Source organism: Diadema antillarum, unplaced genomic scaffold (assembly GCF_040938485.1).
Source record: "Diadema antillarum isolate AM-2024a unplaced genomic scaffold, OU_Dant_1.0 seq00002548_RagTag, whole genome shotgun sequence".
In the NCBI taxonomy this organism is placed as follows: Eukaryota; Metazoa; Echinodermata; class Echinoidea; order Diadematoida; family Diadematidae; genus Diadema; species Diadema antillarum.
In genome coordinates, this window is record NW_027273150.1 from 9,109 (window position 1) to 81,197 (window position 72,089).

The 72,089-nt window shown below is 40.6% G+C and overlaps 1 protein-coding gene across 1 annotated transcript; it reads right to left on the reverse strand.

Moving 5' to 3' along the window:
- Positions 1-5,145: 5,145 nt before the first annotated feature.
- On the reverse strand, positions 5,146-47,233 carry LOC139714940 (thyroid hormone receptor alpha-like). The gene is made up of 5 exons (XM_071626588.1): positions 47,081-47,233; positions 45,434-45,566; positions 36,144-36,254; positions 11,549-11,671; positions 5,146-9,384 (listed from the first exon to the last, which is right to left on the reverse strand). The coding sequence occupies exons 1-5, from the start codon at positions 47,231-47,233 to the stop codon at positions 9,146-9,148; spliced, it is 759 nt and encodes a 252-aa protein (XP_071482689.1). The 3' UTR covers positions 5,146-9,145.
- Positions 47,234-72,089: the final 24,856 nt, after the last annotated feature.

Sequence of the window (72,089 nt, forward strand, 5' to 3'; positions counted from 1 at the left end):
TTGGATCTCCATCCATCCCTCCGGAACAATGAATTTGAGATTACTGGGAGCATTCTCGACGCTCCATCCGATACAAAGTCCAGAAAGAGGGCTGAAGTTTGGAGAGGGGGTCGAGGGTGCGACCTAAACAACTGGACGAAGGGAAGGAAACATTAACTTTCTCTTCAAAACACTTTTCACCATTTACCAATGCGAACTGCAACCCCAAGGTTCTGTGTGACATTTCAAAAAAAGTAGTTGCTGTTTCGAGGTCTTACATGGTAATGGGAGTCAGAATACACTGTCTATCTTGAGTGAAAGACGTTATGCTGAAACATTCGCCGTAATATTCAAGGCTGTGTGACCCTATGTAGTAGCACGTTATGATAACTTCTGTGAGATTTCAGCTCATTTTCTTTCTTTTTTTAATCATCACTCATAATTCTTAATCATTCATCGTAATTCATCATTATTTCATCACACTTACTCATTGCTCTATTTTGCAACCTCCTAGCCTGCATAACATTTGGAGCAAAAAATTTCCCTCCCTTCGGGCACTAATCATTTTACACATTTTTTTTTTTTTTTTTTTTGTGCATCCATGCATCTTTCCACTTGTTGGCTCATACTACCACACATTTAGTATGCTCTACAATTAAAACTTTCATGCCGTCGTTTAAGCATGGGATGATGCTGTTGCCATTGGCTATGTGAGCTGATGAGCAATAATTTTGGGCTGAAATGGGAGCATGTATCCTCTTCAGATCCCTCTAGCATCCCATCTACCGACTCCCGACTTAGAGGAGTTCAAATTGTCATACGATAACATAACGCGCAATGTAACACATTCATTTTGTCAAACTATTTTCCCTTCATTTAAGAATCCAATATGCACCATCAAACGGACATACCTCGCCGCGAGACAATTTATTGTAAATGATTTCGTTAATCTTACTTCTTTGACCTTTCCTCATTTTCTCTCTAACATGTTTGAACAACTCACAAATTCTAAATAAGACAGTCATGTATTACACTTTATTTTTATCTCTTTTCTTTTTTACATAAATAAATAAGAGTGATAACCTTTATAAGAGTAACATTTCAGCCATCATGTATCTGTTAAGATATCAAAATCTACTATGCAGCAGAAAATAAAAGGCTGAGATACACTTTACATCATTTCTTGCATCTCTCAATTAATCCACCAGCTGTTGTCCCTTCTACATCTGTATTCGTTCCCCCTCACACTGTTATCTTTTTTTTTGCAATATAATATCATTTTTATATAAAAAAAATGAAATTGAAGTTCAGCCACTGAATATACAATTGCAGCATTCATGTATGCAGCTATGAAAAAATAGGAGAAACACTTTTTTTCTTTTTCTTTTTAAAACGAGAAGACATATCTTGTACAATGTTTCACACAGAGGAGAACATAAAGTACGCAAAATGACAGTGACAGGCTGGTCAGGTGCCGACCTTTCTAAACCATCTCACTAAATACTAATATCTAAATTAGGCTGAGACACAGGCTCGAGAATACAACTGCATAAACTGAGATTGTTCTGGTCTTCTGCTTGTTTTTTTCTTTTTTAAGTAGTATAGGAAGGGAATAGGAAAGGAATTTTATTATAGATTTGAAATGAAAGTGTTACAGTCGTTCAGTTTGCACATGGGGGTAGAATTACATCATATGAGAAGCTTCTATGTTGATGCACATACCGCAAACCCTTTCAATCCGGTGGGCAGTACTTTTATGCACATTGTCAACAGCATTCAATGATGAAGGCGGCTTTGAAAATTTAAATTGATTTAATTTTGGCTTTGAAATTAAAAAGAAAGATTAACTGCACTTTTAAGGATTGACAGAAGCAACGAAAAGAAAAGAAAACAAGTCAACGGATGGTTTGCTTGTTTGCTTGCTTGCTTGCTTTCAGCTGTTGCCACGGAAACCGTAATCATCATTTGTTACAATTGCTGCATAACGTCTTATCGTGAAGTGGGGCTTGTCCTGTCTCCATTTTCCCGTAAATCTCCAAATTCAAGGAGTGATATAAAAACTTCGGTAAAGTACAGGAACACTTCAGAATGGATAAGTAATGAAGTGCAGAGTTATTGCTCTGTGTGTCTGGTATGTTTGGTCTCTTTGTTTTTTTTTTGGGGGGGGGGGAGGGAGGGGGAGGGAAAGGGGTTGGGGTGAGTTGGGCTTCTTTCTGTGTCTGCGACAAACAACAATGACAACACCTGCACATCAACCCGATTTGAGAGTGAAGGCATTTTATAACATGCACTCGTAGGCCACTGTGGCTGAGACGTCCGGGACTAATTCCTGTAGAAACGGGTATATGGTTGAAGAATCTATGCTTATCATCTGACAACTTGCACAGATATTTAGATTTCTAAGTTTTCCAAGTTTTTTGCCCCCCCCCCCCCTAAAAATTTACATTGTAGTTCTAAGTTGACAGTCCTCTGCTGAAAATACGGACCCACTGATGTGATGGTACTGTATACAGCGTGTGTGTGTGTGTGTGTGTGTGTGTGTGTGTGTATGCGAATGTTTGCATTTATGGGGGGGGGGGTGGGGGAGCTGGGAGAGAGAGCATTTGAGAGTGATCTTGCTAGTAAAAGAAGAAAGTCTATTGCTATTCTCTTTGTGCAGTACATCCCACTTAGTTCATACCATGTCTAGGCCAGTTATTAGCATATGATGAGAGCTCAGACCCGACTAGTGCACAGTATGTTGATATCTACCCCTGCCTTTGCCACTTTGTGTTTACTGGAGGTCATGTTATATTCACACAAACAGTCCTCATTCACACAAGACCATTTCTCGATTTCTTCTCCCCGATCTCAGTTGTATGAGACCAGCTTCTATATGAATATGATAAAATGTGGTAATCATGTTAACTCTACAGGCATATATATTCATTTTATCCCCCCCCCCAACATGGTCAAGGATTTTGCACTTCAGGTGATGAAAAATCTTGAGACAGTCTTATACATGTGCCACTACCAGGAAAAGTCAGAGAACATTTCAGAACAGTTTTATGAGTTTGACAGAAACTAACAGACAGACAGACATATTTGACCATTAGTACAATATCCTGGCCACCATAGGAAGATGACAGTTGCTTGCATGGTCCCAAACGATAAAACGCAGCCTCAATTATTATTTGCATTGGAATTTGCGATACCCTGCTAATACTGTCCCAGGATCTTGTACATGTATATATAGGCCTAGGCCTTGGGTCAGACTCATTATTCTGTAGTGGCTCAGCCTCGTTTTTACGTGGTCCATGTTTGTGGGCAAGTTTTGTCACTATGCCACATCAGTGCAGTGACTGCACTTTAACAATGGTGGTGGCATTTGAATGCTCAGTCGCAGCCACCACAATAACTCCTGCACCTTGCGGTAATTGGAAAACATCGCTATGACTTGGGATAACTAATAAATATACCCCCTGGTTCAGATCCAGGCAGTGCTGTTGGTGCTTGCAGATAGCACCCAAAGCTCTGTATGGGTTCAACTTTGTGTGTGCTGCTGCTCTTGGCTGGGAGCTTCGCACAGTCTCCTGTATTCTTAGATGCCTATAGATGCTGTCCTTTCTGCCCCAAATCACTAGATGTTGCTGTTACAGTTTCAACAGTATGGCACTATTATTTCTATTTCATTTTTCTTGGGGGTGGGTGGGTGGGGTGGAGGACATTATTATTGCACGGTCATGGAAAAAAAAACATACAAAAGCTTCTTTAATTTTGTCTCTGAAATCAACTTCCACAGGGATGTTTTTCCCCCCACAAAAGCCTTTACAATATTAAAATCCCCCATGGAAATTGTAGCAATGGAGCAAATATGAAATATCAATCAATTAATCAAGGTATACCCAAATGAATTCAGTCTTATGGTCACTGAGGGGCGAACTGGTTGGGATGGACGTCTACCCTTGTCAGATTATATTAATCCTTACTTTGCTCTTCTTGCCAACTGACATATCCACAGGAGTGCTTTCCTATCTGATTGGCTGAGATGTCCGGGCTCTTATAAAAGTGGCAAAGGATAGAGATTATCTAATCCTACTAATCAATTCTTTGTCACCGTGGGCTTTATTGCTGGACTGAGGTTTTGTTTATGCCCAAGTGGGCTCTCCAACTTAACAAAGAGGTCAAGTTCTGAGGATCAACTGAAAACTGATTCTAAAGCCAAATCATACTTGCAGTTCTCAGAAGGGCTAAAAATTCATCTTCCACCATTTGGAATTCTGCCAGCATACATCGAAAGGGTCTACCGAAAGACTTACAGAATACCTGGCTGATGCAATCTGCCAGGACAATGAGTGGTCTTGGAGCATTTTTGAGATCAAAGGTATAAAACAAATTTGATCACGTATTTGACTTTTATTCCAGAAGAGCTCTTCCCTTTCAGTATTGTGGGTATGTGACGATCAATCGTGCCCTAACAATCTTGTTTTTCAACAAGCTCCATGCAATTCCCTCTACCACAGAAGATTGGTAAGTACTGCTGTTGTCTGATTTGTCAATTATTAATCGATTACAACAAAGTTATGTATCAACCAGGATAGGGTATGCTCTGAGACAGTCTTATTTTTTTTGGCTAATACTATTTCACACTTTTGTCATTACCAAACTGAAATTGTGTTATTACAGTGTTATTACACATATGTTCTTAGTATGTACATGTGTACATTTTAGAGCAGAAATTGACAGTTCTTGCAGGCATATGAGATCTATGTTTTCATTACGAAAAGAAAAGAAAAACAATTGGCAAGTCCTAAAAACACATTACCTTTTGGAATATAAAGGCTTGAACCTGGGAGTGGTTATACCAATGAACTGAAAAATGTCTTTGAGATTGGTGACAGGGAACTTGCTCCCTATGATACTCACACAAGAACATTCAAAAGACCAATAGATACTACTCCAATTATATTTCCGGGTCAAGCAAACCTACGGTATGTAGTGAGCTGCTGTTGGTTATCTGCTATTCATTTCAGTTCAAGTTCTTTGTGCCACATTGAATTACACGGTGGCACACACAAATCCAATGCTTTAAGACAGTCACCACTTTCCATTAGTGACAAGGGGGGGGGGGTGGGGTTGAAGGCAATTAGACAGTTAGGACATTGTTGCCATGGAAACTCATGAGAGTGGGTGTGCAAGTTAAAAAGGGCAATCTTGACTTGGAAGCCTTGACTTGTACATTCTTGATGGGGGTTGGGGGAGTTGACCTCCTTTCTTTAAGCTATCTTCATGTGTGTGTGTGATTACCTCATCGTGATGTTGTATTGATCCTATGGACAAATGAGAGGATGTTTTGTCAGTTCCACGTAGAGAACAAAAATTAAATCATTTCAAAAGTGCTTGTCCATATTGAGAGCATCATTTTCTCTATATCCTTACGACTTGTCTTTTTTTTTTGTCTTCAGGCTAAGACATTTTCGAGGTTAAATAAAAACCAGTTGATGCACAGACTAATCCTTTCTTGTCCATATCTTAAAGATCACATCAGTACAAATGGCCTTCAACGCTTTGATTTTTGGGCAAAGACTTGTACCCCACAGCAGATGACACTCATATAAAATGATACACAAGTAAAAATAAGTATATCTGACAACAAACGGTTATCTCTCCTTTCTTTTTCTCTATTTCTTATGTCCATTTTTTTTTTTCTGTTTGTTTTCTTCAACTCTCCTACTCCTTTCACACTAACCTCTTGTTATACCAGGAAGCCCGTATAGACACAGAGATTTTTTTTGTTACAATTCCATTACAGAGGTAAAACGAGTTATTCGACAAGCAAGGCAAGAGGCATCGAGATAAACGCCAAATGTCAGGCCTGCTCCGGTTGAAACCATTGCCGTTGATGCCTCACTGTCATCAAAAGAATTGACTCCACTAGAGATGTTTAAAAAAAAGAAAAAGAAAAAGACAACCACACACTCGACAACCTTTGCACTTGTCTTCAAAAGTAAAGCAAAGGCAATAAAAAATTTGATATTGACGAGACCAATTCTGACATATGGTGGAAACGGGAATTCCTCTACTCTCCTCGAAGGCTGTCCACCCAACAGCAAAGCAATCTCTTTCTCAATTCTTTTTTGTCATTTTTTTTTTCGTTTAAATTCTTAAATCATCTTAAATGTTAAATTTTCATAAGTGCTATTCACTATGTACATAGCTGGTGTTGAATATAATACAACTTGTCCATTGATAAATTTTTTACAATACATGAATAATATAAAACAATATTTCACAATTTCTCGACCAAATTTTGTTAAGATTTCAATGTGTATTTCTTTTTTTTTTTTGCCCCATGATTCTGCCCCATCTACCAAAATGTTGAAAAGAGAAGAAAAAAAAAAGGAGAGAGAGAGAGAGAGAGAGAGAGAGAGAGAGAGAGAGAAAAGAAAAAAGAAATGGTAGGAGAGATCCAATGGATGCCATTCAGTGTTGCCTGTCACCAAAGGGAAAAACAGTGACGGGGAGGTTGACTGTGTGCCACGTTTGAGCGACGATGACAGTTTCCTCTGCACTTCCCTTTCTTCCCCCGCGATACCCACGGATAAATACCAAAGCTCTCTCCCTCAAAAAGAAAAAGAAAAAAAGAAAAAAAGAAAGAAACAGAACGAAAGAAAGGAAAAAGACCAATCTGTAGTGTACAAATTGCCTCCAAAAGAGAGTTTGCTGATAATTCTCTGCACCGTCACGTTCTGCTCCTATTAAACCGAACCCCCATCGTGAACGACGATTATATGTGTAGCTTGCATGTAAAAATCGACAAAGTTATCACACACTTCCACGCATGCCTCCAGCACGCGTATTTCTCAGATAAATTTTGCGCACTCCATACGAGTCCTGTCAGCTCAATATGGCCATGATTCTGTCGTCTTTCCCCCCTCCATCTCCCCCTTTCTCAGTATTTACAATGAGTTAACACAGGAGGAGGCAGCTCACTACCTTTTATCATTCTCCTGGTATCTGCCGTTCCCAAATGTGATGACATACACTGTATCATTCACGAGATACCTTATCACCTGTTTTTTTGTCCTTTTTTTCTGTTGTTGTTGGCATATTTGCCGTAAAAACCAGATGGGGTCATGCCCTTGGACTCTGGTGTGATGGCCTGTATTGAGATAAGGAACTTCTGTACACGTCCATGTGCACCCAAAAAAAAAAAAAAAAAAAACTTTTATAGAAGACAATGGTTCCATGTGAGTGGTGTTGGTGCAGGTTCCTGAGAAAAAATGTGCTTAGATTCCTCCTTTTCAAATAGAAGGATGGATGAGGTTCCAGAGAAGGCAATCATCTGACTGGGGCAACGAGGTTTCGAGCTTTTATTATTCTGCAAAACACTGCTACTGGCTACAAACTTAAATCTTCATTGGCACTGGATTTCTGCTAAAGGATATTGTCATTTCATTATCTTTCTTCTTTTTTTTTCATTAGAAGAGCACAAGTAATATAATGTTTGTTAATTAGCAGGACAAATAGATAAGAAGGCAAATGAATACATTTTCTGTTTTCACATAAATGGAAAGCTCAGATCTTTTGACGTTATGCAAAGAAATCTTAAAAAACCAGGCAGGGTTGTTTTTTTTTTTTTTTTTATTGGCGCTATCTTATAGTTGGGGTGCCAAGCATATTTGGCATGAAATTTTGGCACGAATAAAGGCTTGTTTCCTACATCTCTTGTTGATTTCCTCTGATAAAAACGAGGAGAAAAAAATTCCTACCGGTCCTATCTCAGGGGATAGTGATAACATCACATGCTGTATAATGGACCCCTCCCAAGCCCTGTTTAGAGTTTAGAAGGTATCACAGAGTCCCTCCTGACCGATAAGCGGCGGGGTGTGGAGTATTGTGTCCTTACCCACTAATCAACGTGGCTAACGATTCCCGTCTTTCCTTCGACACATATCCTATACCGTCAGAAAAGCTGCATTGGTGATTCATTATTAGCAAAAACACAACCTCAAATTCACTTCCTCGCGGAGAGAGAATTCTATTTGTCGATCCCTCCTCTCGCTCGCTGCCTACCCTATCTACCTAGGTTGCTACGTGGCTGACTACGCTTTGCTGAGCAGGTTGCTCCCGTACACATAAGAACACTTGCACGTTTTCTTGAAGAGCAGTACGGAGAAGCCGAGAGCGTTTGCGCCCCCACCAACCCCTCCCCCGTCTCTGGCAGGCTGCCAGGAGGAGGTGGAAGCTAAGAGATCGCTGGTCAGATGACCCCCTTCCTCGCGACCTGTCGCGCATGGAGAGACGACCAGTAGTCCCCGCATTCCTGTCTCGTATTGCAGGAGGCCCCTCCGAAAAGGCTACAGATTACCCTGTTAATGTTCCTGTACGTCGGCCATCCAGCCTTGAACATGGCAAAGCATTTTGTTCAAGGTCCTTTTCTTTTTTTCTTCTTCTTTTTGTGTTCAAAGTCCTAGCTCCTGAGAGGATGAACCCACTGCTGAGCTGGCTGACCAAAAAAACACCTCCCTCCTGTGGATGGTCTGGAGAATGAACGCGCTGTCGTCGAGCGAAATTCCATGAACCATTTTCAGTCAGTTGATTCATGCTCTTAAGTACCTCCAACAAGGATCGGCAGTTGCCAGACGACACCCAGAGTTAAGAGCCAGCGGCCAGACTCGGATGATGTGCACTCTTTGCGACTGTCTTCCCAGTCCACACCGACAGAACCTCCGCTACGTGACCCGCCTCACACCAAGGAGCTTGCTCACACACACACATTGCCTTTTAGGGCTGGGAGGAGGAACGTTCGTACCATCCCGTGACAAGTAGGACCCTCCCTGGCCACTGGTGGGGGGCACCAAGTCCCTGTCCCTCTACCCTGTTGACACCACCCATGGCGGAGGTCGGTTACTCTGCCTATCAGCATCAGCACCGAGGCGTAGCCTGCCACAGCTGTGCTGCAGATTGATGCAGAAGTCATCCGTTGACCCACTGAGAGTCCTCCCTACCTCTCCTCCACCCCTAACCACTGAGAAATAGAGAACTATCTACCTATCTATAACCACCGCGTGGCAAAGTTCTTTTTTTTTCAATTTTTTCAATTGTTTCATTTTTTTTTTTTGTCATGTCAAATACGAGTAGACTAGGAGTAGAGGAGACGGTGAATGGAGGGGGAGGCTGCTATTCACAAATGCCGCACACACATGGCTGTAGAGTCCGGAGGGGGCGCCACGTGCCGGGGGATGGCTGCCGTCAGCTCCAGGTAGCTGGTGCTGATGGTCCGCAGCGTGGGCATGCACATGAGGACCTGGGGCAGGAGGTTGGGCTTGGAGCGATGGTTCTGCGACAGCATGTAGGCAAAACCGCTCAGCACTTTGTCCTGAAGTGCCTCCACTTGCATCTTCTGCTTTAAACCTTGCAAGTCTGCAAAGAGAGAAAGAGAATAAAGGAGAGAGACGGAGAGATACAACATATGAGAATAAATTCAGATACTGATATTGATGGGAGAAACTAAATCACTTAATCACAAAAAGGACCTGGTAAACTTTTCTTGCAACATACAGTGAGTATACAAACACAAAGTCAGGCACACACACTTGAATTATGGGATACATTTCTACTACAATCTCTTCCACTACAAATGTCACCCGGGTAACTAGGTACAGCTGACTTTGATGGGCAATGAAAATTTGGCAACCAGTCCTGAAAAGAGCGCCATCTGTGTTACCATGCCATATAGTGTAAACACTGACACTTTATAGTTCCCCCCACTGCTCCCAACTCTACCTACGGATTTAACATACCCGCTGGAAAGATATGCCATATAAACCTCCCTCCCCCTTCCCCACAAAATTTGGTTCCTAGTGACCATCAACACACTAGATGGGAACCTGGTCAGTTGTGTACAAGCTCTATGGACATTTTATAATCTTGTAGTATATGGGTTTAAGTACGCCATTTGCAGTCTAAACATACATATACCATTATAGCACGATACATGTATATGTAACTCGGCCCCTCCCTCCCCCCCCATCATCCTGTAGACTGGACAAAAACTGTCTTGGTCCGTCGGATGGCACCTAATGTGAAGGAATATAAGCCATACTAACACCAAGGAGTTATTGGGTTTTTGCATCGTGATGCTCCCCATAAAGAAGTTTACTTGGAACTGTTCACACACACTGCGCGAGACAAATCATCACGCTGTTTAAAAAAACCAAACCCCCCCCAAAAAAACCCAAAATAACAACAACAACAACAACAACAACAAAATTAACAGTGACTGGAACATGGCCCCAGGCATTAGAATGTGCAGACCTACTTGGCAAGTTGCATTATGGGACCCCCCCCCCCCAAAAAAAAAAGATAATATCTCTGCGCGCCGTTTTCACACACCACACAGGGCAAATTATCATGAATGTTCAACAAAATAAAGTGAGACAAATTTTCACGCTGTTTAAAAAAACCAAACCCCCCCCAAAAAACCCCAAAATAACAACAACAACAACAACAACAACAAAATTAACAGTGACTGGAACATGGCCCCAGGCATTAGAATGTGCAGACCTACTTGGCAAGTTGCATTATGGGACCCCCCCCCCCAAAAAAAAAAGATAATATCTCTGCGCGCCGTTTTCACACACCACACAGGGCAAATTATCATGAATGTTCAACAAAATAAAGTGAGACAAATTTTCGTATTGAGATGCAGATCGCGATAATTAATGATTTGTTTGTGTCCACACACACACACAAATTACCAATTCTTTTTTTTTGCATTGCGCTGCAAAACGCGGATTTCAAAAGACATTAATTTTGGATGTGTGCGAATGCAGCAGTACCGTTGGAACCCACTTTTTTTCGATGTGTTTCTATTTCAGTCTTTTTCACAGACAGGGAGTATAATGAGGGGTCTGCAGGGAGGGAGCAATTTTCACGTGAAATCTGATCCGCCAAAGCGGCCCCTTTTCCCAGAGGAGGTTATAATTTCTCGTCCGTTGTCTGCGCCATGGTTGACTTAACTTGTAAAATGCCATCTAATTTTAGCAGTATTTATACTGAAGGATGAACGTTTCCTGGTTTCGCAGAAACTTGACCGGCGAGGGGGTTTGGTTGGTCTTTAATACAAAACGGGGAAACAAAATCTATCAGCTTATCAGGCAAAATACATCCTGTTCAACACTTATCTTTACCTTACCTAATTTGATACCCATGCTCTGCTATGACTCATTACACTTATTCACCTTGGTTATGTTGTGACTGTAAACGTACAAATACGCACATCTATACATACACACACTCATGAGCCAATCAAAATTGGGGGGGGGGGGTTGATGGTTCAACTCCTAATTAGATGGGACCTTCTTAGCAATATTGGGCAGTACGTGATGACCTAGAAGGCTTGGCACTGTCTGCTCATTGAATTGTCTGCTCCTGATTCCCCTAACCCCTCGACAAAAGAAAAAAGAAAAAAGAATGAAAAATAACCACATATAACAAAAGATCAGAAGAAAAACAACCTGAGGCGTCGATGATGATGGATGCTGCTCTGTTAATTTGTTTCAATTTGGCTCTGAGGCACTCTCACCTGATGCAAGGAGGAGGAGCGCTGAAAAGACGGCGATGTCTTCTTCTCTCAGGTGCATGCTGTTGAGGCTCTCTGCCAGGCTGAAGAGGAGCTCGAAGAACACCGCCAGGTTGAAGTCACTCGCTGCAGGAGACCAATGAAAGAGATGAAGAGGGGGGTGGGCGTGGGTGGGGAGAGAAGGGGGGGGGGGGTGGATGATATAGGGAGGTGAGGCCAGAGAAAGAGAAACAATAGGAGATGCATGACATTAGGATTGTCATAGATAATGATGTTCATTATGTGAATCTATCACCATGGGCAAGGTGAGGCGGGGAAGAGGGATTCAAGACTAGCAGCATAAAATGATTTATAGCAGGAGAAAGGAACTCCTAGTCTTACAATAATGTGGCTGGAAACACATGAATACACTTAAGGAGGTTGAAGAGATGGAGTAACAACAGAGTTATTCCCTTTGATCTATGTTCGAAGCCGCCGCTCAAAAATATTTGAAGCATGTGCCAAAAAGGATTTGCCGCACCGATACGATGACAATTGACTCGTGTCTCATTGCATAATCACCAGCCACTTTCAAAGGAAGATATGTCTTTGTGATGGTAATTACTTTTCACTATCCCTTCTTATAAAAGCTAGGTGGTACAGACACAAGGATGCGTGAACAGAAATTGAGGAAAAAATGCTGAAATGGAAATGAAAATTACTCGACTGGGCATACGCTGGCACTAATCTGATATATCTATCAATAAAGAATTATACTTGAAGATTATTACATGTTAGTTTCATTTGAGGAAATTAAGTCGAAAAGTGATAAAACCAGCTATCCAGGATTTACAGTTTTAAACATTTTCACATAATCCAGCTCTGATTTACACTTTTGTGCAAATTTCTGAACGAAATTGACTTTTGTTTCACATGCTTTATCATTAAGTGAAATTCCATTTCATTTAATAAATAGATAAGCAAAATATGGCCAACATTATGATAACGTTCAAAATGAATCTTCAGATTGCTCAGCAAGACAGCGACTTGGAACATCGATCATCAAAGGCACAAGTGCACCTGTGGAATTCTTTTGTACATCAATAGAAATCTGACAACTGTTTGAATAAATTACAGCCAGTTGGAACTCCATGTCTAAAACCTCCTTGATACACTGCTCTCTCCTTTTTTCAATCTTGAATGAAGTGACATAGAGAAAATGTGACATTCACATTGATTGGGGGGGGGGGGCTTGGATAGAGTCTATCATAACTTGATTTGCTGTTGTTGTTGTTGTTGTTGTTGTTTTGTTACCCTGCCCAAGTGAACGGAAAGTGTGAATGTTCCATGCTAATGACTTGAGTGTTACCGAAGGACGGCCACCAGTATTCAATCGCTAGTGACCATTCAGGGACGCTTTGTCTCCTTGATGGAGCATTTTGGAGGGCTGAGGGTCGAGGAATGACAGCCAAATTCACTTTAATCAGGTTAATGATGATTCAGGGTTTGCAGCTTTGTCAACATGATTGCACATTTCATTTCCCCTTCTCACTGATCCATTGATCAGTTCGTCTTCTCAAACTGTGTGAATTTACCACACCACACCATTGCGTCCTCAATAACGGTGATATGTCTGGGCCTACGATCCCAATCTCTCAATGAAAAAAAAAAAAAAAAAGAAAAAAAGAGAGAAAAGGGCCAAATGAGGAGGGGACGGGGGAGATCACAACAAGTTTAATTAATCTGCCCTACTGATGGAAGAAGGAAGGTTAATAGCATCAGAATTCCTGCTAAAAATAACCCTTCCACTAATTCCAAGTCATGGCTGGTACCTCGCGCACATAGGCCTAAAATAGCTCCCAACGTCAGGGCCGTGACATGACAATGACGTCAAGTGCTTGTTAAGTTAATATCATCATAATTCCCATTGCAGCTCTACATGCTTAACATGCCTATGGTCAAAGTTATCACAAGCTTCATTCTGCAGTACCCCTAACCCTCCTCCAATTAGAGACACACATACTGGCTCCTATGACCTTAATGAAATGTTACCATGCAGAGTGCTTTGGACCATTTAACAAGCAGGAAAACATCAGCACAATAAGTTTTATCACCAGTGGCATGGAATCCAACAGAACAAATAAAAACATCCAACAATACCAACTATCCAAAACAATTTACAGGGGATAAAACTTAATGACTAAATTTCATCTGGGTCATTACCATTAAGCCGGACAATATAGTATTACATATCTGCCCCCACTGTGCGTGTGTCCTCTGTGTGTGTTTAACGGCACTATATAAAATTAGGAGTAATAAAAAAGAAAATGTTCGAATTATCTCATTTGATGCATATGTATAGCTCAAGTGTATAACACTCTACCAGAGTAACATACAAAAATTTTGTAATAAAGCTCAGAGGAGATATCACTTATTTTTTTCTTCAATAAACCGTCACAGTGACGGCTTATTGTAGAAATGGTTTGTAATAAAACTATTGTTCACATTTTGTATTGTAATACTTAACATGGATTATACTGATTAGCATCTTCATGGTGGTTATTTTTATCCCTAGCCCACACTTTATAATGATTTTGAAGCATTCAAGCTGTTTTTTTTTTCCATCTGCCAATGCCTGCAAGGGGCTATAATATTAAAGGACAAGTTCACCTTCATAAACATAAGGATTGAGAGAATGTAGCAATATTAGTAGAACACATCATTGAAAGTTTGAGGAAAATCAGACAATCCGTTCAAAAGTTATGAATTTTTGAAGTTTTTGTGCAGTACCCGCTGGATGAGAAGACTACTGCAGTGTATGAATAACTTAGATGTCACATGCGTACAACAATATAAGGAAAATATAAAGAGAATTTAACAAAATTCCATCTTTTGAAAAAAGTACACATTCCCCTGACTCGTTACCGACAAATGTTATGGATAATATTATTCCCCCTGCCTTTAGAAAGAGGCAAGTCAAGTGCTCTATTATTATGCGAAAAAAAGTGAAAATATGTTGAATTTTCTTTTACATTTTCTTTATACTGTTGTACGCATATGACTCACAAGATGTAGTAGTCTCCTCATCCAGCGGTTCCAACACAAAAATTTAAACAATTCATAACTTTTGCATCGATTGTCCAATTTTCCTCAAACTTTCACTGATGTGTTCTACTAATATTGTTGCATTTTTTCAATCCTTATGTTTATGAAGGTGAACTTGTCCTTTAAGTATGCATGTCTCTCCCCCACCCCCCACCCCTGTGTGAATGCTCTCCTTTTAGTGTTTTGTGTGTGTACTCTTCATGTGCATGTTCCGGTGCATGTGTGTGTAATTTCACATGCAGTATAACTTTGCATCCTGTTTGATGATATAGAAAGAGACTATAATATACATTGAGTACATAGAGCATTGTAAACACTATCTGCTCTTCCTTCCCTTGCTACATAACACTTGAACATACACATATAAATTTAGCAGGAAGTGATATCAAGTACATGTATTTGATAGCATACAGGTGGGTGACTTGAAAAAACAACATACAAACCTGAAGGCATAGACCTGAGCAATGCTTAACTAAAATAGACCCCCCCCACACCCCCCCCCCCAAAAAAAAAAGAAGAAAAAGAGAACAGACATAAGAAGATTACATTGTACATACAAATGTATAGACTGGCATACAGTGCATATTGTGCCCACATCCTCAGAGATATCAGCACAAAGTGAGCGCAAGTGGAAAGCTGTCTATAAACCCGCTCTGATGACCACCTTTTTTCGAACAACCTCGTCCATCACAGCAAATACATTGTATGATGCCCTCATGTGTGGACCCCACAAGTTGTCACAAACACTCTCTTCACATGAGAGGTTTGCTAGCAACTATTGCACAAGGTATTTACAATGGCTACAATATCAGTGCCATGGTCGTTGCCTGTTTATGGTTGCTCCCATGAAACAATATATCGTTGACTGCAAATGTTGCAGGAGTTTCACAAAGTGGGGGCTATGACATTACAATTGGCCAGCTGTTGTAAGAACGACGCTCTGCACACTACATGGCGCAAACAAGCAAACAATGCGGGAATTATCATCAACACTGCCTATAGGCTTAATATCATGAACACATGATAGCACAGTTCATTCTTCTCAAATTATAATTTAGCATGGAGAAGGCTGGGGGTGGGGCAGCCTTGAAATGATAAATCATTGATGCAATTCTCTATAGGTATAAATGGTATGATAAAACAATTTATGTGATATTACTCATAACTGGAATAGAAATTCTACACCAAACCCATGCTATCATTAAACAGACTTCGCGATGAAGAGAGTACCTGAAATCTAAACTGATGAGTTTGGCCAAACTACAATAGTTACGTTCAGATGGTGATCCTTAACCTTGAGGATAAGCTCTATGGGGCGCCAAGTGTTACACGGTCGATAAATTTCGTGATGAAATGACTGATTTAGTGATGAAATTGATCGTGCGACACTTGGCGCCCCATAGAGCTTATCCTCACGGTTAAAGACCACCGTCTGAATGTAACTATTGCAATCTTGTAAATAGCTCTTTTTGCCTGATTTCATTAGCTCTAATGCGACAGTACTGCTATACATGCAATTCTTAAGAGGATGCAATTTGCTGGTACTCATAATGTTTTGTGAATGCATTGTGAAACAACTGCGATAACAACCCCCATGGTCATGCCTTAACATACCAATAGTGAAAAGGGGCTCTCAGATAATAGGCATGGATCATCAATCACAATTCTACAAATTGCTTTGTAAGATTTCAGAACATTTGGGATATGGTACGCATGATGGATTTATTCATTTTCTTGGACAGTGCATGAGACAAGCACCTGCCCTGTATATGAATGCAGATACGACTAAAAAAAAAAACCCCAACAAAACAAAACAAAAACCCACAACAACAACAACTAAAACAGAGGATCTGAAAAGACTTCGCTGCTTGCGACGGCGGAGAATGACAAGCCGAGACGGAGAACTGTCAGGTGGTGAGAGTGACAGACAACCATGATACGGAACCAAAAGAGTTGTTCCTTTTGAGAAGCAATTTCGGGCACACGCCCCTTCTCCATCCCACCCATCCATCCACCATCATCCCCCATCCTCCCCCCTCCTCCTCCTCCTCCTCCTCCCATTTCCAATCATCATCAGAATACTATACAGCATTTGGGGAGAGATTATTCAATGATGGATGAGACCCACTGAGAATCCTTACAGCATTAATCCCACCTCCTAATCCACCTCGGAACTCAGAAATGCATCCCACAGGAGAAAAGATATGTGCGCTACGTGTCTCCATGAGTGTGTCTGTGTGTGTAAGCGTGTGTGTGTATGCGTGTGGGAGTGTTTGTGGGTGTAGTATGTGCTTGTATGTGTGGGTGAATATGTGTGTGTGGTGTGGGTGGGTGTGGATGCCATTACACACAAGAAAAAAAAATTATTCTAGAAATGAGGCTGAAAAGAGGACCTACAGCCAAGATGCAGACTGCTTAAAGGTATGAATTGTGGATGTGATCCTAACACAAAATGTAAAAGTGCACACAAATCTTGGACTGGGCGTTGCAGGTACATCATACTATAAAAGCTATTCCTTTCATGAGGGTTTGATTTTCCTTAATTTTGCGAATCACTGCTGGGCTGCAAACTTATAACAACATATAGTGAAAATATTGCCACCTGATCTTGATCGCATATAGTGGTGGAGTGAACGGACGACAGGCATGCAGTGAACTTACAGTAGCCTTGTGGTCAAATCACGATAACATCATCTCGCAAAAATGTCTGTGACCTCCTCATTCGCAAAAGATAACAGCTCTTACAGTACAAGGAAATTGTGTCAAAAGTGAGCTACATGAATACACCATGGTGACCATTCCATATCATATCATTCTATGACAAAAGAGGCAAATATGTGATCCCCCAACTGTGGAAAGAAATGCCTCCCAAGAATGCCATACAGGTCTATCACAGGAAAAAAAAAAAAAGTAGATGGGATAATTATGTGGGTAGTGTCCTGGCAACATCTGGGCCATCTTCAAACTCGGTTCGTTCGTAGCTTGGGCACAGCATAAGTCAGGACAAGGCAACATGTATGAAATGAAATCTCAAAGTTTGGCCTAAGCTGGAAATTGCATGGCACAGATGTAATGCCTACAACAAAACAAACAAACAAACAAACAAACAAACAAACAAACAAACAAACAAGCCCAAAATGACAAAGTCTATTCACCTAAGTAAATACTGGCCTATCTCAGAATTCTGTTGCCATATTCAAAAAGAAACTGGAAGACAAATAACAAGAGACTAGGATCACGTCCCCCAGCTGACAGACTTTATCACAGAAATGATGATGTACCAAACAAAGAATGAGAGGGGAGGGGGGGGGGGGGCGTAGATAATGCAACACAGTGCATGCAGATCAAGGTATTCCAGAAGGAGGACATTAATGTGAGATCATATGAGAGAAAAAGAAAGGAGTCTACGGAAAATAAAATTGTAAGATGGCAATGGACAAAGAGGTGAGATGGAGATGGGGACAGATAGAGAGAAAGAGAGAACTGGGGGGGGGGGGAGATGAAGGGAGAGAGGAGGACGGAACAGATGGAGGAAGAGTGCAGGTCGCCTTGGCTGAGCATACAAGGCTGCCTGCTGGGAGCTAACATGGTTCCAGGCTTTCATGTGGCTCTGCTGCTTCAGTCTTGACCTTGGCTCCGCATTGTTAGCAGGTAAAGGTATGAGTCATACGAACATAGCCTAATGTATCACCATTACTCAGGCACTAACACTGCCCCCCCCCCTCGCTCCATCTTCCTCTCTTTTCTTCATGCCCCAAGGGGTCAAATCTTTACGATTGATGCATTTAACATTTAACCACTCATGCACAAGGGTTGTATATGCCCCACTTGCTCCAGATTTTCTTCATTCAACCCGCTTGCGCTGCACCGAAAATGTGCCCCAGATAACCCTAAATGTGGTCTATTTACAGCCGCTCTCCCCCCGCAGGTACATATCTGCTATCCGAGGGCTGGCAGATGATATGTAGGTTATCTCGAACGTGCAATTTGTCTTGGGCCACCATGCGTAAATTGGTCATTAATTCAACATCATTTGGACGCGGGATGATCTGTCATATCGTCCGTGCCGGGGTACCTGCCAGCCAGCCAGCTAGCAATTTGTGGACAATGTCGACTGCCGACAGCCTTGAGTCATCCGACAACGCTAGACCTACTTTGAACGCATCTCATTAGGAAGATGACAATCGGGGGGGGGGGGGGGGGTGAGAAACAATTACTTAGATGCCTTGGATGAACAGGAAGTTAACATCCTGGAGGACAACATTATATATGAGGATAGGGAATAGAAAATAGATAGGCAAGGACGTGGGCATATATCAGCAGTACGTGTAAGCTAAGTTAGAGTGAATTATTTGCTTGGTGCCGCTACCTGTATTCCAAAATCCAGGAAGTCACGAGTGCAATGTAATGCAACGCCACGCCTAATCTGTAAGACAAACGATTTGGGTCAAATACTTGGGAGAATTTTCATGTCCCCCCCCCCCCCCCCCCCCCCCCCCCCTGTGTTATGTTAAATGCTGTTTTTCATTACAGGTATATGGTATGATACATCATTTGTTTCACAAATATGAGTCCAATGTTGATAGATGCAGTTGATACAGCTGTCCAGACAAGGTCAGAAACGAAATCGCTGATTTTTTATTTTTTTAATATTTTTTATATTTTTTTGGGGGGGGGGGGGGTGGGGGGTTGAGGAAGAAGGGGACGATGAGGGGAGAGTGAGAGTAGCGGTAGTGAAGGGGAAAGTGGCAAAAACGTGTGGAAGAGTTGTATGTTACCAAGCGATTGCTATAAAACATTATGTTCTTCTTGCATTCTTCCTCCCACCTCATACATAGCTTGGCACGACTACATACCTACCTTCCCCGCCGTGAATCAGCAACTACAGAAGGGAAGCATGGCTTGGCTGCCGCGAGGGAAGAAAGTGTGACTGGAACTGGATCGAAACCCTACGTTGTAACGGGATATTCTCCCCATTAACTCCCTTTCCTACTTGGATTTGACCCGTTGAAGACCCTGCAGTAGTGACTACCCCTAATGTATCCTCCGGATTCACTTCCCTACTTGTTCCCACTGGGGACTTTGTGACATGCACCAATAAAAGTCTACTTGTCATATTTTCATTGCCACGTCTACAAATATATTTATGTAAACTCCTGCATCGTGAATGAATGTAAGACCCAGTGGTCCAATCTATCAAAGTTATTTTTTTAAAAATATTCATGAAATCTATGGTTCAAATTTAGTCCATCGTCTACAAGTGTGAAGCAGGCATATCTTGCCTGTTTACATCTGTAAGGAATGTCATGTGCGTGCCCGACTTTAAAATTTACAGAATCCATGGATTTGATCTGAGTTACCTTGCAAAATGGGCATTCAGTGAATATATGATACAATAGCTATAGATACAAATATGAGACTAAAACCCAGGCATACCCAACTATGACAACTGCATAGGAATTGTTCTGTCATACTAGGAAATAAGTTTTGCGCAGTTATATCATTACACCAAGGAAAAAAAGACCAAAAGAAAAAAATATGCACGAGCCACAGGCTTTCCAATTGATTAAGTCCTTCAAATGTTATGATAAATATGGTCATGCACACAAACCAGACAAATTATAGATATGAATATGGCAGGAGCAGCAAAGCGTTTCCAATAAATATATCATGATGGTGATATTTTCGCGCCTCACCCACTTTTCTCCAGTCTGTGGCTACGTACATTGCCATTAGTCCCCACTCTTGTATTACTTGCATGCATCCGAGCACTGCTTGCACCTGAGGTTGGATGTTGGACCCCACATGCCAGTGCTGTAGGTTTGCTGGAGAATCTCCGTGAAACTCTATCATAGTCATTGAACTGGCTCACGAAATCTGATGAGCACTGCAATATTCAGGCACCCTCTACGGCCAAAGTTCTGGGCAACTACAATGGCCAATGTCTGATGACATAGTATGAAGCAGTCACTAACCAGTGTAACTTAATATTTCTCTTGGTTTTACATGTCATATAATTTGAGGCCCTCTACCCCCTCCCCTGACCATGAAAAACAAACAAAGATGAAACAAAACAGAAAGGAAAACCAAACAAACTGAAGAAAACAAAAATCAGCAAGTTTTCCCTAAACTAAAGAACAAGATCAATGACAAAATACACAATTTACCAATGGCTGGCGTTAATTGGTTTAGTGCAATCTATGGTGATGCTGACTGAGGATTACAACATGGTTTGGCCTGCGACCTTGCACAAGTAGCGTGCATTATGAATGGACATGCCAGGGTCGTCTCTCGTGACAACCAATGATCTAATCAATGTAATATGCATTGCACTTTACACGGTCCCGTGACCTGGGTGAATTGCTGTAACAATAACCAGTTGCTGTATGCTGCAATAACAAATACCGCGGCAATTTTCGCTAGGTCTGTTTTAGAATCTGTGCTCATTACCATGGCAGCAGAGGCAGGCTGGTACAGGTACAAGCGTAGATCGGTTTATGCTGTTATATTATGGCATATGCATGTATATCATATCATGCATTCAGGCCTAGATACAATATCGGCCTCTTTGACATTTCCATATCCGACAAGCTTTTAGCATCATGGTCAATTATGGTCACGCCCGATGAAGCTCCTTGACAACTTGTCCTTATCATACTTCCAAATATGCAGTCTATGATATTAAAGTCTTACCAAGATGATATTGTTTGACACACATTGAAGAGATACTTGTTTTCTTTCTCCATATTTGGTGACAGTTGCAAAGTAAATGACAGTGCTAGGTTAAAAAGAAAATAACAACATTGAACAAATTCATGTGAACAACAACAGCAACAACTGAGAGTGCCCTGATAACGTCAGACCTGTCTTGCTTATCTAATTCTACACGTATTTGTTCAACGGGGCAGGAGCTGCACAACAAAGCCCGAGCAATTATTGAGTAACAAATCTCTTCGGTATTTTGCTGCGAACTCGGGTAATGTCCCTTATTTGTCACTATTTTAAAATGCCCCTGTGTGTAACTTTCTGTTGTCTGAGCATCCATCCATCGGGCATAAGGGACAAACAAGAGCGCGGCTTGTTTTGCATGCTGGGAGCGGGCTTCATCGCCCCGGCACTGACGTCAGCACTACCAACACAGCCCAGAGCTATGTCGGGGGATGCAGATGTGGAATCCAGTGCGTGTTTCAGTTTGTAGCTCTGCTCTAAAGAGGTAATGCAGTCAGAGGGGATGGGGTGTAAGGGGGTGGGGGTATGGGGGGTGGGTAGAGATCCACTATTTTATAGGCATAGCTGTCCTAATTAGCACAGCGTTGGGGGCAGGCAGACTTGGAAAGAAACAGTTCTGTTTGTGTACCTAGAAAAAAATGACTCATTTTAATAGATACTGTATATCAGATGCATCAAGTCACGAGTCTTGGATCACTGCGGCCAACCTGGAGAAATTAATCTCCCACACTTTTATATTACATCTCTCCAAACCTGGAGAAGGTCTTCCACATGTTGTAGGCCATACCACAATGATGATGGTAGGGGTGGTGGTGGTGATGTTGGTGATGTTGATGATGGTGGCGATGTTGATGATGGTGATAGTGGCGATGCCGGTGATGGCGCACTAGTAGTGGCTGTGATGGGGGTTGTGGTAGTGATGATGGTGTTGGGTGGTGATGGTGGTATTGGTGATGCTGGTGGTAGTGATGGTGATGCTGGTGGTAGTGATGGTGATGGCGATGGTAGTGATGTTGGTTGTGATGGTGATGGTGGTATTGATGATGGTACAATAGAGTTGTGGTGGTGATGATGGTAATGGCGGTGGTGGTGGTGGTGGTGATGGCGATGGTGGTGGTGGTAATGGTGGTGGTGGTGGTGAGATGGCGGTGGTGGTGAGAGTGGTGCCAGTGATGGCGATGGTGGTGGTGGTGGTGGTAAGGGTGTTGCCGGTGGTGGTAGCGGTGGCGGTGAGAGTGGTGATAGTGGCAATGGTTATAGTGGTGACGGTGTGTATGTTGGGGGGATAGGGAAGATGTAAGCTGAAGGTGGTTTGGGGGCAGAAATCAGCAATATGCAGCTTTGCTCTATGATTCATGTGGTTGCATGGATACGATACTCTAATCATTCTGATACAGTCAGGTCAAGTACAAGTAGTGAAAAGATAGAACAAAAGAATGATAAAAGAATGTGCTGATCGAAGCGATTGGATTCTTACAAAGAACATTTCCTGATTGCTTTTGTTCATAGTGCTTAACAAAATCCCATCCCACGTTCGGCTTGACTTTGAAGTCTGCAACTCAACAAACAAAACAAAGATTGTTTCATTCAAACCTGACAGAACAAAGTTATGAGTCTTTAAAGCTTTTGCATGTCTTCACAAATGATTAATATCAGCGACGATTATGTTGTGGTGACGCCGACACGCCCTCACAAGTCTCTCTTCGCTTGGATACATATCTTCACCAAATTTTTCTGCTTGGAAACGCAGCTGCAAAAAATGTTGTCTGGTGCACTAGATCAATCTAAAGCTGTTGTGATTTAGCAGTGACAATTTCTTTGAAAAGAGAGTCATAGCTGCCAAGTCATGAACACAAAAAGCTGTAGGCTGTTTTCATGTATATGTACTAATAGGTAAAGTTGTGATGTAATAACATCATCACACCATTTAGTTCTCCCATATGTGACTCTGAATGCTTATCACTATGTTGTGCTTCTAAAGAACATTCCAGAGCTTGCTTATTTCTTGTCTGCTAGTCTTGGAACGCACATTCATTGATGTATTTGTTGACTTTGCTGCATTCATCAGATATAAACTTGGAAATGGAAGTTCCCTTTAACCTGTAGTTTAGTTTCAAGTTAATTGCCATTGGCACTAAACTAATGTGTGAAATGCCAGCCATCCTAAGATTAATTTTGGTGGCAATTGATGAGGTCTTCCTTCAAAAAAGAAAAATACTGCTGCTTCTCCCTTTAACAAGCCAAAAATATATTCTGGGTTTATTGGTCTGTGCCTCCTTGATGAACCCGGGCTGGCTGCAGCAAAGTCAGCAACACAGTTATGGGGCCAGCGATGTACACTCGCCACAAATTTCCTCTCGGCTGATCAATTCGTAAGAGCAGCATGGCGGAAAGATGATTAGGGTTAAGCATTGCAGATTAATATCTCATGCCATGTGCTTCAGAAACGATGTTGGCTACATCTAATGATGGGGCAATCTCAGCTTCATTGGAAGGAACATGCATATTGAGTAGTACTTCATCACAATTATCATGGTCCTATTAGTTTGATTGTGGGTGCCATGGAAAGAACAAAGGGGATGGATAGGGGAGAGAAAATTCTGAGGTAACATGGTATATTTCTTCAGTCTACTTCGATTGTTCTCAAGCCTTCTAACGCCGTTATTGCTCATCCTAAATTCATTGAACACTTTGCTCAGTTCCTGTGCGTGACAATAATTGCATTACAATCTGTTGAGAAAGTAGTGTGGATGAGAGAGAGAGAGAGAGAGAGAGAAAGGAAGATAGGGAGAGAGATAGAGAAAGAAAGCAAGAGAGAGAGAGAGAGAGAGAGAGAGAGAGAGACGGAAGACATAGAGGAAGAAGAGAAGATTCTGAGGTGCATGAATATGTAGGAGGTCAGATTATTGTATTCTTAAAGGTCAAATTTCACTTTCTAACATTAGCCTAAATGTTTGATATTAACAAATTGTTTTCTGTCACTGACTGTTATTCCATTGTAACAATTTTTCTTAAATATATTGGAGTGAGAGAGGGAGGGGGAGAGAGAGAGGGCAAAAAAGAGGGAGACAGGTTTGAGTGGGTTGTATGAAAGTTTTTAATTATCCAAGAACTATGATTTCCAAAGCATGTACCATCCTTTTCCCATTCTCTGTCTGTCGCTGTCTGTATGTGTGTCGGATTGTCTCTCTGTCTCTCTCTCTTTGCGAGTATCTAATGCCGTGCATGATGAAGTGGTATAAGAAAGGGACTTCTTTGGGGGTGATCGTCGATGCCGCCATCGATCATAGCCTCATCGACCCCAGGGGGACTGGAAGGAGACCTAGATTCGATGGCACGCACGGTGATGCCAGCCGCAGCACGGTTCGAGCCCTGGGCGGAGGCCCTCCTTGCAGCTAGCGATGCATCCAGTCGTCATTTCGCCATCCACTTCTCTATTTCTGAAGTGCTCACATGGTGGAATTTTGTATTGTAGCGGACACATTTGGACCCCGCGGATAGCAAGGGCTTGCTGAAAATATGCTTCAGGTAGCAACGCCTAATGACACAAACTGCACATTTCAATATAGTGACCTCCTTTTGTGAAGTGTAATGCAGTCGGGGTAAAAAAAAGCACACTAAGGCTTTGGGAGCTATTGTAAGTGCATGTGTGTGTTGCTATAGTAATCTCTCACTACTGAAGTTACGGAAAATATAATATTTTCAGGAAGGATAAGACCTTTCTCTACAAAGTGACTGAAAACTGTTTTACCTTTTTAACAAACTGAGTAAATGTTGCATTTTACTCCATCAAAAGTACAGAGCAAAAAGTTTACATGGTCTTACACGCTTCTGTTTCCTGTTACACTTACAGTATAATGTAGTCTTGCTTAAAAGTCAGGTGGAAATGAATGAGCTCCCAAATATCGCGATAAATCAATCCATCTATCCATTCATTCACCCACCACTCCATCCATCCATTTATCCATCCGTTCATCCATACACCGAAAGTAGGTTGTCCGGTGATCATAGCCCATCAGAAACAAGCAAACTCTCTGTGCAACATGTTGCCCAAGACCTGGACGTCTACATCATGAAACGAGCACCTTTTTCCATTTCACCTTGGCCCCATTTTTGCTTTCAGGAAAATTGAGGTGCAGCAGAGTCAACTGGCAATAGTAAACCTGTCTAATGGATAACAAGTCTAAGGATAACATTGCATTGTGGAAAGAAAGATGAAAGAAAGTAAAGGTTGGCTTTTAGGTTTCCAAACAAGTTGCAAAGTCTCCGGCCTGCGGGCTCGAGGCTGTATATACCTTGCCAAGTCCACAGCAATTACCCTGACATTTTACATACCAATATGTTTGCTCTGCAGATGCCCAGGATACTGGATGCATATTCATGATGACACTTAATGAATATTCATGACCACATTTCTCTTCATGCCTGGTTTTAGAGAAAAAAAATTGAAATGGTTAAAGGAGAACTTGCTCAAAAATGGGGGGGGGGGGGGGGGGGGGGGGGGTGGGAGGGGAAATGACGAAAGTGAACAATCTAAATTATCATGACAGAGATAATGTACACGCAGATATCACAGTTATGGCCTCAAATCATGTCAAATTTTGGTGAATTAACTTTGAAAATGGCTTCATATGACCACTACAAAATGTACTGTAGGTTTATGAAACTTTACTTCTGCTCTGTGGATAAGGCCATGGACCATTCATCATAACGTCGCTGGTTCAAATCCCCTGGCTGCAGTGGTTGCGCCTCTTTGCAAGACACTTTATCATATACCCCTTTCAGGTAATCGTGGATGCGGATAGGAGCAATAAGTCGTAAAATTTTGATTACATGAACGGGAGAGGAGTAAAAAAGTGCGCATTATTTTGATGCTGCTATTATGCGCATTATTGCAGCATGAGGAGTTGATCGAGAATACATGAACGCGTTTTACGACTTATGCGCACTAACATTCCACAGTTCGGTCAAAGGTCACTCGATTTCCCGCACAACCGTTGATTGCTGAGCTGGAGCAAGAGGTGTGCATACACGTGAGCATATATCACCGGAAACATTACGTCATTATAGAGGCGTGCGCAGAAACCATGACAAATACTCCCGTCTTTCGCACCGTTATATGAACGGGCGCTCGTAAAAGTAGTGCGCACTTCATGGGATACATGAACGCGATTTTGATTACTTCATCTGCATTATTTGGATGCGGATAATTGAACCGCGATTACCTGAAAGGGGTATTAATCGCCTCTTCATTGCCTATTCCTTTGGAGGGGACTTAAATCTGTAGGTGCTGTGGTTCCTTAATTGCTTTAAAAAAAAATTCTTGCTTCCAAAGAAGCCACATGAAACATATCAAAGTTCAAAATCAATTATTTTTCAAATTTCCCAGAGCTCGACTTCAGGTTTAGACGGGGAAAGGTCATGAAAGTCATATTTTTTTTAACGTCAAATTGAGAAATTTTCTCCTACAATTCTGCCTGAGGTATATCAAAGTCATTGAATGTAACTCCTTCACACACATTTATGAACAGAATCTTGTACTTTTTTTATATAGCTCAGAGACAGAGTACTATTATTATAAGGCACATTGTTGCAGAGAGTTTGTTGAGTGACCATCTGACAGTACAAGTAATGCATATGCATGACAGAAATTAACCCGATGAAGACTAGATCTGAGTAAACACGGGCAAGTGTCTGTATCGGAAACTTGTGCTTAAAGAGTAAAAATCAGCTCATCCTCAACTGGTTAATCGAGGCAAATAGTTAAAATATATTTCACATGATTGTCATAAACAAGAGACAGATCATTAGTAAGCACAAGTGAAATACAATAGATATCAGAAAGGTCACAAACACTTGGATTCCTAGATTTTTTTTACAGAAATCCACCAAAACTCGCAACCTCAACAATCGGATGCCCACATGCGATTGAAAAGCGATACTGATCCACCCCAATATCCGGACACATCCACACGTCTCGTACTTTCTTTAATACCTTTCTACTCTCCCCAGATCCCCTGTTCCATCCCCCCATAATCTTCTTCTCATTGCAAGAAGGCTATTTCCTCCTTGACTTCCCATACACAGGAAGACTGCTGTGGGACCACAAGAGCATCTCGCCTGCTCCCAGCGGCATGCACAGTGAATAAGCCCCGCAGAAGTGAGGGCTTCCACATCCAATTCATTACAGATTCCATTACACAGGCCGTTGGAGATGGCGGGCAAAGCTGTCCCACAACAAATACAGAACCGTGCCACTGGGCTGCCTGTGCAAAATATGGGTAGGGGCTGTATGGGGGTACAGCAAAAATGAAATCTGTCACAGACTTAATACAAACATGCATGTACACATGTACACACACAAACAAACACACGTAAAATACATACACATACGTATGTATTATCTTTGCTTCATCATCTTTTGTCCATGTCTGTCTGTCTGTTTGTCTGTCTCACTCTTTAATATCATCCCACCAGTGGGAGTGTTGACCTGGCGCAAGTGTGGATTTAGTCACCTTACATAAACTTGAGAAATAGGTTTGAAATGTGTACTGCCCACTACTGCTCCTCCCCCCCCCCAAAAAAAAAACAAAAAAACAAAAAACAAAAACAAAACAAAACACAAAAGGTATTCTCACTGGACATCTGTACTTTTCTATCCATGGAGACATTAAACACTGGATCTACCACCTGCAACTACACTGTGTCAACACAATTTCCAATAGGATGGTCCAGAGGTGACTGATATCTAGGATCAAGAAGATTTTATGGGTGCATCAAAGTCAGTGACACCTGCAGTGCAGTAAACTTTGTCTGCTAAAGACATTTGCTGGCCACAATAGTTACATTCCCTAAAAAAACAAAAAAACAAACAAAAACAAAAAAGAAGAAGCAAAAGACAAACAACCACTGAACGGATAAAAGATAAATGTTTGTGTACCGTTTGAGGCCCAGGATGAAAAATTAATGTTCATGTTCTGCTTGAGACCCTGAACTGTTCTGTCAACACATTACAAGGTCAGTTGAGGTGCACTGTTCTGCTGCTTCAATTAAAGTGATAATACTTTTGTCTGCACCAATGACCAGGGAAGACAGTGAACAGGGAATGCACTCTAAAGGGCTTTTTACACTTGCAAATTTTTGCTTAGTCCCCTACCAACGGTGGGGCTAAGGGGGGGGGGGGGGGGCCTTAGCCCCACCGTTGGCATCGGACTGTCCTTAGCACACTTTCTGTTTACACTTGTTTTTGCCAAAGTGGGCTAGCCCCACCAATAATCCCGTACTATCTGGCCCTGCAAAAAAGCAGGGTTAGCACCGCAATTGCGGTGCCAAGCAAGTGAGTGTAAACAGAACGAAAAAATAATCCGGGGCTAAGCGACGGAGACGAAGTCCGGCCCCCACTGACCAATCAGAAACGAGGTAATCAAGTGCTGCTGGTGCGTGCGTGTACTTGTACAGTGCACAGTGTAATCATGAATATTTATGTGTTTTGGAAAGTACGGGACTAAGAAATACAAGTGTAAAAAGGTCAGTTTTCTCTTTAGCCCAGGACAAGAGCTTAGTACGGGATTTATTGGCGAGTGTAAAAAGCTGAGAAAATTGGTACGAGATTAACGATAGTCCTGGGTCAGAGAAAGTACGGGGTTAAGAAACACAAGTGTAAATAGGGCTTAATAGCAGCAGACACACGACTTTTGTCAATACCACCCGCACCCCAATTTTTCTTTCCTGTCATCCAACAAGGATATCTTTATGAGAACATCTTATTCTGATTAAATGAAATCAATACCAGAAGTTCTCCCCTTCCATATTGTCCAACATCCTCAAACTTCCTTTTCGAGGGCCGTCCTCCTCTTTATCTCTTCTCCTCTTTTAAATTTTTGTATTTTTGCTTTCTTTTCCTCTCTTTTGCTGAAATGCTTTGCAAGAATCTGTGCGAGCACAATTTGCATGGAGTTCATTGTGGGGTGAGAAATGACGGCATGCACACATTCGCCCACATTCGTGCAAGACGGGCAAGCATCCACGAAACACAGATTTTCGTGCCATCATCTACATTATGAGTGGGTAACGTGCAACAGAGGAGGGGAAATCCATGGAATTTGTTGACAAGGAAGAGCCTTGGCTTTTGGCTGCTTGCTAATACATCATTCACTTCCGCGTCAAATGAAACTGAACTGTCACCTCCAATTTCCAGCTGCAATGTACTGAAAGTGAATGGGCATGTACAACTTTAACCTCCCCAATTTCGAGTGCAATGTTGGATTTTTATCTTTGAGCAATACGCAAGCATACATTCCTTTTTTATTTTCATCCCGTTCCCATTTGGGGTGACTTTTCAAACTGTCAGACGGCAAATTCAGCAAAACATGTGTCAGTTTGGGGAGGAAATGTGATTATTATTGGTAAATCCCGCTGCCAAAAATTTTTGATCCGTCCGAGGAGAACGTAAGGGAAAAGAAGGAAAAAGCTAACACTGCAACACACACACACACACACACACACACACACACACACACACAGATAAACACAAAAAGAAGAAAAGGATAGGTAAAGTGAAAGGAAATTAAGTTCTTATCCCAGCATTAGGAATGGAGAAAAAAAAAATCATATACATCACATGTCAAGGCTAGTCTTTCTGCATCGGGATAAAAAAAAAAATAGAAAAACAGGCGAAAAAAAAAAATGGAGGAAAAGAGAAGAGAAGAATGGAAAGAGAAAAGGAAGAGAGAAAGATGGAAAGGTAGAGAGAGTGTGTGTATATGAAGAAAAGAAAGATGAAGAAAACAGCACAGTCAAATTGAGAGCTTTGCCACGGCCGTGCTTTGCCCGATGAAACATGAGTAACCCCTGCGCCGAGGACCTGCACAGATTAATCTATGCGTCTAGGTAAAGCTGACACAAGTGACAGACGAAAGAGGACCCACACAAAGAAATGCACTGCTGTCTTGGATTGGCAGTTAAAGGCAAAGTCTGGGGGGAAAGAAAATGCCCTTACGAGGACCGGAGGCACGTGCATGTAACAACACCGACACAAGTCTACTTGTACTTGCAATCATGTGGTCTCACATATACTGGCAAAGTCTTTTGGAGCTTTTCCTGAACATATATAGCATTCACGCTGTATGAATATCAAACAACAACCAATGGCAAATACAAATCAAACAGTTAGAGAAACACTGGACCACTTTTAGACAAAAAAAAACAAAAAAACGAAGAAGCCTTTTCAACTTAAGCTTCTGAAGCTTACACAATCTGCAGCTTTATGAGCACAAGATATTAGGATGACAGTAGATGTCCAGTACTGTACATCATCTGACCCATTGATTCATATCTTACCTTGATATCAAGCTCACCAGAGTGGGTGAAGCAGTGTTATGGAATGGGAGGTACGACTTGCTGACTAGTCCATGGATATACAAAATATCATGAAACTATACTTCCATACACGAGAAAGAATATTGACATACAATGTATCTGAAATTAAAAACATCATGGGAAGCCATTAGAGCTCCTACATACATGTATTCCAATCTTACGGAGTAATCAAGAGAGATTGGGACTGGGTTTTCCTAACCACCTGCTATAGAAATGCTATATCTTCCACTGCCAGCACCAACCCTGAAAATGAGAAGTGTTCATCCAAGACTGCACAGTGACAGTTTTGGAGTGTGCTGGACAGAAATTTGCCAACATTTGTCATGAAACAATGTCTTTATATATATATATATATGTGTTTGTTTATTTTTGTGATATTACCAATAAAGAAGCACTGAAATTATTATGAGCAAGCTATCACTGCGCCGACAGCTTTAAGCGCCCTCAGAAGGACCAGGCAAAGGGGGACTACAGTGTCCTGTGTACGGGTGCAGCCGCTGATGTCAGCACTCAAATTAGGAAGCTCACTACTGAAAATATGGGGTCTGATTCACTGGATCACAACAGCTCCTCCGAATGACAAGGTAGCCATCTCTTGAGAACCTGTATTCATTCACTTCTCCCAATCTCCAATTCTACTAAAAATTCAAGTGGCAGTGTAGATGTATGCCATGTCAGAAATCAAACGTTTTTTTTTTTTTTTTTTGATGTTAGAAAGTTTCACGACTGTTTCTTGGAGGCTTAACATATCTCACACTCGATTTCATCTTACAACATCTTATCACTACCACACAATGTCATCAATTCTCAATTATACGGGCTTGCTTGACCCATCTCTGTGCACGACACATCAAGAGCAATGAGCAAGTTGGGAATATTACCCTCTGAAACACAAACACTCACTTTCAAGTCCAATGGCATCTCGTTTTAATACAGGTAGACATGAGACCGGCAAAGAAGGAAGGAGAAAAAATGGGGGGGGGGGGGGAGGGTGGAAGGGGTCGAGGAACAGTAACAGTTTGCAGGTCCTGTAATGACTTGCCAAAACTACATTGTACAATACTTTCATTTTTGTCTAGAGTTCAACTTTGCATTCACAATTATGGTCTCTTATCTGATGTATCGACAATCATTTCATTCTCTCTCCCTCTCTTTCTCATCTACGGTTAGAATGAAATGAAGGTAGAAAGGAAACAGCATTCTCACTCCACTAAAAACATGAAAATGGACTTTTAAAAGATGAAGATTCTGAATACCCCGCCCTCTGTGGGTGCATCAGGACACACCAATAATGACCTGTGAACACAAGTATAATATGTACCTGCTAGTCTGGTGAGCATAAGATTTGCTGCATGACCCCCCCCCCCCCCCCCCAAAAAAAAAAAAAAAAAAAAAATAGAAAAAAAAGATGTCATGTTGAAGTATTGTACATCTCAAAAAAAAAAAAACATGGTGCTATCATCAATCCTTATCAAAAGCATGTGGTATATGCATTTCACATTTAAGAGCCTACTGTATGTGCTGCTCCATTTGTGTACATAAAGAAGCAACACTCCTTCTCTCCCCTCCCCCTCCCCCCACCTCTACCTTTTTTGCTCATGCTGACATTCAGAGAAGGGAAAATCCCTGTAGAAAATTTTGCACTAATGTTTCCCTGGTTCAGGGCATTACTTCTTCATTTGTCATTTCCTCCTCCAAAAGGATGTTTTACCTCAATTTGTCAAATGTATTCCTTTTCATTTCCCCAGACATTTGGAGGAAAGAAGCAAGCCAGCTTCTGGATAGATATATGAACCTGCAATTTAGAGAGTAATAACACCTGCCAAGTGAGGTGTGCAACGACTGGGTGAAAGAAGAATGCAAGTTTGGGAAAATGAGTGGCCAAGCCAACACAAAAGGTTTGAACTGTTCTTCTAATTTGAGTGAGTAAATTATTTCATACAGGAGCATTGAAAAAAAAAAACATAAAAAAAAAACATATAACCCCCTAAAATTAAACTCACACTACGCATGTAGTATTGAACAAATGGCGCAATACGGATGTCCAAAATTTGAATTCAACAACTGACATCATGGCAGGGGCTACTCATGATGGCCTAAATGAAGGTACACAAGTGAAAAATCCTTGTTAAAAAAAAAAAAAATTCGTACTTATTGGTCTGGTGACACACACACACATCAAGAAGAAGAAGAACGACGGAAGGAATGGTGTTGGGGATACAAAGTTATCCTTTTGAGTACAAACTGCTCTGCTGTGTCTTGGTACTCTCAAATCTGAAGTCAGTGGTCAGGGTGACGGGAACAAAATGAAGCCATACTTTGTCAAAACTAGCAGACAAACTATAAAGACAGAGAGAGAAAACAAAGCAAAATAAAACAGAGAAAACAGACAGAGTCGAGTCGTGTCATGGCTGCCAGCCACGATCCCTCCTCATGCTTCCTGGCTGATAATTCTTATGACCTATCTTGCCCTTTATCTGTGCCCCATATCTTGTTTCCTCCCCGCGATGAGGGGGAGGAAAGGTGCTAAATTTAGGCAGTCTTAGTCGTGCGACGCGGGGCAGCTGAACTGGTAGCACATTCTCCAGTGTCGTTCCATCATCTCGGAATGGGGACGAAAGGGAACGGCGTGGAAAGGTTAACCGGGGAACGACAAGAATACTGCGAAATATGCATCAATAATTATTGAACGCAAGAGTACGTACCGCGCTGAGGCCATTTCTGCATGTGCCCATTGTATTTGGAACAACACTGCTATTACAGTTGCCATTATTGTTGTTCTCATCATTATCTATACTGTTATTATCACTATCATTATCATCACAATTATCATTATCATCATCATCTTTATCATCATCATCATCATTATCATCATCAGTATAATTTTTATCATTATAACCAGTGATATTGTTGAGCTGAATCTTTTAATCAAAAAAAAAAATGCACGGATGATGATAACAAGGCAATGAGCCCAATTCTACGGACTGTCTCTGTAGTGTGCCTAATATACAGGAGTGTACATAACTATGCATTCTACAATTGTACCTTCTATTCACAAAGGGCATATCTAAAATGCTTTATACCATTAAAAAAATAGAGAACAAAAAATCCTTTTTTTTTTATAGGGGGGGGGGGGTGAGTAAAAAAATTGCTGTATTGCTCTCAATGATATCATCCCACAAAGTTCTTGTGTCTGCGGGATGAAGAGTCCTCCCTACTGTATGACATCGTGTACACTGTCACTCTGTGCATACAACAAAAAGATAGAACGCCTTACAGTATAAAACTTTTTTTCTAAAAATATGCTTAAGAGTTTCATTGATACTGGCATCTCCAGTCTGGTGCACAACCCTACCTCTTTCTTTCTGCCCTGCTCTGCTCTCTTTAACTCCCTTTTAAAAGCCATCAGACTGTGTTCACATGCTAACAGAGCACTGATGTATATCAACAGCAAATGATATCAGTACTCATATATCCCAGCTGCATTGAAATCTAGGGCAGTTGTCACGAATTGATAGCATGTTTGGTACTTTAAACTTTATACGCGGATGCCGAATTACAAGAGGGGTTTAAATGCTGTAACACAACCACGACAAGAACAAATTGGAAATCGGTTAGAATAGAATGACAACGGCTATAGGGAAGATAGGGTCGCTCGCTGCTGATAGACATGCCACAACTTTCTTGGTGTGTACGCCACGTGAGAGTGCTGGTGTGGTGTCGTCTCCTCTCGCTCGCTCTCCAGCGTTCTTGTTTCACTGAAAGGGATCTCTATACTCGCCTCTAACATAACTGTTTCCTCTCACCCTGCTATTTGATGTTTGTCCCTGACAATCAACCGAGAGGGACAGAATGCGAGCGGCGCATCGGACTCCGCAAACAATGGCGCCGTGGATGAAGCCCTGGAAGAAGCTGCGTGCGCTGGGGTGATCGTGTGCATTGCACGCACACACCGTGGATGAGGAATACGAGACAGCAAAAAGGTATCGATAACGGATCACGAGGAGGAGCACCGCAGATCCACACCTTCACCGTATGCGACGCGGAGAAAGTGCGGTCAAACCCTGCCGAATCCGATAGCCCTTCCCCGCCTCTCGGTGTGTACAATGGTAACCGGACGAGGCTGGCTAGCAAAACGTCTGCACAGAGTGGTGTCAAAAAGTGTAAGCACGCACTCCAGATCACAAGCCCCCAGCTTGTCAAGAGACGGACAATATGGCATCTCCACGGCAAAGCAGACAAGAAAGTACTACGACAATGATAGCATGCATGAGCTTGAGACATCAATGTTTCTTCCTTCCAAACATCATTTAACTGGAAAGATAGATAGAAAGAGAGAGAGATAGAAAGGGACCATTCTAAAAATTTCTGAGTCTCTCAGGAAGTATGATATAGACTTATTTTTTTTTTCTTTCATGGGAAGGGTAAAATATCTGAAATAGCCTCATTGCTAAAAGTGCAGTCACAACTTCAGTCTATACGATCTAGAAAGTTGATCTACGCACTGAATCCCCAAATCAGCTCAGGATTTCTCTGTGAACCTAGCTACAATTGTACATGTAGCCGTCTGTGCAAGTCATTACAGCTTTAATATTCACAAGAGGTGATTCTGGCCAGTAGAAGGAGAATAACTATACAACTTACAAGGAAGCGATGTTGTTCTAATAGCACAAAAAACATGGAGAGTGAGATACATAGCCAAGACTTTGAATAGACCAAAGGTACTGACTTGCCACTTGAGTGCAATGCTAACTCCTTGTATATGCAACCGGGTTGCACCATGTGTACAATCTAGTGGAAACTTGCTACATAGCTCATAGGGAACAAGTTAACAGTGGCCTGTTTTTACTCACTGTGGAAAATTTTGCTCTGTGAGTAAAAAAAAAAAATAAAAATCTTCAACCGATTTACAGTATACCACAAACCACAAAAACATGGGGGAGGGGGGTTAGGCAGCCCGGCTCACATCACAAATCATGAGAAAATGAAATGATTTTACGTACATGGGGAAATCCAACCCTGCACTCGTGCAGCAGGTTGTCATAAAATTTTATTCAATATTCGCAAGCAGACATGACCCAGAATATATGGATATTCTGAATGATCAATCACTTAGACTAGATAACGACAGTTTCGCCGTCTCTCCGGCGTTATGCCGCTTCAGTGTGCGCACTGGCGGAAAATCATATACACAGGTAATCAGGAGTGTCTGACAAATGCGATGTGGTTGCCTGTACTAGGCTTACCACCGGTGGGGAAAAATACAGCCTCCAGCCCTGTCAGCAGGGATTTTCTTATCCTGCTAGCTCTGATGTGGATATATTGGCCAAAAAAAAAGAAAAAGAAAACGAAAAAAAAAAAGGGAAAGAAATCAACTGACAATCCCGGCCTGCCTCGTTCTACTTACTCAGTTTTCTCGCTTGATCCGGTGATAACCACATGCCCTCCCACATGCGTAGCAACTTGGACTTGTTGTCGTACACTTGTGATATTTGTAATAGAATGACTTCGAGACCACCTGGAAAAAGACACAGGGAAACAATGAAGGGATACGCATTCAATACTCAATTTAATAACTCTTTGCAACTGATTGACAAATTGCCCTACATCGCCTGTCCGGTGATCAGGAGGTCGTGGGTTCGAATCCTGCTCGAGTATGTATGCCCATGATTTTTTATCATGGCTACTACTAAAACACTGATCAATTCAGTGCTTATTTACGTCGATGTAGGGCAATTTGTCAATCAGTTGCAATGAAAACATCTCGACGGAAGAACTTCCTAAATTTGATTAATAACTCTTCTTATCAGAACAAAGAACAAAGAACTTTTACTCTTCAAGAAGCAGCCTGTATCATTGCTGATATTTTCCCTACAAATAACAACATTCAAGAGGTGCAATTTCAAATTCATACCTGCATATATAACATTTATACATTATAATTCAAAAGATATAATTATAGATTAACATTTGTAAAGTATGTAACATTGACCAAAGACGAAAATATATCGCTAATACACATTTGTATGATTCCATCTGTTGGGAGCAATGAAAAATCACGATTTGGATTACTAAAACATAGTTACAAAACCAAATATTGGAATGGAAATTACGCTACTTTTGTGGAACTGATACTCGACTGAACATCAATCAGCCTTAAAGGGAATGCAAACCAAAAGAGCTGGAGTGCTGGAGTGAATAGGAATAAAAAGAATGGAAAGAAGGAAGATTGCAATAATTGAGAGAAGGAAATCAGGGACATTTCCATAGCATCACTGAAAAAGGGCCTCCTTTTCAAACATCTTGTCAGCCTGGGTATGAGATTCACATGATGTTGTTTTGCTACTATCCACAGTCAATACTATCATATGCAAAGATGCATTGAACAGTGATTACTGGGCAGGGTAGCTTTTGTTTAAGACGAGCTAGGCATCATTTTTCTTCTCTTTGCCAGTTTGATGTGCTTTCCCCTCCCCCCTTTATCCGAACCAAACTGCGAGCCCTGCCAATTGCTGCCTGCAACGGTGGCGATTACAGCAGACTCCAACTCCAAAATCTCCCCTCCCCCCTTCTCCAATTCAGACACTTGTCAGCCAGCCACTAAATGGTGGCACGCTCTCTTGTAATTATCTGTAGCAGGTAAATGCCAGCACCGCGATGACAGCCACATTCTTGATTGCCATCCACTGACCTACATGTAGCGTGTCGTGGACTTCCCCGTTCACGTCGTTCATATTGGAGAATGTTCTACCACCTGCTCTAAATTCATATTCTTTGCTTTTCTGTTTTGCTTTTCTTCTTCTTCTTCTCTCCCATGAAAACACTATACATATCAGATGAACATTTCAATTGTGATATGATATATAAGAAATTTTGCCTCTTGCCTTTCTCCTTTTTGAAGCAGATGCTTAAAAAAATACAGATCATACAAATCATTCGAGATGATCCTGCACTATGAAAAAAAGGACCTGCTTTAATCACAACGAAAATGTTAACAAGTGCATGCAAGTGGTGAATGTATTGCTAATCTGTCTTGAAAATGAAATCTCTGGATATGAGAAGGACATAGAGAAACTAACTATTTACGTGTGATAGAATCATTCCCACGATGCCACTCTACGAATTTGTAGCTAACACAACCATCTTGCATCCTGAGTTTTTAATCATTCCAACAGCAAGATCTAAGAACGAGGGTGGATCACCACATTAATAGCCACTTCGTTTCTGTCTTTCTATTGCTCTTTCTACACCAGAAATGTTTTTGGAAACTGTAGGAGTTAAAAGAACAGGTTTGAGCAAATGGAATTTAAATTGTGCAAATGGAATTTAAATTGTGCAGAAGCATGCATGTTGTTCTTCCTGATGTCCAATCTGAATTCAGCAGAGTACTGTACACCCCTGGATGAATTCAATTCTGTGTTAGGACAACTGAACAAAACAGGTGAGTATATCAGTGAATGCTTGACTGTTATCCAGCAAGCGACATGATTATCATGACTATTCACAAATACATGCAAGTCAACTGATAAGATTTTGAAAGGCAAAAGGACCCGGGGAAAGTCATTCTGGACGCATTACTATGACACCACTTATGTAATACTTATATCGCTGGCTTCAAAGGAGGAAGTGTCCATTATTTTGCCATTTTCTGAAAGACCTGAGTACCTGACCACGAAACTCCTTTCTCCACAGGAATGAATTACCAACTCAGGGACAGCATCATTTGAACAAGATGATTGCTTTGATAATGTGATGCTTCTTTAATTTCAAATGGACAAGATGCTGAAGGTAAATAACCTGGGAAGGGGAGATATATCTATTTTTTTTTTCATAAAATCAATTTCACTCAATTTATCCTTGCCTGAATGATAATTATCTACTACAATCAGACTGTGAATTGCATTACTCATATATCGGCGATGAGCATGAATTTCTGCTGCATTATTAAGCCAGCTGTCAGTCTATCAATCTATCTACCTTTCTATCTACATATCTATCTACTTTTTCTATCTATATTATCTATCTAGTGTTTTATATCTATGTAGATCCAGGTGCATACATGTAAATATGTGGTGCAAGTGTGTATAAAATGTATGAAAGCAGCTATCTTCTATCTAACAACACAATGTGCACACACCTATACACACAATATCTCCACAAGTCTGTACAAAAAATGTTTTCTTTTGGATGCATGAAAAATCGATGCAACACCTATCCACCCCACCCTTTAAACCCCTTCTCTTTCCTGGAGTTTTTTTTCCCCTCGTGGATAACAAAATACCCAGAAGGTCCCCAAACTAATCTGAACTTGCATGACATTCTGTGCATAGTATTTTGCATTCCTGACATTTTCTCCATGTTGATTTGAACTCCCTGCGATCAATTGCAAAGAGAACATATTCAAAATCTCTGTTTTTGTTTTTGTTGGTCCTGTTTTCTTTAAGAGTCAAATGTGATGGCATTGGGCAAAATATTCATTGTGCAAGCAAGGAAAACATCAGTGCATGAAGTAATAAGAAGATATAGTGACTCTACTTTACCTGAAGAAAAAACAAACAAACAAAGAAAGACAAAACAACATTGACATTGTGATAACACAGAAAGGAGTGTGATGTGCAACACTAACAGTGATATTCCTTCAATATCATGGTATGGTGAGATTTCATGTGAAGTATGATGCCCGTTAAGTTTGTTAAGGTTCTGTCGAATGATCTAAATTTTGTGCTTGGGAGTTAATGTGGCGACTGGGGCGGCAATCGAATGCCTTCAGGCCAGCAAACCCAGGACCATCGGCTTCATGCAGTCCACTCCAAAGGAGTGAGGCAACTGACGCCGTGTGGAAGACCACTGGCTCTCAGACTTGAGGTCTGCAAGCGAGAGACCTCAAGACTAAGATGAGAGCCCCTCATCCCCCACGCTCCCCTCCAACCGTCAGTCGATCTTCAGAACTGAACTGCAACACCCCCCTTTCGATGGCCAATCAGAAATCGGTGCCTTTGTACGTTTTGCATCGTTTCAGCTTACTTTGCGGAGATTGGAGGGATCGCCCCCCGCAAATACAGCGTCGTCACACACCCCACGCACTGTAAGTCTCAAAAGAAGATGGATCCAATAGAAGTTGGTACCAACCACATGTCCACTGTCACAGTTGTTGATTTAATCCTGAGCTACAAATATCTATGCCTGGAGTCATGTAGAGGACAAGTGTCTTTGAAGCAAGGTAAACAGAATGCAATAAGACACAAAAACAAAGACACAAAAGTTGTTCTATACGAGTAGCAATAGAAGGCTACGTAAAGCTGCATACTTGTACACGAGTAGGCAGATTCACGTAGTAAAAAGTATTTGGACCCCCCCCACCCCCCCCCCCCCCCAAAAAAAAAAAGGAAAAATCAAATGTTTGCACAAGCAGGAACACATTGCCCACTTGTCTTAACGGACTGACAAAAGAATGATATATTACTTGCTGATGCCTTGACTAAAAATTTCTTGAGATGAATGTGATATCTTTCAGGTACTGGTGTTGTAAGTTCATGCGGAAAAAAAAAAAGTTGACTTGAATTTAATTCTAACTGGTCTGATATGTTTTAGATTTGCCCCCAAAAGAGAGGCAGTTGCTGACATGGATGGCACTATCAAAATCCATGTTGCTTTATCAGACATCACAACCTCTCATATCAAACTGCTCACGTTCCCCGCCTAATGTGAGGAGTTATCAATATTTCCCCGAGAATAGGCTATGACCCACTGGTATTCAAACAAGCTGTGACTCTTGCATCAAGGGGAAAAAAGGGACAACAATGACATAAAAATAACAATGACTACAAACACTACATAAAACAAACCAAAACAAAATAAAATAAATCAAAACAAAACAAAAAACTAATAAAAATATGATATTGTGTATTTCTGTTCATGCGCCTGTATTGGATGCAGACTGGTTTTACTTTAGATCTATCTCGAGTTGATACACAAAGACATCAAATAATTTCCTTGAGCATTAAACCACAGATCTACAAGTATTAAATCCTGTTTACACAGAAGACTGCTTGTAATTAACACTCCAGAACACAACTTCATATTTAATGAAAGATGCTGCGATAGCAATTTCGGCTGGAATGGCAACCTCCCATAGCAACAGCCAATCAGGAAGCTGGATTCTTGTCACTACCATGACAACTGCCATTCCAGCAAGGAGTTGCTATCATATCAATTTTTTCTTTTTTTTTAATGAAATGGGGTCCAAATCTGTGATGAAGTTTCACTATATGGATAATAAGCGCTTTGAGGGAGGCAAAGACAAATTCAAGATAGAGACACACTCTGTCAGCACCCATTTCATGCTGACGATGGTGCCTGCATGAATTGAGTAATTTGTACTCTGGTGTTTCTATCACGATTTCGCCCTTTTCCCTAGCCCCCGCCTCTCACAAAGAAAATGAAGTTCTGATCAAGCCTGTTTCACAAGTTACAGTATTCCCTTGTAAGCATTCATCACACTGTTTCAAATTTCATTCATGTGTGTGTGTGTGTGTGTGTGTGTGTGTATGAGTGATCAGTGTTTTCTGAGAATCTAACTTTGTGATTCCATCCAAGATGTGTAACAAATCTACAACAACAACAACAACAACAACAACAACAACAACAACAACAACAACAAATGCATCTCTTCCCATTGTTCTTCATAATTGCAAACTTGCATACAATTTATGAAACATTTGCCAAGACATTTCTTAGCACTCACAAAAGAACAATATTTTACACCTAAACCTAGATTAGTTAATGGCTTTTTCTGTAAAGACTAATGTTCATTTAAGTTCATCACATACTTGTTTAGGTGTTGCATGCTCCCATTCCCCCCCCCCCCCCCCACACACACACACAATAGGTCATTTTTGAATTTTCATAAAAATTTGATGATTTGATTATCCTGACACTCCATCACAACAACCCTGCATGGTTACGCATAAATGTGCTACATTTAAGTTCTGGTACGAAACTTCGATTCATTTAAGTCCCCTCTGTACCACGAACTCACATCCTACAACCATACATACTGACCCACCATGCATGTCTCTAGCATCAAGCATTCAGTAGCAGAGGACACAACCACTCTATATAGCTCCAATGTAACTCATCTTTGAATACTCTAGCTATTCTCTCTTGGCGTGATGCTGTGGTCTACAATGGAAAATAAAACTGCAAAGCAGTTCCAATCTCCTAATCACTTTCTCAACAATATAATTTGCAGGTACAAACTTATAGAGATGTGTCAGACGTTTTAGGTCACCTTGTGATCTTCATATTCTCTCCCTCAGCATATTGTAGCATATTATGCTGATAATGCATGTATACAATGGGGGTGGGTATACATCCTAGATGATGTCTTATCATTGTTCTGACTTTTTTGAAAATGTAAATTGTGATAGAAAAGACAAGAAGTCAAAAGTTCATGCTTATTTTTTTGTTTTGTTATTCCTTCTGTAACTGTTGCAAAGAAATCATTGTAGTACCGCAAATTTGTCGGGTCAATGCGGCAATGACATGCAAAGCCACTTAAATCCTACGGCTTTCCACACACACAGGATTCCGGATGCTGCGCCGGAGAGGTGTCGTAATGGGGAGAAGGATGAACTCCGGAAAGGGCAAGTCAATGACAATCTGCCAAATTCTGATCAGCCACGTTTCTCTCTCCTCAATTCTATCCCTTCGCCGCTAAACTGAACTAAAGTGGCCTTTGTTTGCAGCTCGCTTTACGGCCTATCTCTTTCCTTGGAGCGGACGCGGAAAACAGAAGTGGGCAAACACATCATTTGAACAAGCAAAGTGATGGAGATCTGTATTTCTGGCTCAGGATAAAATAGGAAAAGAAAAGGGAAAAGAAAAGAGAAAGGAAAGAGGGAGATGACTTGAAGTAATAATTCCCAAACCAGAAGTCATCATTGCTATCTTCCCCTTGTTCATTAGCTTTGTTTGTTTGTTTTCATCATTTGAAAGCCATGAGATTGAAGAAGAAAGTGAAAAGTCACTTCTTATGTGTAGTTTGGCGAATAGAAAGTTTGTTGCGCGCAAACAGTTGCTCGGAGCGTTACTTAACTCTAATCTTTGCCATCAATCCCTTGACCCTCACAGTATACAAAGCTCTGACATTTGCTAGGACTATCTGCCAAGCGTTTTTTCTTCTTTTTTTAACCCTGACCACGCATGCCTTGCTTTACCATTGGCAAGTCCTCTGGTGTGGTTTCTTCAGCTATTAAAGTGCACCAAATAGCCTGGAACTATACGCCGCATGAACAACATGATAGCAGGGGCATCGAAACCAGGCAGGTTCTTCAAACAGAGCAATCAGGGGAGAATGCCTGTGCGATAAAAATGCATGTTTTCCACAACGGGAGGCTTCTAGATTTTCTTGTGAGGACAAGAAAACATATATAAAAGTTTTTAGATTTTTAGAAGTATGCAGATAGATTACATGCAAAATGAAGCTTAACTTTTTATCATGATACCGATCCATTGAGGGACTTTGTAATATTGTTAACAAGAGTAACAACAACAACAACAAAAGAATCTTTACAGAATAGCACATTCTTTCCACTAAAAGAAAAAAAAAATGCTTGGGCAAACACCCAATATACCATGCCCAACTTTAGTTCCTTCAGTTGCTTTGATCCGAGTCACACAAGCCTTGTGCTTGGTAGAGAGACGGAAATTGACAATGTGATCTGATCTTTCTTTTCTTTTTTTTTCCTCTCCAAACAATGAAATAGGGGTCGTCTCGGAGGCGATTCAAGCCGTCTCAGGCATGGTACGAATGCAACAAACACTATCAATGCTCACGATACAGCTATTAGTCGACCCGGATGTTGATATATTTCAGGTCACCCAGTATGGCACGGCATCATTGCCCTTCCAGATCGATGCGCGGCACGCAGGTAGATTTCGCGCAAATTGGAATCTCAACTGCAGAGTGCTATTGAATCTGAAAGGCAGATTGTATTACCACGACAGCAGAAACAGTTACGGCAGAGCAGATTCCCAAACAGATAACACAGATAGGATAAACTGACTAACAACCCATTTTCTCTTCTTCTTTTTTTTCCAACATGGCTTTCAAATACAGCTGTAAAGAAAGTGGCTTGAGTTTTGGTCTGCCGCGTTACTCACATGCTTTGAAGGTATTTTGCAATGCAGAGAGTAGGCCATGCAGTACATACCTCTTGCCATATTGTACAGGTGCCTATTTTGTAAAACTTGCAAATGAATATATCTTGCCTTAGCATATTCTAATATGTTGCATTTTGTTATTACACGGAGAGAAAACGCATGACTTATAAAAGCTTGGAAAATAAAGGATTGCAATCTACATTAAGGGCTCTGCATTAGTGAAATCAACAATGATGTGTGTAAGGAAGCGGATATGAATAAACAAAGGGCATTCCCTGTGAATTGTACCACCAGTGTAGAGGCAAAATAAAGACAACGCTGCCTTGTTAATAAGGGGTTCATCCTTATGAAGGGGGGGGGGGGGGGAGAGGAGTTTTACAAAAACTTGATTTCTGGTCTGCATATTCTGTTGGCTCCAAAGAAGTAGGTTTTTTAGTTAAGACACAAGGCATCGTAGCATGAGGCGATGACTGCAAATATAGCAACTGTCACCCTTTTTTGTTGTCTACATTTTGTCGACCTTAATCCCTCAAATCCAGATATGTGGTCTCAACATCAGAATGATCTTGATACAATACTCTTTTGTGCTCACTGAAGTGGATATTGACTTTCAAAGCATGTAAATACTATTCGTAAGGTCATCATAACTTTTAACTCGCTTTGCTTTGCAACTACAAGAAAGGCTTAATAATAAAGGGATAGCATAGTTGAGATGGGGAATTCAAATTTGAACTTCTGGTGAGATAATTAGAAATCACTTTATGAAAGAGTAGAGAGCATACAATTCCAAGTGGAAATCAGTTATTTGATGAAAATCAATTTTGAAATGGCTGAGATATCCAAAAACAAAGTAAAACAAAGTGGTCCTAATAAAAGGTGGGTCTCACCTTTTATTACGATTTCGTTTGTTTGTATGTTTTTTAATATCTCAACTATTTCAAAACCAATTTTCTTTAAATGAACTTTGATTTGCTCTTAGAATTGTATACTCTTTCATTTTTCATATAAGAGGTTTCTCATTTTCTCACAAAAAGTTATCACTTGAATTCCCCATCTCCACCAAAACTACACCATCCCTTTAAACAAACAATGAAACAAAAGCAGCAACAACACCACTATGATATTATGTCTCGAAGCATGGTATCACATGCTCATGTGACTGGATATCAAATATCAAACATAGATCCCTGCTAAGGCTGGCCACAGCCCTATGGCTAGTCATACATAGCCGGGAGGTGTTACCAGTCCAACAATAAGCCTCAGGCTGAGCTCAGGAGACTGGAAAGGCAACATGAGGCCAGCTGCCGTGTCAATGGGGACCATATGGCTTGAGCAAGCCTGAAGCTCCTGCATGAAGTTTTCACGAACGACTGATGGGTGGCCTTAGGCTGGCCACATGAAAGCTGGCCCTGGGGCCAACTTTCATGTGCATTTAGATAGGGGTCATGGTATACAGTGTGCTAAGAGCAGGGGGCTGCGGTTGGGCAGGCAACTTGGGCAGAACATTATCCGGGCGTGGCAATAAATACTCACCAATTTGAAGAAGAATACGCTGGTCCTCCTTGCTGATATCCCCAAAACCAGGAATCGATTGGGCAAAGTGGACGATCCTCTCATACTGGCTACCAAGTAACGATGATAACCTCACTAAGATGTCTTCCTTTGTCTGCAGAAATGCAAAGAAAAAAGGGAAAAGATAGAGAGAAAACTTAATAGACTATTTGCACAGGTCAGATGATCTTAGGTGCTTAGTGGCAAATTTGTGGTCCATTTTACTCCACTGCTTTCACCCGTTGAGGACGAGTCCCGAGTATACTCGGGCAGGTGTCTATGGGAAATGCGTGTTGTAGCAAAAACAGGTTAATATGGAAAATGATTTTTCTATGCACTTGAAACATATGGGGAATTATATTGTGGAAGCAGCGTGTTAATTGGTACGGAATGCAGTACGTGGAACATGGGAATATAACTACTCACATTTTTTTTTTTTGGGGGGGGGGTATAGAATGCACCAACTTGATGCAAATACTGAATAAGTAAATGATAACACACACATATATTTTTTATGTGCAACTGGCATAAACACGAACAACAATTTCCAATGAATGTTACTGCTATCCTGTAGGGAAAATACCCACAACACATTTAAAAGACAAGGATGAGTTTCAAGTTAAAGTAAATATTACCATCAACTCTTCCATCTGACTAAGCAATTTTTGAAATGCTTGAAATTTCTGAACTGTGTTGCTCAGGACATGATAATGCCATTATATCAAGCAGCTATTTGTTATCTTTATAACAGAGAAAACTGTGTACCCAAGCATTATTACAGATATGATATCCGCATAAATGTATGGTGTGGGGGGGGGGGGGCAAACATACACGTAGTCAATTCATAGAATTTCTAATAGAATTGTCCATGCTCACTTTATCCTTGATTGTGAATATGTATTTTGAATTTGTAAAAGAAAGAAAAAAACACTATTGCAATTAGTTCTGAAAATGTTTCAGGAGTGGCCATGTTTCCCTGTATCATGGATTGTAGATAATAAAACACTCAAGGCTATTACGTTGAATCATTTAAATGTTTCATACGTGACGGTGTTTCATTTTATCCTTGATTGTGACTACGGGAGAACTTGCGATGAAAAAGCCCTGGTAATACATTGGTTTTTTTTTATGTTTTAGAAGTGGCAATGTTTCACTGTACTGCCTATATATTGTGAATATTGGGCATTTGTTAGACAGAAACCGAAATAACAACAAAAGCCATCACAATTAATTCTAGTCATGTTTCAGGAGTGGACATTGTTTGCTTTATCCTTGAATGTGAATATGGGGAAATTTGTTAAAAAACATAAAAACTAAAACCACCACCACAAAAAAAAAGAAGCTATGGCACTGAATTTCCAGAATGTTTCATAAGTGGCCATATTTCACTTTATCCCAGAGTGAGCATTCCCCCCACCCCCCCCCCCCCCCCCTTCATTCATTGCATCATGAGGGAAGAAGGTCGGAACAGCGGAGGGGTCGGACCTGCTCGGGTATCTATCTCCATACCACCGCTGCTGCATCTTTCTTTCGGCAGTTGGCATATTGAGATGACTGGTTTTATGAAGATTGACTGGCAGCGGGGGTAAACGCGAATACGTTCGCAGAAATCCCTCTGCACTTTGATACCCTCTCCCCTTTCATGGCAGTGCACTCGCACGAACCCACGGCGAACCAGAAGCGGAGATATGTCAGGAAGGTTTGCATCCCACAAACACACACCAAGGTATCATCTGTGAGCTTGGTGGGCGTCCCTGACGTTTTTGGCCCAATACTCTCCATGCTCTCTCTCCCCCCCCCCCCCCCTTGTTTGACACACCTTAGCGTGAACACTACACGGATACACTACACAGAAGCTCCATACTATTACACCATGGGAATCTATTTCGTTTGATAAGCAGAAGATCAATAAACCAAGAGCCCTTGCTCATCCTTTTTGTACTCTGTGGCTCTCTCAATATTTCTTTTAATTTTTCTCTCATTTAAAATAGATTCTTCCTTTCTCTATACTTGATTAGCAACCATTCTAAAAAGGCTACAGGTTTGGCATTAAACCAGGGTGCCACTTCCTAATTTTGTTTCCTTTCAGGTTGATGACACAAATATTTCACTTTGAAACATTTTTCTTTTCTGTATGTTTCACGGCAGAGAATATAGACTTCACGATACAATATGTGTCTCCCATGCTTCCTAAACCACTGTGACGTGAAACTGTCATCCCTTGCAGAATCATGGCCGGAGAAATGGTGGGATGAGGGAAATGGGAGGAGGTGGGCTGGCCTGGCCTGGGTAGCTAGCTGGGAGAGCCTTGACTGAGTGGGTGTTTGTACAAATGCCCCTCCCATTCTTTCCTCAACTTCCCCATGCCATCTTCTGTAGCATCTCATATCAGATGAAACTTCTACAAATCAATTCATGGTGGAATTCCAAACCCACAGAATAGGGAGTCATTTCACAAGCTGGGCTAATATGCAGTAAAGAAAAAAGCAACACAGCCTCAAATATGTCTGCATTACGAGACTTAGCATGAAAAAAATTGATTCTGCTAAGCTGCACATCAACCTAATTCCTTCTCTCTCTCTCTCTCTCTCTCTCTCTTTTAACCATGTAGATCTTTTATACTTTGCAGCAACGCAAGAGATTGCATTGCAAACCATATATTTCTTTGAATAATATGCTCTGAGGAGAATATATGTCAGTTCTCTTCATTTCTAAAAAAATATTATTCTGGTCAGATTCTGACTTTTTTCATGATTAATTCAGCGCTCAGCATTTGGAAGTTATTATCATGAATTCAGCTTCCAGAGAAAATCTGTTATTATGAGGAGCTACTTTCACCAAGGATCAATTACTGGGTATCATGAATAGAAGGCAGGATGAAATCGAACTGGTGTGTCTACAAACACTAGTAAGTTATCTATTTCCAGAGGCAGAAATAGGGCAAATGGAGGGGGCACTTAGGCATTATTTGTACCAAAAGAATTAAGGAGAGAAAAATAATAAAAAAGAAGTCAAATCACCAAAATATGTTAAGTATCATGGAGCATGTGTTGAAAGCAGCATGGTCACAACTATCACGATAAACTGAACGAAAAGAAAGAAAGAAAAGAAAGCAATAGGAGATGGAAACAAAGAAGAAACAAAAGGAAGAAAGGCAGAAAGAAAGAAAGAAAGAAACACATCATTTCATTGCCTATCCAGAGGCAATCATCACTGAACGTATGTGAAATAATCATCATGGTTGAAGGGGAGACAAATGGGCTGGTGATAATAGAAATAATCAAATATTTTAGTCCTTCGGCGGCTGGATTTTTGAAATATTGAACAGTATATGGAAATCTTGCACATTTCCTTGAATTTCAATGTCATGAAATTCATTATGGATTTATAAACCAGTTGTGAACACGTACAACTGTAGATCAGAATACCTATCATTGTAACATCTATGTGAGGTGTGCAAATGATTGCTGGATGGCCATGAGGAGCTGTGTAAGTTGAATGATTGACAGGATCATCTCAAATTTACAATTTCCACTCAAAAACGGGTACTGTACAATAACAAATGCTGAATCTTTGCACATACTAGATGCTCTCTGATATGCAAACAACAACAGCAGCCACAATCACAATCACAACCACAACCACAACTACAACCACAACCACCACCACCATAACCACCACCACAACAACCACAACAATAACAACAACAACATATTGAAACCACTTCCATTATTCCTTCTACTTTTGTGGTATGCCAAACTAAAACTATGTAAAATTGTTTGATAACGAGGAATCAAATTCTTACGCATCAATGTTTTCAGATCTTCCTTAGATAATGATGCTGTGCATTCTCCCCTCTCACTGCATCCCTGAATCTTTTCCAAATACGAATCACCTTTGACATACGCCACATATTTCATGAATCAGGATTTCAAGGAAAAATTCAAAAGTGGTTCAATTTGAGGTATAGAAATATAACATTAACAAATGTTATGCTGCGTAAAAGATGCATATTTTTCAAAATCAGGACTTGAATGATTTCATAGGTGGACAAAATCAAGATTTACAATGATGAAATAAGAAATATTGATTCAAGTATTATCCTTTCTTAAGAAGCAAACTTAGGGACATTATCCGTTGTATTCATGTTACAGGAGGTTGTAAGATTTGACCAGAACATAATCAAAATGAAAATAAAACCACATGAAATGCATGATATGTGGCATGCAGACAGTAATTGCAAAGCAGTTGAATTACATTTCTCCTGTTTGAACATTTCTTACAGACAAACAAGGAATATCTGGCATGGAACCAGTTCCAACTTTTTAAATATATAAACCTATACTGTACAATCATCCCAAGATGTGTTTTGTAATCTTTTTGTTCTCTCTCACATTTTATTTATTTTTTGGTAATTGTACTTTCTGATTTATGAGATAACAGATATTAAGTACACATCTCATGAGTAATATCAAACGACATTTTCAGTTTCTCTTTAACACAGGAAGAAGCAGCTGTGTATAACACTCACAGCAATATGATCCCATGTGCACTATTGATTGATAAACTTGTTCTTCGACAGGTTTAGAAATTCCTACAAAACAACGGAAGTGAACACACACATACACGCACACAAACAAAGAAGGACAAATCTATATTTACGTGTACCAACAAATAATCAATTTGTGCTACCCAGTGAGGTGCCTGATCATACATATCTCTAAAGGCAGGTGGCTAGTTAGCTTGACCACAAAATATTTGCTTTTGTTTTGAGTTTTTTTGCCTATGCACATTTTGTTTTATGCAGCAGTGTCCCTGAAATACAGAAGGACAACACTGCAAAGGGGGAAAAGAAGGGGGGGGGGGGGAATAGATGACAAGGAATTGAGTGTCCCGGAGATAGAATACAAAATGACTACAACTGCAAATCATGTAATGACGGGGGCCTGGGTAGTCAATTTGAGAAGCAACAAGTCAGATGCTACAAATATCATGAACCGAGTCTGACCCTGGCAAGGTGCAATGCCTAAGTGGTAAATGTTGTTTAAATTGAAGTCAGCAATGTTCTAAAGTGCGCTTAAAGACACTGTTGTTGTTGTTGTTGTTGTTTTTCTTCAGCAGCAGAGATTTCATTGCATCATCAACAACACCCTCTCCCCACTTATCAGAGGAAACATCAATGATGGAATCAAAACAAAGGCTGTGACTCTGCTCATGGGCATACCATTGTTTAAACAGCTGCAATATAATGTACATTTCATTCATACTCCTCTCTCTCCCTCCCCTCCTTGCTGTAAGAGCAACAATAGAACAAAACAAAGAAACAGTGACAATTAGCCATTGCTTTAATATACAATCCAACAGACTTACAACCATAGAATGTCATTACCACAGGCTGTTCTTGTTTATGGAAAAAAGAATATAATCTCGTGCCTTGGAATGTTTTTAAGTCAATGTACGGAGTAACTTATTTTGTTGTACTGCTTGAAAATACCTGAACCAGCCTGGCTAGGTGACAGAGGCAACAGTTTACTTTAACTACATAAATGTACTATAAAGCTCAAGGGCAACATGTCTAGAACGTGAGCATGCTTAACATTGTACAATTACCACAATATGATTATGCCCTCTATTCCATGGAAAATATATAAAATGCAAGATCGGGTGAAACAATGTATACATGACCAGCCCTCTCAACCCATTGAGGATGAGTCCTGAGTATACTCGGGCAAGCGTCTATGGGAAATGCATGTTGTAGCAAAATCAGCCCGTCCTCAGTGGGTTAAGTTTACAGCAATTAAAGAGCAAATAGAATTTAAGTTTGTTACAAGTAACCGTCCTTTAGGAAAGTTTATGTCTTGATCAGGTTTTAATTTTTCCTGGAACTGTATCTTCTCTGAACTGTAAGCCATAATTCTGCTTTTGCTATCTTTTCTTTTTTCTTTCAGGCCATAGATTTTCTGCTATGCCAGTTGGTTATGAGATGCAGATGAGCACTGCCATATTTGTTTCAGGTACAACACAATTGGATCACTAAATTCACACTTGATCAGCAAAATATACAGAAATGACCTGTATCCTGATATATTTGTGTTTTGTTTTTGTTTGTTTGTGTTTTTTTTTTTTATTTGAGGGGGGGGGGGGGTTGGGATACATCAAGGTTGTTTAAACCTGCTCTGTTAGACAGTGGTACACAATAACTTGGAGCAAAAGCTCTGATATACTATTATCCCTTCAAAAGAAAAAAAAAAACTAAAATAACATCAATAACACACACAAAAAAAAACAAAAACAAAAGAAGAATATATGTCAAGGATGAGGTATGTTACAATAGACTGCATGAAAAGGAAGAAGAGAGACAGCGGAAAAAAGAAGAAACTGGAAAACGGAGAATAGAGTCAATCCAGAACGGACTCTTGGTACGAGAAAAGGCAGCGGCACGGGGGTTATAAATGTCATTCGTTTGTCGACCGTCGCATTGTTCCCAAACATCACAATGCAACCAGATGGGCCGATGAAATATACATGACAGAAATCCAGGGCATTTGATATTCATAGATTTATTGATTGCCTTTTTTTCCCCTTTACCTAAGACCGGGGGTTTTACTTCCTGACACAAGAATCGCGAAGGACAGATGGATGGCATATATTCAAGGTCAATAGATATGTTCCATTACTGTAGCAACAAGGACGTAACATACAGTGCACGGGTCACACGATTGATCATGTATGGATGCGTGTATGACCCTGAAACGATCTAATGACATGAAGGATAAAGTTAAATCAGGAAAAGTGAGAGACCGAGTGAAAGTGAGACAGAGCTAGAGAGACAGAAAGCTATGAGAGAAGGAGAGATAGGGAGAGAAATATATGGAGAGTAATATAAAGAGAGGAATATATAGAGAGAGATGAGAGAGAATAAGAGATGTGTTCAATGAGTTCCTATTTGGCAAGGAAAAATTGTGGAAGGGAAAAAAAAATATCAGCTGATTTCAAGCACGGGGGAGGGGGGAGGAGCTTAGTTTGAAAGTACAATGCCTCTTTGACCCCATGAGGGTCTTGTAACCAGCACTTTGTAGAATAATGAGATTAAAAAACCACATGAGTGCATGCTCCAAATGTGTATTATTTGGTGACACCCCTACTGCGTTATGACTGCCCTACATACGTCGCATGACAGCCTCATCACATCGGATTATGTTTTCAATAGCATACGTGCAGTCTGTGCACATAATTCTTCCCATGCGGCTTTCTTCTTAGTGCTCTATTCAGCAGCTTTTTAATCCATTCCAAGTAATTCTTTCCTTTTCTCGAGTTGCATTGCACGTGGGGCGTTTCCATTGTTTGTTGACTAGTGAAAATGTCCCAAACACTCTCCCACAGTGTTTACCACTCCACTACTTCATTTTAGGACAGGCTAAGGACACTGGAGCCCAGTACTGCATTTGATACTGGCTGAAAAACCATACTTTCTGCCATTCCCTGGTGTCCTTGTCTGTTATGTGATTGGTTTTGGAATGAAACTGATGTGTGACTTTCATGAATTCACAGGCATCAATCAATCGATCAATTGATCGATCCATCGTTGATCAATCAATCAATCTATCTATCTATCTATCTATCTATCTATCTATCTATCTATCTATCTATCTATCTATCTATCAAAGTCCTACCTATCTACCTATCTATTATCTACTGTATCTATCTCCCTATCTATCTATCTATCTATCTATCTATCTATCCATCTATCAACCAATCTATATCTATATATCTATTTACCTTTTTATTTCTATCTACCTATCAACTTATCTCTTCATTTGTTCATTTATTTATCTATTTATCTATTATTTATCTATTTATCTATCTACTTATCTGTTGATCTATCCACCTACTTACACACCCATCCATCTACCTATCTCTCTATTAATATATCTATGTATCTATATATCTACCTATCTATCTCTCCTTTGCTTTCTTGAACTATTTACCAATCAATACATCTATATCTACCTATACAGTCCATCCAAATCTATCCATTATATCTCTCATACGTCTTTCTCCCTTTATTAACTCTTTATGTGCCACGTTCGCACGTCTGGCTCAGTCGACGGCGTGCCAACTTCGCATATTCTGCTCAAGAAACAAAGCCGCCAAAACCAATCGATAAATCGCCAATCACTGCTAATTCCGCGTCACAATGAAAGCGTTTTTCGTGCTTTTGTTACTCTCATATACGGCTTGCATTCTATGTGGTGATTGACTATCAAGCTGTGTCCCCAACTAGATTTGCTCGTACATTCTAAGTTTCTGTCACGGTTTTATGTGCAAAAGTCATGCCTTTACAGTAATGTAGCAACTGGTCATTCGAAGGAGAAATAGAAAATAGATTCGTCATACAATTTATATCGAAACAAAGTTTGCATTCCTCTTTAACTTTGCCTACAATTATGCCCACCCTAACAGAAATTTGTAGAGGTTATACAAATTAGAAAAAAAGAATTCTTTCTCAAAGCATGACTACCTTCGTGTCTCGGAATAACGTGGCATACAGGGGGTTTCCACCATGGCACATAAAGAGTTAAACAACCTCTCTATAAACTCTCAGTCTATCCACACGTAATATCTTTATGGCAAATCGACACATAACACTATCATGTTTGCCACATTGAATATTGAAGTAAAATATTTATTCCTACTTGGTTCTTCAATATGCAAAGAATCATCCATCTCTGTCCAATTTTTGGCTGCAGGGTCAACAAATCCGTGTCGAGAAGTGAATTTTTTTGACAAGTTCGACAGTTCTGAGTAAATTCATTCGTTTTTGTCTGCATTTGTGTGCGTATGTGTGTGTGTGTGTGTGTTTTGTGTGTGTTTGTGTGTGAGTGTGAGTGTGTGTGTGTGTGTGCGATCCTCCAGCCCTTATTGACTGCACACAGTGCAGAGGTTGTTGTTTGAATGCTCTTTGATCACATTGCAATAGAAAACAACCATAAAAAGCTTTTGAAATTGTAATCAATTGACACATAAAACTGGGATAATGTTTGAGTTGAGAATCTCCCATCTGCAAGCCCATGACAAAAAAAAAAGAAAAAAAAAGAAAAAAGTTGACTCTCTGTTTGATTGTTTACTGCTGTGTGTGTGTGTGTGGGGGGGGGGGGGTTTGGTGGGGGGGGGGGGGGGTGGGTGGGGATAAACTAAAAACTCAGTCTCCAGAGCAAGTGGCTCTATTGTGAGTTATCCTTCTTACAATAGTTGACTGATGATGACTATTAAGACTTTCCCCATAAACAGGTGCCTCGTTTGCTGGAAGTTCAAGAAATATTTACTTGGAAAAATATGTAATGCTTGCATGAGTGAAAAGTAAGAAAGGGAGAGAGAGAAGGGGGTCTTGCTGAATTCTTGAAATCACGCCTACACCCATAAACAAAAATTAATAGTTGGCAGAGGAAAAATGAGGAAAAAAAAATACTCCTCTGTGATTTCTACTGTTAGAGCATAGCAAACAATTTCTGAGTATTGCCAAGATCGCTACAAGCTACAGTAATTCATTCATTGTGATTGGAATCATTTATGTTTCCACGACACCTGCGGACTAAAAAAATGCTTCTCAATACTAATTGACTGGCACATGTTACTCCTGTTTACTAGATTTGTACGGATGTGTCATACACACAAAACTACAGTAGCTCCACTCACTCAGTACAGCTTAGTGGTGCTTGCCAACTCGACCACTGCATATTCATAGTGGCATCGAATAGGTTTCCCATTTAATCCTGACAGAAAATCCTGAGAGGTAAAACGTGTCACAGCAAGGAAAGATATATTCTTATGTTCCCATTGACTTAAGGAACAAAACAACTTCTATTTTAAGTATGTATAGGCACAAACATTTTGTTTTTCCCGTAAGATTTTCAGGAAATGACAAGATGCCCAGCAATGAAATCTTGTCAGAAGTCAGGTACAGAAAAAAAAAGTGTATGTGTGAGTGTGTGGGGTGGGGGGGGGGGAGGTATCCTATCCTTTATGGAGGCACACAAAGAAAAGCTGGGTTACTGGGAGATTACCTAAATACTGGATTCGGTCATGCACACAAAATGATCTGCCGATTGAAGATCGTTGGGCACAGACAATGACTGCGTGCCGACTGCGAGAACAGATGAACGTGACACTCATTCTGCCTTATGATAGTACGGTATCGTCCATACGATCATACGATCATGGTCCTTTGGCACAGGGGAGATATACTCTGTGGGGTTTTTATTTGAGAAATTCGTGAGTTGGGTGCTATTCACAAAGTTAATAACACACAAAAATATTGACTTTGATCCTGACATGAATGCAGCATGCATGTGTACATTTTTCCATTCATTACTCTACGCAACGCTTGATAGTTTAACCACTTGCAAAATTGCTGGAAGTCCTGATACACACACAAAAAAATTTGATTCCCTAAAATTATGGTGTATACAATACATGAGGTTAGCACAGTAAGGTTAAAGTACTAGTAATAGGCAGGCAGTTATCTGACCTATTATCCATGTGCCGACATAGTCACATGGTCCCGTTGCGTAAAACTTTTTTAGCAACCTTAGAAAATTCTGGTTGGGATTTGCCCAACCTGAATTTTTTAAGGTTGCTAATCTAAGAATGTAAAATCCGTTGCATAAAAACTCTGGTTGGGAGCTTCCAACCGGAATTTTGTGATTTCAACTGGAAAAAAATCCGGTTGGAGTTTTATGCAACGGGCCCAAGGTGTTAATCACGTGACCACTGAAATTCTGATGTTATCGCTTATTACACCTCAAAGGTCCTTTACAGGATATAGAGCAAATGATGTCCCGCCATGTGCAGATGTCAAGAAAAAACAAACAAACAAACAAACAAACAAACAAACAAACAAACAAACAAACAAACAAACAAACAAACAAACAAACAGACAAACAAACAACGAAAGAACCCAAAAGACAAATTGACTTAAAGCAGAGAAGTCCCTGACTGGACTCCATTATACTTGCAGATAGGCAATTCAAAGTAGAATGTGCTTCAAGATACATGATTTATTCAACTTATAGAAATCAGTATTCTTGCCTCAATGGTTGTAATCACTCTTTTAGCTCTGACTTTGCATTAATATCCCACCATTTGCTCCTTAAAAATATTTTTATATATAACCATACAACACTGTATCCTTCAAACACAGGCCTATATTACAAAATACATGTTTCCATTAAAGATCTCACGACAAACATTTCTAAACATGTCATTGACATTGCACGAAAATAGGCTGAAGAAGAAATGAAAAGAAACTACAACTTGGGACTATTCACTGACCACAGGGATGAAGTACGTGGGAAGAGATGGCTGGCCGGCCGGCCGGTGAAAGTGAACCCGTAAAACACCTGCCGGTTCAAGCGCGATAAACCGAATAAGCAGTGGCGCAGAAAGTCTGCGAGGATGACCAGAGGGAGGTGATTGGCCGCCATTTGCACATTCAATGCATAATACACGCCAAACGTGGGCTCCGAGGGCAAACGCACACAATAGATTATTCATGCGACTGTTCTCTCCGCTTCACCATCAAGTGCATCTCGCCTTTCTCCAAAATTTCACCCGGGATTAGCAAGAGTCAACGCCAGTCAAGCACGATCACACATCCTTGGTCAGTTTACGAAAAGAGTCAATATTACTTGTATAGAGATGGATTGATACTGTCACAACCATGTCATGAAAATGGATACAAACCAAGTTTCAAAACTGCCACTGATGAGACAATTACAGACCGTATGTCAGTTAAATCCAAATATCATGCACGCATTTGCTTGAGGCATAGTCCATGCAGACTTGCAACATTAAGACCCTACTACATGTGAGGAATTACTGCATGTCTCACAAAAGTTTGTGAGACAGTAGAGTTGATTATACATTGCACTAATACAGTTTCTTTCTTTGGTGTGTGATATGGTTTGTACTTGTGATAATGCATGGTCAAAGTGACAGAAGGTATTTAAGTTATAATCTGTAAAAGAGTAAATAAGTCAGAACAAATGCTACCAGTCAGGGTGTGTACTGCAGAATCACTGCTTGTTGCAAAGGGCATCTATCTATCTATCAATCTATATATTTTCTATCTATCTATCTATCTATCTATCTATCTATCTATCTATCTATCTATCTATCTATCTATATTGCATATAAATGTATTTATATGTTTATATACATGTACGTGTATGTGTGTGTGAGGTGGAATGCTCTTAGAGATCATATGGGTTATCAACTCTCAAGGAGGAGGAGGAATACGTGCTACTATACAGTTGCAGTAAAAAAAGAAAAGAAAAAAAAAGCATTATAAATGCTTGACCACTCTCAATGCACACATAAATGCACATTCAAACACACACACACACATACACACACACACATGCAGACAGACACATTTACAGACACATACAAACACACATCCACAGAAACAAACACCCACAGACACACAGACATACACACAGTTTACACTTATCACTTTCTCTGTGTGTGTTTCTCCTTTGCTGCTTCTTGCATATAAATGCACACAAATGAGCACAAACATGATCTATTTTTTTCTTTCTATCTTTACTGGCTGCTCCTCTTTTCTTTACTTTTCTGTTTGTCATTCTTTCTTTTTCTCTCTCTATCTCTTTTTTTCCTCTCTCTCTCTCCCTTTCTCCCTCTCTGTCTCTTCTGCTGCCCCCAAGACACGCTCATTCTGCCAGCGGAAACTGTGTGGGCCAGAGTCAGGGTACTGTGGCGCCAAGGTTCTGGAGGTTAGGCGATATTGATAGCTGCCTCTTTTGTTGTGCACCTCTCCTCAGTGGAATTCAGTTAACTTGCCACAAAAAAATAAAAAAATAAAAATCTAAGGAAAGAAATAAAAGAGAGAGGAAGAGAGGGAGAGGGATAGAAAGAGAGAAGGAGAGAAAAAGGGTGGGGGGGGGGGGGGTTAGGAGGGGTGGGGAAAATGTAGCTGAATGTATATGCACTCAAATTCTATAGCCAACCTCTTCAGATATGGATAACTGTGTCCACATTGCATGGAAGTAGTACAGTGTATCACGGACAAGCAACAGCTTGGAACAAAGCTATTCAGTACCATCAATCCACGACAGGAATAAAGAAAAAAAAGAATAGGAAAGTGATTTCTCTGTGAATTAAAAACATCAGGTACGACATCACATAGGCTTTTTTTTTATTTATTCATTAATTCTTTTTTCCATTTTACTCAACTTCCAGCGTTGGTTGCTGGCATTTGTATCCCACGGGGAAGAGAGTGGTAGGGGTGGTTCTTGTGCTAATTGGCAGTAAAAAGGCAGATTTTCATCTGTGGCATGTAATTGCCACAGGTCACAGCAATTCATACGCAGTCACTGGACTAATGCAAGTGAAGAAACGGAAGGTGATATGGACTGGGGAAGAAGTGGGGGGGGGGGGAGGAGGGGATTAAAGATTGTGGGGAAGGATGGGGAAAATTGAAATGGAATTTGACAGACACATTATATAGATTGAGTAAAAAAGTGAATCTAAAGGAAGAACTGAGAGTAATCAGGTAAATTATGTAAGAATTATGTAATATGCATACAAACATACACAAGAATGTGGATCGCCAGCAGGCATAAATGAAAGTAAAATGGAATGACAAACAGTGCGTCAGACAATGTTTCATCCCAGACACATTGTGCAACGGGCGCAAATTGACCTCTAGGTGCCCGATCAGTTCAGGAGTCACTGCCTGGATTGCAATAATGGATTTTTAATGAGTCGACATCTACGGCTGATTACTGCTGCCAAAAAAACCCAGATCCATCTCCCAACACTCAGACACTCAACTTTATCTATTTCTTTTTTTCTCTGTTCTCTTTTAACCCACCCTCATTTCTCCTTTTTTTTTTTCCCCCTGAGAAAACATTTCTAACCAGCCTCCATGGCATTTGACGGATCAAATCAAAAAACTGCTGACGGGCCCAGAAGAGCAGACGTGATGAAACGTCAACTGCAAAACACCGCCAAACCTTGAAAGCAAGGTTGACTGTCTATCAGGCGATTAGGGTCAGATTACCCGAATCATACTTTGATTTCAATAATGGGTTTTCAATGAGCGCATAAAACTTATTCTCAGGCTGATGTTGACAAAGACTTCACAGATATTTTGGTTTTCTCACAAATTTCTCCATCTAATTTCTCTGTTTGGAGGACTAGCTTTGAAACGTCCGACCAGCTGCTCTTTTGACATCTTGTTTTCTCCAAATCAATTCGTTCTGCAGCCTTTTTCCCCAATAGTGTTGATTTGATACAACTTTATTGATAGAAACAAACCATCAAGATCATATTTTTATAGAGATCCTTGCACACTTCAAACATTTCATTGCCTTTGCATATATGTATCATACCAACAAACACACCAGCGAGCGCGTGCACACACACACACACACACACGCACATACCCAGCACATACTCTTAAACATGACATGTTCACACCCTTGCATGAGCAAAAAAACACAAATGCAAAGTAAAGACTCACATGGAGTACTGTGCTTCACACCTGATGAATGGCCAATTTGGCAATACGAGATAATGTATATGTAGCCAACATCACCTTCAGCTTTTAAGGTGGTAACATCGTCAAAGCAATAAGAATCGAGTTGACAAGCAAAATTTTGAATAAATTGTAAATGATCAATGACCTTGTACATTGAATTTAAAAAAGCAGAGACTGTGACTGGATCACAGCAAAAGAAAAGAAAAGAAAAGAAAAGAAAACTAAAATGTATCTCTCCACCGACACTGATAAGCAAATTCTATCTATTCCTCAAATTCTCTAGGTGTTACTGGTAACTAGACACTTAGGCCAAAAAAAAAAAATTGTTGCATTGGCGTAACATGAGATTTTCAAATAGGGTCGGTCGGGCAGATTTTTTTTTTTTTTTTTCTACCTGCATTTTACGTGTAAAACTCGTGCTCAGCTCAGTAAACAGTTACAACTGCTGCACCGAATGTGCTGTGTTCATCTATTCTACAAATCATTTATGAGACCGATATTACTGGAATTATACCCCTTCACAGAATTTAAAGATGTTGAAATCCCTATCCTGAATGTTTTCACTTCATATTTTACTATTTTGACTTAGATAAGATAGATGCAAATTGACCCATATGTACGATCTTTTCATCGCACACGGCGATCTCTATTACAGTCCCACATATACAGATTCGTGTAAGTTCTCCACACAAGAAACCTATGGCAAAACTGTGCACAATACATTGCAGTCTGAATGCTACGTATACACTGAATAAATCTTGTTAGAGTACGCGTCCGTGTTGGAAACAGATGACGTACTGATCGAGGAAGGCTTATGCGAGGCACTAGATCACTCCCTCGTACATCCGATATCCCCAGAGCTGTTTCCACTTCCGGGTTTGTGCGATCGCGATCGCAATCAACAAGATATTTGATATCGATAGCAAAAAAAATAATAAAAAAACATGGGGTCGGCGGAATTTTTAGGGTCGGGCGGGTTACGCCAATGCAACAATTTTTTTTTTTTGGCCTTACTGTCATTTTGAAAGCTCCTGAAAACAAGTGCTCATCCACCTAACAAACAGAAAAAAAAAATGTGATCACTACCTGTCTAAGACGTGCCACTTTAGCTCAAATTCTTGCTTGCAATTTGCCCTTTGTTACAAGAACTATCCCCATGACCTCTATGCAATGTGATGGGGGGAGGGGGTGGTGGGAAGGGTTATACCTTATCCTTCGCACAAGTTTACCTTGGCCTCTCTCCTTCCATTTAAATTTTCAATTCTGAAGTCATTGTCTGATATATCTATCAATTTTGTCAGATTCCGCCTCCTCATTATTGCTATAGCAATGCCCTTAATATTCTATTACCAATAAATAAATAAATAAATAAATAAATAAATAAATAAATAAATAAATACTTGAATGAATGAATAAATAAATAAATAAATAAGTAAATGAATAAATAAATGAATAAATAAATAAATAAATAAATAAAAAAAAAAGATAGATAAATGAATAAATACATACACACATACATACATACATATATACCTGTACATATACACATAAATCGATAAATACATAAATGATTAAAGGAATAAATAAAAAACATACATTTATACACTAACACTCATTATTCTTTTTTTTAACCAGGTCCCTCTCCTTTCATATTTTATTTTCTCTGTCTGCTGCCTGGTTTCTGCTCTTTCAACACCAAACTTCTCTCCCCCCCCCCTCTATTTTTTCCTCACTACAGAAAGTTGATATTTCTCCATGTCTGCTTTTCTCCCTTCCGTTCTCTCTTGCCCCTCCCATTCCCTTTGCTAGATCTCCCAGACATGTGCGGTCTAGGAGAAAAAGGTGTGTGTGTGTGTGTGTGTGTGGGGGGGGGGGGGGGGCTGGGTTGGTGGCAGCGCAAACCCCTGGGGCGCGTACAGGTATCCCGGTTTGGTTTCATTTCCCTATTAGGGATCGCAATCTGACTGGTTGCGGGTTGTCTCTAAATTAGCGGCAGGGCATCGGGGGAGTTGTTCCTCATCAAGAAACTAGGGCAAAGGGCAAAAGGTGCCCTCAAAACATGAAGAAGGCGACAGCGGGGAAGAAATAAAATCGCTGTGATTTCTATGCTATAGTCATCTCAATAATTCAAGTTCTGTATCTCATCAAACAGTACCCGTATCGGAATATCAACCTCGTAGGCAACGTGGGTATTTTATTGAGTAATACTAAAGTCTTATGACTGTTCCATGCACAAAATTGCAATTTCTGGTGCCATGTTTTCTACAAAAAATTTGATAAAACTGCTTAGTGAATAACGCGGAAGGATAACAGTATACATGGAAGAATGAAAGTAAAATGAAACTTTGCAGACAGCAAACAATGAATTGTGTTATGACGCTGAGACAGGCATGATTTACTAGTCGGAGACACAACTGTCACAAAGAACTACAAAGCCCAATCATTAACTTTGCCAGCGTTCACCGAAGGATGACTTCTCATGGCTCGGTGGAAAAAATCTCAACTTTTGCCGAGACCTACATCCATCCTCCGTGCGTGGCTCGCATACCTGTCTGACATGACCCCCTTTCTTCAACTTCGGCTACATAATGTAGTCTTAAAGGACAAGTTCACCTTCATATACATGTGGATTGAGTGAGGGCAACAGTATTAGTAGAAAACAACAGTGAAAGTTTGGGGAAAATCTGACAATCCGTTCAAACGTTACGAATTTTTAAAATATCTGTGCAATCACTGCTGGAGGAAAAGACTACTACAGTGTATGATGTCACATGCGTACAACGATATAAGGAAAATAAAAAGAGAATTTCACAAAACTTGACTTTTTGAATAAAGTGCACATTTCTTTGACTTGTTACTGATTTATGTTAGGGGTAATATTATTCCCCCTGACTTCTGAAAGAGAGAAGTCGAGTGTTCTTTTATTATGTGAGAAAAGTGAGAATATCTTGAATCTTCTTTATACTTTCTTTATATAGTTGTAATCATTTGACATCACAAGCTATAGTAGTCGTCTAATCCAGCGGTGACTGAGCAGAAACTTCAAAACTTAATAACTTTTGAACGGATTGTCCAATTTTCCTCAAACTTTTGTTGATGTGTTCTACTAATATTGCTGCATTCACTCAACCCACATGTCTATGAAGGTGAACTTGTCCTTAAACGTCTATCCCAAATCATGATAGCTGAGCACACATTGTAATGAAGGTGGAAAAAGCATATGGGATGGAAGGGGGGGGGGGATGTCATAGTCTGGTTGAGACTGAGTGTGACAGATGTGGGGGGGGGGGTGAGGCACTGAAGTAGGACAGTGTCCTCATTATTATATGTGCTACTTTATGAGAATAGATTACATTCATCTGCAATGTTTATGCATCAAGGGTACCTATCCTGTGACCCTAAAAGTGGCTAAGAAAGTGCATGATGTTCTTCAAAGCAGCAAGGGGGAAAAATACATTAAAAAAAGAAAGAGAAATGAAGGGGTCACATCTCAGCAAAAGTGCAACGAGGGAAGAATGACACGGGAGAAGACCAGCGAAGAAGAAGGGAAGGCAAGAAGTGCGGATTATAGCCAGAAAATTGGTGTGACAATGGACCCTCTAGACTGAACCACACAGGGAACTGGGTTAGCAAAACATGAGTTCGGCCGAGAGGCTGCCCCCTAGTGGTTGCCAGCTAGCTACACAAAATGGTCCCGCTGCGGAGGTGTGCAGCGGGCCAGAATTCGAACGGCGAGACACAGATCTTGAAGGACGTGTGTGCTAACGTGGCGGTGACCGCTAAGCGCGCTTCATCTCAGTAGAGATTACCACATGCACATCCCAAAGACGTACACACACATTTTGCACTTCTAGAATGTCGCTTTAGAGACGGTAAAAGGTCAGGCAGTTGAAGGTACCAGAAATGCAATGAACAAAGTGGCGATTTTGATAAAGAGGCAAAGTAGGACTAGAAAAAAAAGTAAAACCCCAGAAGAAAAAAAAAAGCAGGGTAGGGTCAGCTGGAATAAAACAAATGAGGATGCAGGAGCACTGAGTGCTGTCTCATAGGAGAGAAGAATGACAAAAAGGGGAAAGGGTATTACAGAAGGTAGAATAAAACATGTAACTGAAATCTGAGAGCAACAAAAATGGCAAACAAATTATTGGTTCAAAAAAAAAAATTCTAACATTTGGGAAATTTTAGCTTAAAGATTGGGAAGATCAAGTGAGCACACAACAGCTGATGGACCCTGGCAGGAAGTATGTTAAGGCTCTTTACGGGACAGCATTTTAGGTGATGGAAGAATACCATTAGATGATGGACGTGACGTTGGAAATATAGGTGGTGGATTGCAGGGAGAAAACGACACAACAGAACGCATCCAGACGCGCGAGAAGAGAGCCATGTTCGGCCAACCACCGGAGAGCAGCAAAAATAATTCATCTCCATCTCTCGGAGAACTTTTGAGGAAAGGTCAAATCGGTTGGCCGAGTGGACTTTGTTGAAGAGACAGATAGCATTATTAGAGTACTACAGTGGCAAGATTAGACTCGCTGTCAGGAGGGTAGGCCACTGGAGAAATAGAAATTTATTAGAAGGGAGAAGAGGGAGCCACAAGACTTGACAATTACAATATCTACTTTATCTTCACCAGCTCAGATTTAAACAGGGACCGGCCTAATTCCACAAGACATAGGTTTATGTTTGGCCAACCTGAAATGAGAGCATTCACTTCTTTTGTATTATTGGCTAAGACCACATACAAATTTACCTAGAGGCTAGATATCATCACACTGAAACCCCAAAATGTCACTAGCATAAAAGTCATTCTATAGACCATGACATTCTCAACACTGTAAATGCAATTTTGGAGTTTGACAAACCCTATTGATTCATCTTACGTATCCTAGCTTTCAAAACACACTGCCTCCGGTCACTCGCTCCTCTAGAGCAGGTAGTGATTTTCAACTGCACTCTTCTCCAAAGATCAGAACAAGGTGTGTTTGTGTTTTAAGAAATTCCTCTGTGAATCACGAGAACATCCTGGTTTAAAATGTGGGGAAACAGAACCAGAGGCACTCCTGTAATTAGAACATTGTTCCCAGTCGACTGTCCCAAATCTACATGACCTCCCCATGCACCCAACATGCAATACCACTCACAAGCTTTTGGAAGGCAGAAATTAACAAGACTAGCAGTGATACACTCACAGGGAAAAATAGCAGAGAGAGAGAGAGAGAGAGAAAGAGAGAGAAAGAGGACCCATTCACACAGAAGAGGCTGTGTTTATCTAACTTGAAAGAATCACGTTTCAAAATGAGTTTCGAATGGCGTTTACGAATGTATAGTGAAACGCGATTCTTGGGGTGCAACGTTTATCTAACCATTATATAATCATGATTCGAGTGTTGTCACTGCGCAGCTGCCCTGTGGCGTTCAACATGGGAAGTAGAGGTCAACTGCGTACCATCAAACATGTCTTTATCATCTGCGTACAAACAATGGGTAGAAAACATAAATGGTGCGCACTTTTCTCCGCAAACCTGAAACAGCTGGAAGTTGACCTTGGCAGCTCCCAGATATACATGCGCTTCAAACGGCATTGCGTTTATCTACTCGCAGAAAGGTGATTGTGGTCTCAAACACATTTCAAATCGTACTTTTCATGGTGTTTCAAATCAGCATTTCTAAACACGTTTGAAAACACGGTTGCGTTTATATACTGCCCGAATATGATCATGATCATGAAAAGGATCATGATTCTGCCTCAAAAAATTTGTTGGTAAATGCACCTAGAGTTATCTGTTTTTGGATTGTGGAGCAAAAATCTATTTTAATTTCCACTCACTGTTCACACACAGTCAAATCAGGAAAAAAAAAATAAGAAGAAACTCATACCGCTGCAAGCAAAGAGCTTTGAATCTCTGAAGTGGGCATGCCTGAACGATGACCAGAGCATGACCCCAGGCACCCTCACACCTTGGACTTTTTACTGCAGCAAGATGCATCATGGGATTAAAAAAAAAAAAAATGCGCATTCTGTTCATACACACTTTGCGAGCATATCATCATGAGGTTACCAAAAAAGAATAATGAAGGAATGATATTTGCATCATGATGTGAATCGCAAAAGCCAGTGATTTTGTGTGTGTGCGAACACAAGGATCATTACTGGTTTCCACATCGTGTTGCAAAGGTGAAAAACATTATTTTATCGTGTGTGTGAATGGGTCAAGTCAGGACAGGGGGAAGATGACTTTGACGTGCTCTAATTACCTGTTTTAGAAAGAGGAAAAAGGGGAGAAGAGCATGATATAATACTAGTGCAATGATAGCTGACATAGAAATGCCCAGAGAAATGTAATGGGCTGAAAAGAGTAGACTACAAGGTCAAAGGTAAGTTCATCTTTACTGAAGGAAAGTAAAATTTATCTGTTTTTTCTCCTCTTTTGGGGGGAGGGGGTGGGGGTAGTGTGTAATTCATACAATAGTCAGTTGCAAATTCGTATCTCCAATATTTTAGCTATTTTCAGACAACACTTTGCTGCATAGGCAGGAATGAATATGGCTTTGAGATAAAAGCAGGCACTATCAGATTTTCTAGTTCATACACATGTTGGTATAAACTGTTGAAATACTTCCAAGTGATTTTCTAACTTTGAAAGATGTAGACCTCGCTGCAAAAAAAAACAAAACCAACAACAACAACAACAGAAGACCAAATCAAAACAAATAAACAAACACAAAATTGTTTCAAAATTCTTGTGGGAGAGGATTTTTAGTTTAATTTTGTTTTGTTTTGCCCATACAGTCATGGTTCTTGCAAAGCACATGAAAACACAAATGAAAGTTCTATTAAAGTAGCCATTACTTGATTAGCCAGCAGTCTGTTTTGCCAGCGTCTCCAGTTTTCATCAAATTCAGTGTTTCACTGTGAGTTAGAGGCAAAGGTCTTTTTTTTTTTTTTAAGAGTCATTTTGGTATTGAACCCCTGAGTAGTTTTCTCCCTTAACCCATAGAGGACGGATCCCGAGTATACTCGGGCAAGTGTCTGTGGGAAATGCGTGTTGTAGCAAAATCAGTCCGTCCTCTTGGGTTACTTCCCTTGCACTTTCATGAGTCTTTAATGTTAAAAAAAGAGGGTAACTCCATCCAAGCATGGATATAACTCTAACTTACAGTCTGTTACTCAACATGTTTGCTCAATTCTTCATCCATGTAGCATAATGGAAACTCTGCAGGCACTTGTAATAGAGACCAACCTTGATTTATAGTCGCCAACAAGAACAAAAAAAAAAAGAAAAGAAAAGAAAAAGAAGGTCAAAAAAAAACAACAGAAAAAATAAGAAGAACAAACAAGTGGAAGTAAAAGATAAATAATATGACAGAACTTCCAAGGTAAAAGTTACTTGAAAACATCTTCCTCCCAAATGGCAAAACTTTAATCTATTCCCGATCATGTCCAAATGCAGATTATGGGCCCATAAAGAAAAAAAAAGAGAATAAAAAAAAGAGAAAAAAAATATGCGTGGTGAAGTAAACTTTCCAGGTAATGAGAAGATTTTATGGATTAGGTTGTAGCTGAGGAGCAGGAAAGGGCAAGAGGAAAGTAGAGAGAGAGAGAGAGAAATGGAAGAAAATAAGGAAAATGATATGTTTGCTATTAGCTGGAAACGCAGCCAGGCAACCATCTCCCCCGTGCGCCTGACAGCCTTATTTTCAATTTCTCTTGGATATGTCGCGGTCTCCACACACAATCAGGGATGCGATAGTTAATTAGCGGGGAAAAGAAAGTGTAACATTTCCCTTTGGGCAGAGAGTAGGCTGGAACTACCTGGAACTCCCCGGTGCAGGATTGATAAATTTTGTCTTTGATCTGGCTGTCTGATTAGTCTGTCTGTCTGTCTGTCTGTCTGTTTCATTTCCTTTGTCTGTATCATGTGACAACCTCCTTAATAGTTGCTGCTCTTGCTCTCTCCCACCCCAAACCAGCTGCGACCCTCTCTTCAGTCCTCATTACTCTCCATTTCCAGAGGCTGCTTGAAAATGAAAGATAAATGGACACCATCACAGATTTCATTTCTGTACAACATTAAGCGACATAAAAGGTGAAACGTTTAGCCTCCTGCTATATGAATGCAGACAAGGGCGCAGTATTTTCTCTGTTACACATTGAATCAAACTTATACCTTTCTCTGTTTTAATACCTCACAGCAGCTCCTAAATCCCTCCCTGAAAAACCCTCCCTCTCACACATCATGCCAAAAAAAAAAAAAAACACCCCAAAACCAAAACAAAATAAACAAACAAAAAACAACAACAAAACAAGCTAAGATAAAACAAAAATGTACTATGTTGTTCTCTTTGTTTGTTTGCTAGTCTGTCCATGTTGCCTCTGAGGTGTTTCATGCTCTCATGACCGATTTTCTCTATATTGTGCCAAGTTCAATAATGGTACACGTTTGCAATTTCTGATTCTGGCACACTGCCAGCTACAGCTTTCTTCTTCTCCTTCTGATGTGATATCACAAATTGTGTTTTCTCATTCAGCAATGGCAGGAACTTTAACACAGATTGTCTGATTTTCTTCAAACTGTCACTGATATGTTCTACTAATAATTGCTGCATTCACTCAATCCACACAGATACGAAGGTGAACTTGTCCTTTCAATTACTATACTGCTACAGCTTGCTCTCCTGAGAATAAAAGATTTCAAAAGTTTGGGGGAAAAAACAAGGACTTCTAGGATTTTACTTGAAAAAGTCCACATTCGGTTCTTGAAATTTGCTTTGACACAGTTTGTGTGTCTTCAAGAAGTACAACTGCGAATTGGCTACAATGATATACTGCACGTTGGGCTAGCCCATGTTTGGCGCTATGGGCTACGAGCATTCAAGAAGTACAAGAAAAAGAAAGACTGAAAGTGGAGAAGAACAATAAATTGCCTTATTAGTAACATGCCATGGTAACAACCAATTCCATGTAACATTTCTCTCATGGGCAAAACCTGAATTTGTTTTGTGGTCGGTAATTCCTGCAGGGTGAACTTCCAACCAATATCCAACTCCTCCACCCCCCCCCCCCCCACATAAACAGTTTTAACATTTTTCCCAGAAATTTCCAGTCTCGCCCGAAGCAATGTATCTGACCGCTCTGACCCAATTCATGCGTTGCACGGACGACGATGCACATTGCGGTGCATTCCTGTAACATTGTTTCATTTGCACTTGGCACAGCACAACAATCACCCCCACCCTCCTTCCGAAATGTGCCTTAAATCCAGATCTCCACCAATCCCTATAACCTACTTTTAATATCCTGAGAATCAACAACATGTTTGCTCGGCCGCAATTGACTTCCGCCGAGCAGCTTTTGTTTTGCTTTTTTTTTTTTCTGGGCACGCGTATGCTGGCTGTCTCATTTTCGTTCCCTCTCGCATCATCCAGAGGGCATGCAGTTCTTGCATGGCAAATGCGATTCTACCAACGGAAAAGCATGTTCAAGTACTAATCGTGGGTATAACCCATTACATCCGATACCTCTTGCTTGCAACATGCACTTGTCCCTAAAATGTAGGTTAACAATTTCCTCCGCCAAATCCCTTGGGGAAACTCTGGGGGCGGTATCTATACTCTTTATATTAAAGGTGAAGGGGGAAAACAAAAAAGACAAACTTTCAAGCCTATGCTTAACATCTTTCAATCAATTCTTTTTTGCCCTGTGCTGTTTTGATTTCGTATGTCCTTCCGCCATATTCAATGCACGCAAAAAAATGCAAGGCGAAGGAAGTCTGGCCTACATACATATGTGTCATTAAGGGTGCCTGCAATGTGGGGGCATTTCAGCGTTGCAAGTGCTCCTTTTCACCGCAGATGAAGAGAATAAATGAGTGCTGTCATGCCACTGGAATACATCTGTGTCAATAAATGTGCTTCCATCCGCCCTTGTACGTAAGTCCCAAAGTTGATCCCCGGCGCTGAATCAAGTCATCTCTGGAAATTTCCGCATCACGAGATTTCAAAATGAGCACTCCTTCTTGATGAGGCGGAGCTGCAGAAACAGTGCACTGCTATTTATCTTTTATATCCTGCTGCTGCTCTGAGCAATCCATGTCTTCCAAGTCTGGAAAATAAATATACGTCAAGGGGATATATATGCGCACTGTGGGAACACCTTTCCAGGACAGGATATTTATCGGATACAATAAATGTGCCACAGCGTAAGTGGCATTTGGCACACTGCTGAAAATACCCAAACACTGCTGCAGTTACAATAAGCCAGCAAATACTGTATATATGCAAAAAGCAGTTTTACTGCTCTTTAATATGGTAAACAGACATGCCTAAAGTAGATGTATATTACTTATTCTACTCCTGATGAATTCCAAGGTTTCGCAATGCTATGAACTTATTGCTATACTGCCCAGCTTTGCTTGACTGACGTTGGACAGGGGGGGGGGGGGGATTCTCTTTTGATTTTTTGTGACAACTGGTAATCTAAAATGTCAAAGAGTATCCTTTACTTAGATTTCATATTCCCCCCCCCCCCCAATCAAAGATAATAGCATGCATGCCTTCTATTGGGACTACGGCAAGTTTGGCTAGCAAATCCTTCCCCTAATTGTCGAGGAATTTCAAATTAACTGATGCAGCCAAACAAAAGGGGAAGAGGGATGACTACAATGGTACAATACTGAATTAATTTAGCACATCCTAGTCCACAGTTGGAAAGGAACGAAACGCATACAAAACAGTTGAGCATACTGTGATAGACAAATAGAATTACAGAGAAGCAAAAATGAGGGGAAAATTATCTTTTAAAGGAGGCCTTCTTATAAATGCCAAATAATTTTCTTTTTTTTCCCCGTAAAACTTTTCTTCGGACTCCCTTTCTGGGCTAAACATACACATGTACCATGTTTTCTGGGTCTCAGCGGAAATCCAAATAGCACTGCTGGTTCCCATTGTTCGGGGTGCACGTAGTGGGTGTAACCTCGGTGGGAGGAAAGAGACCAACCTCGGGAGAAGGCAGAAAAAAAAAAGAAAAAGACTGAAAAAAAAAAGATGCTGTCCAACAGAGAGGAGGGAGACAGAGAAAGAAAAAGAAAGAGAGAGGAAAAAAGAAAGAGAGAGGAGAGAGAGAGAGAGAGAGAGAGAGAGGAGAGAGAGAGGAAGAGGGAGAGGAGGGGAAAAAAAAAGAGACGGAAGAGGGACATGCTGGCTGAACATGAATGTGGTCATGTGTCAGAGTCAATCTATCAGGCAAGGGAAGCATATATACCACAGAGCAGGTGTCCGTACATGAGGGATGGCTTTTAGGCCACAGTGCAAAACCAAATACAGCAGATGTCAGCTTCAGTTCTTGGTTTAATGGGAGGGAAAAAAAGAAAGGGGGGTGAAGAAACAGGGAAATAAGAAGCAAAAAAAAAAAAAAGACCACAGAAGAAGAAGAGAATAAAAAGAATTTGCAGTTTTCGAAACCTGGCTTGCAGTTTTGAGGCAATTTATTTCCCCAGTTTCTCCCTGTCTCCATCAAATTACGCTGAAGAAGTAAAAACCAAAGGAAGACTGCCACACTTTCTGAAATGAAAGTCTATTGCCAAGAAACAAGTAAATGCACTATAAAACAAACAGTAACGCCAAGCAAAAACGAGCACAATAACCTCATTTTCTGCATCTACCAATAAACTGTAATATATATATCAGGGCTTTGAACCACTGTTGGAGATTTTTTGGGGATCAAGACAGTATTAAACTATATGCTTACTCCTCAACTGCCCTGACTTAGTTGTCTCTTTGTTTTCCAAACAAAATGCATGAGGCAATATAATCAATGAGCATATACAGCATATCTGTATGTATAATTACATATTGCATTCAAATGGAAGGAGGGGAGCCCTATATATAATGCCATTTTCATAATATCCACATTGGTAATTAGGTCACTTATGGTGCGTCCACTGGCTGCGATCAGAGTTATCGAATTATTGTGTCAATATTTTGATTGGCGTCCACCTTAGGATGCAGCCAGAATGTGGGGCAAGCAAACATCCACTCTTCCATCGACCCAGAGAGGGAGGTGAAGGCAGAGGC

Bases quoted from the DNA above. Each gene is read 5' to 3' on its own strand.
- LOC139714940 (XM_071626588.1), bottom strand. From the start codon at position 47,233: ATGGAGAGTATTGGGCCAAAAACGTCAGGGACGCCCACCAAGCTCACA. The intron at 45,567-47,080 runs GTATCAAAGTGC...GCATTTCTGCAG, and splicing joins CTGCCATGAAAGGGGAGAGG to ACAAAGGAAGACATCTTAGT. The intron at 36,255-45,433 runs GTGAGTATTTAT...GTCTTTTTCCAG, and splicing joins GCGTATTCTTCTTCAAATTG to GTGGTCTCGAAGTCATTCTA.